General features: G+C 34.9%; 3 protein-coding genes, 3 long non-coding RNA genes and 1 pseudogene across 11 annotated transcripts; 3 read left to right on the forward strand and 4 right to left on the reverse strand.

The window, feature by feature from the left end:
- Window positions 1-10,913: 10,913 nt before the first annotated feature.
- On the forward strand, window positions 10,914-19,563 carry LOC112001650 (putative E3 ubiquitin-protein ligase RING1a). 2 transcript variants are annotated; one of them, XM_024033825.2, is made up of 10 exons: window positions 10,914-11,417; window positions 11,550-11,592; window positions 13,527-13,585; window positions 16,003-16,084; window positions 16,253-16,373; window positions 16,462-16,503; window positions 17,048-17,569; window positions 17,800-17,907; window positions 18,734-18,949; window positions 19,197-19,563. In XM_024033825.2, exons 1-10 carry the CDS (start codon window positions 11,063-11,065, stop codon window positions 19,236-19,238), a joined length of 1,590 nt encoding a protein of 529 aa, XP_023889593.1. In that variant the 5' UTR covers window positions 10,914-11,062; the 3' UTR covers window positions 19,239-19,563. The 2 variants fall into 2 exon arrangements, with proteins under 2 accessions (XP_023889593.1, XP_023889594.1); XM_024033826.2 differs by having other exon boundaries at window positions 17,078-17,569.
- A 375-nt stretch (window positions 19,564-19,938) lies between these two features.
- On the reverse strand, window positions 19,939-25,694 carry LOC112001649 (protein TPX2). Of its 5 annotated transcripts, none has more exons than XM_065759777.1 (19): window positions 25,406-25,694; window positions 24,055-24,140; window positions 23,718-23,923; window positions 23,367-23,603; window positions 23,186-23,285; window positions 22,968-23,093; window positions 22,743-22,856; window positions 22,486-22,656; window positions 22,315-22,377; window positions 22,147-22,227; window positions 21,886-22,044; window positions 21,661-21,792; window positions 21,484-21,564; window positions 21,282-21,401; window positions 21,021-21,187; window positions 20,816-20,924; window positions 20,665-20,724; window positions 20,473-20,567; window positions 19,939-20,380 (listed from the first exon to the last, which is right to left on the reverse strand). In XM_065759777.1, the coding sequence occupies exons 1-19, from the start codon at window positions 25,578-25,580 to the stop codon at window positions 20,284-20,286; spliced, it is 2,379 nt and encodes a 792-aa protein (XP_065615849.1). In that variant the 5' UTR covers window positions 25,581-25,694; the 3' UTR covers window positions 19,939-20,283. The 5 variants fall into 5 exon arrangements, with proteins under 5 accessions (XP_065615849.1, XP_023889591.1, XP_065615848.1 ...); XM_024033823.2 differs by having other exon boundaries at window positions 22,486-22,638; window positions 23,367-23,615; XM_065759776.1 differs by having other exon boundaries at window positions 23,367-23,615.
- Window positions 25,695-38,357: 12,663 nt separating this feature from the next.
- LOC112001686 (probable protein phosphatase 2C 58) lies at window positions 38,358-43,014 on the forward strand. Its single transcript, XM_024033864.2, has 5 exons — window positions 38,358-38,536; window positions 40,796-41,038; window positions 41,186-41,462; window positions 41,959-42,113; window positions 42,679-43,014. The coding sequence occupies exons 1-5, from the start codon at window positions 38,504-38,506 to the stop codon at window positions 42,814-42,816; spliced, it is 846 nt and encodes a 281-aa protein (XP_023889632.1). The 5' UTR covers window positions 38,358-38,503; the 3' UTR covers window positions 42,817-43,014.
- A 548-nt stretch (window positions 43,015-43,562) lies between these two features.
- Window positions 43,563-44,938, reverse strand: LOC112001687 (uncharacterized). Its single transcript, XR_002881808.2, has 3 exons — window positions 44,713-44,938; window positions 43,893-44,151; window positions 43,563-43,775 (listed from the first exon to the last, which is right to left on the reverse strand). It is a non-coding gene; the product is annotated as an uncharacterized LOC112001687 (long non-coding RNA).
- Window positions 44,939-45,277: 339 nt separating this feature from the next.
- Window positions 45,278-46,250, reverse strand: LOC136061689 (uncharacterized). Its single transcript, XR_010623524.1, has 3 exons — window positions 46,046-46,250; window positions 45,731-45,858; window positions 45,278-45,483 (listed from the first exon to the last, which is right to left on the reverse strand). It is a non-coding gene; the product is annotated as an uncharacterized LOC136061689 (long non-coding RNA).
- On the forward strand, window positions 46,222-47,091 carry LOC136061690 (uncharacterized). The gene is made up of 2 exons (XR_010623525.1): window positions 46,222-46,295; window positions 46,803-47,091. It is a non-coding gene; the product is annotated as an uncharacterized LOC136061690 (long non-coding RNA).
- Window positions 47,092-54,264: 7,173 nt separating this feature from the next.
- Window positions 54,265-61,169, reverse strand: LOC111992326 (scopoletin glucosyltransferase-like; annotated as a pseudogene).
- Window positions 61,170-71,823: the final 10,654 nt, after the last annotated feature.

Genomic DNA, 71,823 nt, shown 5'->3' on the forward strand with positions numbered 1-71,823 from the left:
AATATAGGGACTAAATTGATAATAATCTTAAAATGTAAAAACTAAAATGGTATTTTCACTTTGGTTATTTTCGCTAAATCTTTCATTTCATGTATTCTTTAGTGTTCATTTTAATGAAGGCGTGTAACAAATTGGCTTCAATAGCGGTGGGACAAGTGTCAAGTTTTTAATAAATGACTGTTTGATAGTATGTTTGGAAAAATATGGCTTGTGTTTGGACAAGTGTCCAGTGCAAAAAAACACTGACACAAGCTTCACTCTGTTTGGACAAAATTGTCATATCATAACAAGCTACTTTGTTGTTATTTTAGTAGACGACATTAAATAGACTTGTTGCATCTACTAAACAGTCCAAACGCATGAGTGGAGCTACACGTCTCCTTTTAAAATTTCTCTATAAAAAAAGTCCCCTTGTTAAATTTATTTTATAATACACATCTATTTATTAAAAATTTTGAAGGTTGGGTAAAAAAAAAAAAAAGAAGTTGCCACCCTCAAATTTCAAATTTATTTTATAGGAGAAATATTTATTAAACTTTTTAAAGGTTAGGGCAAAAAGGAAAAAAAGAGTTTGGCCCCCTAACAAAATTGAATTGACCTAATAGTACCCAAAAGAGAATTGATTGGTTGGTCAAGTGGCTATAAAGACAAGGTATTTTCTATTTTTTTTTCTAGTTTCATTTTTATGGTGAAATTTGCTCTTGCATCTGTTTAAGTTTTGATCCTTCATGACTTTGTTGATTAATTCATTGGAATTTTTTTTAATTTTCTTTTGGTAGATCATTTGAGAATTTATATTGAAAATAAATTTTCTAAGAATTTCACTACACAAATTAAAATATATTCCGTTGAAAATCGTTGTCCAGATTAAGTTTGATAGTTGATGCTAATTTTTTGTGTGTGGATATTTTTGTAAATTTTCATATCAAACTGGACAATTTTTATATATTTATTAGACTTTAGAAAAAGGATAAATTTTCTTAAAAATTTATCTTGTAAATAAATAAATAAATATTTATTTATTTTATGAGTTATAAAATACTCTAGAACCTTAAACAGTTAAGCGTTTTCATTAAAACAAATCAACAAGTATCGGTTAAGATACAAGTTCTTGAGTTTGACACGGACACACGGTGTTATTATGCTTTAACACTAGTGGCAATTGTTTTTTTTTTTTTTAAAGAAACATAGTGGCAATTAGCGTATCACACCATCACTGTGTTTTTACATTTTATAACAGTGGTTAAGACTGAAGAGCATCTCTAACGGATGCTGTATCTGGATTTGTTGGCTAAACTTTGGAGAATTTGTATACTATTCATGCTCCAACCAGTTTGGTATACCTGGATTTTTTTTTTTTGGCTAATGAATAGTTCATTCTTCAAATGCTTTTTTTCTATTATAATAATTAGGTGTTGAATAAAAAAATGTTAGAAGATGTGTAGTTGTTAAAAAAAGAATAAATAATGAATGAAGAAATAATATTTAAATAAGATAAAGAATGAGATAGAGAATCTGTAGGAAAGTGTATTTGAAAAAATGGGTAGATAAAGGTAAAAACTATTGTTCATTCTCCAAACGGTACAAAAATTTGATGAATTTGTTAAAGATGCTCTAATAGGGTAAGCCCATTAGCCTCAAGCGTTAAGTTTTTTTTTTTTTTTTTTTTGAGAATCCCAAAGTGTAAGTCTTAGCTCTTAATAAGAAATTAGATTTTGGTATTGACAAGGTTAAAAAAATAAATTATTATCTATGATCTCGGTGGGGGTTCCTCATTTCAATTGTCTGTAAATATGGGTGCATGGGCCCTCGTGGATATCCTTGAAGACGTGAACAGCTGGATTATCTTTGCCGACTGGCAAAAATAAAACTTAGGTTGGAGACAATTTCAAGCCCAAACATTGCAATGTGGGCTGTATGATCAATATGACCCCACACTTCACCTAATTTCCTGAATCATTTCCTTGCCCATGTCAGGCCCATTAAACATTTTGAGTTACAAAATATAAGGTAATTTAGGACCTGTTTGGTAATAGATTTTTAGTAATGTTAGTAATGTTGTTTGTATTTTTAAAAATACACGTAGGTGAAAAAGTATGTGAAAATACGTGTAATATTGTTTAAACATTAAAAACTGTTATTTAAACAACTATAATAAATAGACCCTTAATTAAGAGTCAAGACTAAAAAAGAAAAATGTGAGTTAATTTCCTCTCATCCTATAAATAAAAGTTCACAAAAATTAAAATAAAATAAAGCTGTTCTTATTACTAAATTTTTTTTTTTCCAGGTTTTTAAAATTTTGGTGTTTTAGAAAACTGCACAAAAAGAAAAGAAAAGAAAAAGTTTAGAGAAGCTGTAGTAATGAGATGCCAAACGCTCAAATTCGTCTTATATGGTTGTTTTAGTTTTTAGTTTTTTTTGGTTTAAGAAGAAAGATGATGAATATTATCAATCAAGATAATTAACCACAATTGCTAAGATAACATCATGAAAATGAGTTGGAACATCCTTCATCCACGTCATTAACTTCATATCAAAGGAAGCTATGAGGGATTTTGCAGAAGCAAGCAAATGGCCATAGGAGGCAAAAGAATCATATTCACTTCTCAAAGCATCGATGATAATCTCATAATCTCCCTCAAAAACAAAGGATGAAAGACCAAGTTCCTAAGAAAAGAGAATAGCCAGGGGCGTAGCCAGGATTTTTTAAATGGGGGGGCCAATTTTCGACGACGATGCTTATCATCATTGAATGGACTGTCTATATATTTAGGTTGATATGAACATTTTTTTAGATAAGCTCGTCAGATTTCATTTTGTTTGTTGATAGGAAATTCACATGTTTGTTTACGTGATCCTGGATCACGATCTATTTCTTCAGATTAAATTCTTGAACATTTGGAGGGGTATTCATTAGGTATTGAAGTATCAACATTTATTTCTATAGCCACATTTGTTTCTATAGCCACAAAGTGTCCTAAATTTTAAATTTCTGACATCTTTTTTCTTTAAGAATGCATCAATTATTTTTCATTTGCTCATAATTCTTTTAGTTTTAAGAATATGACTAAAAAATTAACCTGAAAAGAACTTAAAAAATAAAATCTTAATTAGAAATTTTTACTTAATTATATGGATGTTATTCAGACTTAAGAAAAAAAAATAAAATTTCTACTATAATTTAACCAATCAACCCATCATCATTCCTATTATTCAAATTTTCCTGTATTTTAATTAAGAATAACCCTTCAAACAAAAGCAAAAATTAAACACACAAGTACACAACATAAACCAAACAATTTAACAACACTCATTGCCACATGATATCTAACTAATCAAAAATAGGTAATAAAAATTAAAAAAAAAAATTTACCTTAGAAAATTTATCTTCACGAAGTGCAAACTTTATCTTCCCTTCAAGACTCATCACAAACAACCTCCCCATGCCAATGCCTTCAACCATATATTTCTCTAAAAATCTATGAAAAATTAAATAGCATGTGAATATTTAAGAGTAGATAGTTGAGAAAAAAAAAAAAAAACACTAAAAAGAGATGAAGCGGAAACTGAAAATTCACCCTCTGACTACGCCCCTGCTCTGAATGATTTATTTTGAGAAAGCAAGAAGAAAGAAAATAATGGTCAGTTTTTTTTTTTTTTTTGGATCGTAAGGACTGAGTTTTGAGAGGTGGGCTGAGCTGAGGTGAGGGTTTTGTTTTGTTTAGGGGCTGCTGGAACCAGTGGAGTGGGCGGTGGCGTGTACACAATAGACAAGAAGAGAGTAAAAAGAGAAACAAAAGAAAGGGTTCTGAATCTTCTGATTTTGAGTTGGAGAATGGGTGATAAAGTGTTGTTTTGTTGGTTAGTGCTTTGGGTATTTAAATATAAGTGGGTAGTGGGTCATGTTTTGTTTTATTAGAGGATAAAAATGCCTACAATTGAAACTAGAGCCTGGGAGTGAATTGAAGTATTGAACAGAAATGGGAGGGGGGGCCGGATGTACATCATTGGAGGGGCCCAATTAGAATTTGTATATATGCTAGTGGACTTTTTTTATTTTTTTGCAGGGGCCACGGCCCCCCCCCCCCCCAAGGGGCAACGTGGCTCCGCCCCTGAGAATAGCTCTTGCTACCACCATAGCTTCTACATCATCAACTAAAGGAGGGAGAGTGATCTTTTCAGAAAGCGAAGCTAGGACCAGAACTTGAGAAAATTTTGAGCAATCACGCCCAAACCTGCCTCACCCGAGTCTTGACACATGAACCCCAAGGAGGAACCTAGTTGACCCGAGGAGGTATTGGGTTGGAAGTTGGAAGTCCAGAAGAAAGATTATACCTCAAATAGTCAGACATAGCTTGTTGAGAGCACTAGGAATGATCTGAGAAATGGGAAAGTCCTTGCTGCTTGTTCTGAGTTGGTTACGCCTAAACCCAAGAATCCTGGTTGTCTCATATTGCTTGATTGCCGAAAAACCCAAGCTTAAATAGTATTTTCAACTATCTATTTTCTAGGCCAAACTTGAGTATTATGTTGTTCAGTTTGGTCATCCTCAAATTCTTTTGGCTTGTTTCTCAAAAAAAAAAAAAAAAAAAAAAGGCTTGCTGTTTTATTTGCCGGGAACTCTGTAACACAAATGATTGACATTTTTTAGTGTTTCCAATAAAGGCATTTAAGATTTAAATCCACCTACCCCAACAATTGAATTATAAAAAAAAAAAAAAAATCTACAATTAACAATGATCCTTGGTACAATTGACGCCTGAGAATTTTAATAGAGATAGTTAGGTTTGACCTCCTACCCCCAATTTAATGTAGCCCAAAAAAAAAAGTTACTAATCATTATTTTAGTGTATATACTAATTATTTTTTAGAATCAAGTCATTGGAAATATTGAACTTCAAGTTCTATAGGGATTAATGGTTATACTTAAACTAAATTTAGATTAGCAATTTTAATGACTCGAGAACTAAATTTGAGGAAATTAGTAATTGAAGGCGACTCAAAGATTTGTATAGATATTATTAACAGAGCTCCGAAAAAGGAAAGGCCTATCTTTGTTTCTTGGGAAGCTGTAAGTATAGTAGAAGATTCTTTGGACTTCTCTTGGATAAACTGTGAAGCCAATATGGCAGCTCATTGCTTAAGCAAATAGGGTCTTAACAATAGGTGGTAGGTATTTGTTAGTGAATCATCCTTACTTGATCAGTTTGTGGATGTGATCAAGAAGGATAATTTGAATTGTATTTTGTAATGTTGTTTTTTATCTAATGAAGTTTGCCCGGCCTTTGTCAAAAAAATGGTTATGCTCAAACTTTGATTGGTTTTATGGGTTCAACCAACTTTTTGTTTTTGGTTTTTTGCTCAGCAGCTTGAATTAAGCTTTGGTGAGTGGTGACTACGGTGAGTGTGAGCAATCGAGTTAATATCGAATATTAAATGCCACTTGCCAGACAAGCTCGATTAAAAATAGTTCAATTGATTCAAGTCAACTTAAACATGATATGTTTTTTTAAAAGTAAATGACATTAGTTTGAGTAGCCCTTTAGGCTTCAGCTCCATCTAGCCTGATTATGGCTTTATTTATTTATTTTTTTTTACCTTGATCAAATACAAAGATAGGATTTGACATTGAATTTCAGTTCACTCAATTAGTAAAAAATTTTGTCATCAAATAAAATATTTGAGAATTGAATTCTCCTTATACAAAAAACCAATTAGTTTCGTAAATTGATAATAAAAAACAATCATTGTGAAGTTGAACCTATAAATTTTAAATTCTGTCGTGTCTAAAAAACAAATATGGTTTGATATTACATTTTAATACAAATACTATTTACGGTCCCGATAATGCAGTATTATATAAATAAATAAAAAAAGAAAAAAAAATTGTTTACAAAACGTTCTCAGTTCTTGGTGTGGATCTCTATTCAAGCTGTGATTGACCGGCCAATGGTATTGTACCGAACATATAAAATTTAAGTAAAGTACTTTAAGTGAAGTTTTTTAAGTTTTTTTTTTTAGGATTTAACTATGTGGCTATTTAACTAAAAAATACACTTTTATCTCATGAGAAAAAATTCATATGACAAAATCTTAAGAGGAAAATCTAAAAAATAGCACCTAAGTACTGTATCTAAGTCTTGCCCAGTATGGATAAAACTTAGATACAGTACCTTCGGTGTAGTTCTTTAGGTTCATTTTTTAAGATTTAACCATGTGGCTATTTAACTAAAAAATATACTTCCATCCTATAAGAAAAAATTCACATAACAAAATTTTAAAACGGAAACCTAAGAACAGTACTTAAGTATTGTACTTAAGTCTTGCCCATAGTAGAATAATGAGGATACATGTAATGTGATTGTAGACATACAACCAAAATATATATACATCAGATTTAAAATCAGACTCACATATATAACACGTCAGTAAGATGATTTAAAAAATTTCATTATGGGGTAACAAAGAAATTTTTTATAGGTCTTGAAAGATCTGACAGATGAAGTTTCTAAAAATTGTTCTCCAGCTATAAAAAAAAAATTATGTTTTTTAGGCTATTTTTTTTTAATAGAAACTGATGACTACTTTTAAAAATAAAATACCAAACATGCAAGATTTCAAGAACTGTGTCAAGATTAGGAATTGACATATTTGTAAATAACCTAAAGTCTCTCATTGAATCCTCATAACCCCTGAACCTTTTTCTCCCCCTTGTTAAGATTTTATGCCTAATTTCATGACTTTGGTTGTCATAAAATTTAAAGATTTTGATGTATTTTATTCATTGTAAAAGTCTGGTCAAAATTGCCTTGAAGCTACTTAAAGAAGTGTTGATAGAAGATTCCACTTGAACAAAAGTGGACTAGAGGAGTAGTTCAAGCAAAATGAAACCTACTTAAATCAACTCGAGACTTAGTGTACCTCACTCGAGACTCGCTTAAGCGAGATTGAGGAAGTACGTTTTCCTGATTATGTTTTTAAATTTTAACTAGGTTTTGTTCCGCCTCTTTAAACCTATCTTGTACAACTATAGAATACTTGCTTTGCATTATATTTTTTGTAGAGAAAGGGTGGTCACATCTTGTGCTTTTCAAAAAGAAAACATTGTTCTTTTTCTCTTACATATAGAAAAATATTTGTTATGTACCATTCCTCTTGTGATCCCAAAGAGAGTGAATTGCGCATGCAAGCATAATTGCTTTACAAGAAGTAAAAATGTTGGCAAAAGCTATGGGTTTCACATGGGCTTAGCATGGGAGCATGCGGTGGGTTTCTCATGGGTATGTTTGGCCAAGATTCGTGCTTTGTAGGTGCAAGCGTGTTTGGGGTTTCGAGCAAACGACTTGGGTCGCGGTTGTGCTTGTGGGTGTTCTATGGTGGATGTGGTTAGTTTCTGAGTTTGTTTGGATTCCAGGAAAATCCCAATTGGATTGAATTATTTTATTTTTAGGGTGAGATTGAATTTTTTTTGATGAGGTAATTCTTATAAGTTAAAAAATTGAATGAAACATGATATTATTGCATCCCATTCTTAGAGATGTGAACGTTGATAATATACTCCTATTGGATTTCTCAAACAAAGCACCACATAATTATTATGTGTTATATAAGTTTAAATGTAATTTTTGTTGAGGAATTCATATTCAAAACCCTATTTCTATTAAATTGTAAGTTTAGTGTCTAGATTTGCGTTTGAAGATGCACATTGAAGACATAAGTAACAACTTAAGAATCTGCTCAGAAGCCGAAGGTTTTATTGCCTTGATTGCAGGCCAACCTATCGAGCCTTGTGTAAACTACTTTCTCAGTTTGCAACTGATGATGACCATGGTAGGAATTCGTGCACTAGGATTCCATGACATATTCAAGGTCATATTTAGTAATCATAAAAAGAAGGAGAATACTCATTGAAGTCTTGCTGCAACGTCTATGTGTCAAGGGTTTGTACCAAGTAAAGTCTCCCACATTGTATTGAAGATCAAGGAGTGTCTCAAGTGAAGTTGTTGTCCCAAGAACTTAACATCAATCAAGTTGTTGTTGTAGTGTTAGACACAGATTGAGTATTTGTGTGTGGAAGAGATCCACAAGTAAAAGAATCCAACTGGGTTGAAGCTGCATCTAGTTATGTAATTAAGTTTCTATTATAAGTACTAAGTAGCAAAACTAGGATTTGAGATATGCTTGTACTTGCATTATAATAAACTTCCATTCTATTTAGTAGATTCTTTAGTCTAGTTGTAATCTATAAGCCATCTGTAGAGTTTTTCTAGTTAGGGTTTTTGCTTCGTAACCAAATCGCTTGTGTTAAAATTTATTTTTTGCTGCTCTTTATTGTTGCAATATGGTTGCCATCATTGGATGTTAAATTGGATCATTGCATAATTGAATAATAAATTAATTTGGGTAATTTATAAAAATCAATCAAGGTCTATATTTCCCAACATTATGTGTAAATAACTATGCCAAAAATTTGTTTTACATAGACATGTTAAGACAACTACATTTAAAAAAAAGAAAAGAAAATAAAAGGAGGACTTTTTGCAAAGAAAATTCTCATCCATGTATACATTCCACCACAATCGTGTGCCTTTTCTTCTAGTATGTTTGGGATGGGGTTGAATAGAATTGAATGAATTGAACAAGATTTTTTTTTTCAAAAATTTTGTATGCATTACCCTATTTCAAAGTTTAATAAGAGTTTTTTTTTTAATTTTTTTTTAATTTTTTTTATTTAATTAATTAATTAATTATTATTTTTATGAGAATCCTAATATTTTTTTTAATGAGAATCTTAATATGAGTGAATAGAATGGTCAACAGAGAAAGCTCGTTAGATTCTATTGCTTTCTAAGCATTCCTTCCAAAAGTGGGAGAAACTCTTATTCCTTTATTGAAATGGGGAAAAACCGATTTTACCACTAGTTTGAGAAAAAACAAATAAAAGGTGAAGGGTACAATAGTAAAACTATATATATATATTTACTTTCAATTTATTCTTTTTTGATCTCATAAACATAGTAGAGAAAATATATTGTATTCCTTAGATTCCTGCATCAAATAGCTTTATACTTCTTTCTCCAAAAAAAAAAAAAGCTTTATACTTCAATATAAACATTTAACTAAGGCTGTAATTTCACTAAGCCAACTATCGAATTATTATTAAGATGACCGGATTTAGTGTTTTTATTGGAGTTTGGGAAATGATGCCAAAACCAAAAAATTGTGACTGAGGCGTAAGCTCTGCTGAATATTATTTGCACGTATCCTTGTTAAAGAATCGTGTTAATATTGCTAGTGGTACACCATGCAGGATAGAGAAGCTAATTGACATTGAGGCTTTGGCACTTTCACGGTTAGCGGTGATTCTGCTTGATATACACCTAGATGTTAAGGGCTATTCCTTGTTTACGCTTCCACAAGTCAGAGATGAATTTTGGGACCTGTACAAGAACTATTTTCACCAACGGCTACTCGAAGATGATCTGCGTATTTGTCTCTATGGTCCATTACCAATGGTCTATGTAAAAGCAAAATATTCTCTATAATAGAAAATGAGACTAAAAAAAGCCACTCCAATAGATTTTCTATACTTGATTTTTTTTGCTTGCTCATGAACAGTAGCTCATCAAGTTTGATGGACTTCTGTTCATTCTTCAAATGCCTTTTTTCTATTATAATAATTATGTGTTGAATAAAAATGTTGGAAGATATATAATTGTTAAAAAAAAGGATAAATAATATTTAAATGAAATAGAGAAAGTGATAGAGAATCTGTTGGAAAGTGTATTTGAAAAAGTGAGTAAATAAAGGTAAAAGTCACTGTTTATTCTCCAAACAGTACAAAAATTTGATGAATTTGTTGGAGATGCCTGAGGGATGATTATGTACAAATTGAGTCAAATGTGACGCTTATATCCTTTTAATTTTGTTTGGGCCCAAATGCTTGGCTCCTTTCAAGTTTTGACACCCCCCCACCCCGAACAAGTAGCAGAAATATAAAGCACCATGTAGCTTATCTATATAAAAATTAGTTAGTAAAATGAACTATTCACTTGTTTCTAAAAAGAAAAAAATTGAATTATTAAAAAAAAAAAGACTATTGCAATCAGGCACAAAGTACAAACATAAAAATTTATAAAATTTACCATCTTCCAATAATTGCATTATTTAAAAAAAAAAAAAAAAGGCTTGCAATTAGACAACCATAGGAATTCATGAAGGAGGCATAAGCTTTAGGCCATAGATAAACAAAAACAGCATCAAAGCCAACCTAAAACATAACATCTTCAAATCCATGATTCCATGCAAATGCTAAACCCTTTTGTTGTTGTTGTTGTTGTTGTTGTTTTTGTTTTTTATTTTATTTTATGAGATAGAAATCATATGTTAGTTTAATATAAGTGTATGTGTGTGTGAACCTCATTTCAAAATACTTAAATCTCATCTTTTACTTCTACCCTATAAGAACTTATATTTGTGAAGTGACTATCACGTAAAGCATGCGCGGTTTTCAAACCCTTTTCTTGTTGATTACAATTAATTGTAGACAATGATTTTAGGTCAAATGGCATCTTCTCGCAAACTTTAAAATGTAATTGTGTTGTGTATTAGGAATGATTCCAAGAACACAAAACACAACGGTATAGGCTCGCCAATTATGAGGAAAAAAAAAAAAAAATCGTTTAATGTAGTGAATTTTGTGTATGGGACACAAAAGTGGAAAATCAATGCCAAAAATTAAATAGCGTATGTGTGAGGAAATTGAAATGACAAAAAAGGGCAAAGAGGGACAGAGGAAGCTACCATGTGCTGCTTTTTCTTGACCCTGGCCGTAACTTCCGATTTCTCCATTCCCAGAGCTACCATACCTTTTACTATTATTTTTACTTAATATTATATATATATATATATATATATATAGCCACCCCAAAATCCCATCTAGTTTTTCTTCTTCTTCTTCGTTTCTCTCTCTCTTTCTCTCTCCAACAAAAACACACGCACCGAAAGAAAGAGAAAAAAAAAAAGAAAAAGTTGCGTGTTTCTGTGTGTGTTAGTATCAATGCCTGCACAGAAGCGTTGTTTGTCAGAAAATCTGGACGATGAGGAGCAACATCAGCATCATGCCAAGCAATCACGACCGCATCCTCAATCACTAGTAGACGATGAAGTTATTGTTGATGACGATGACGATGATGATGAAGCAGGACAACATCTAGAACTACAACCTCAAGGCCAACAAGTAAAAGAAGAAGACGATGAAGATGAAGGAGGAGGAGGAGGAGAAGAAGAAGAAGATGGTGATGGTGATGATGATGAAGCAGAAGATAAGCAAACTGTGAAACAACAGCAGCAACAAGAGAAAGAAAAAGAAGAAAATGAAGAAGAAGAAGAAGAAGAAGATGCAGAAGCAGAGGGTTACGTATCTTAACTCTTTCTCTCTTTCTCTCTCTAGAAATACCATTTGGTCAGTTGCAAAATCGATTTTTGTCATCTGGGTCTTGCTTTGTTTTCACGATTAGCTCAAGCTATTGCCTTTATTTTCCCAGATTCTCAGGGAAGCCCGTCTTCTACCTCACAAGAAAAACCCGAGTACTTCCTCTCTCTCTATCTCATTGCTTTAATTTTCAACTGTTTCTCGTTCACTGTTTTGATTCCTATTGCCATCGCGTATGTCTGTTTTTGGGTACTGCTTAAAGGGTTATTTTGATGCTTATTGCTTTAACCATTGATGGGTTTTCTTCTTGTTAATGGGCACAACTACAATGTATTTCGATGAACGCTGATTGCCGTTGAACTAGAATGTATTTCGATGAACGCGATTGCCGTTGAATTTGGCACTGTTCTTTTTGTTTTTGTCCTGCTCGGATAGATTGTTGCATGCTGCGATCTGTATCTTGCTTTTGTACTTTGACCAATCTCAAATCTGGGAAAATGTAAAGGAGTTTAAGTTAATCTGTTATAGTTACAACTTTTATGTTTTTGAATCCTCGTACTATTAGGTTGATGTCCATTTTCTTTTTATTCATTAAAGGGGAAAAATAAACATGCTTGAACGTTAATAAGCATATGCTTGTAACCAACTTGTCAGAAACACTTCCATGCCATCGATTGGTTTATTGGGCTAATTTGGAGTTATTCGAAGTTCACATCATCTTGGGAAATGAGTTGTATAAAATCACTACTATCTTTGGTAGGTACAACAAATAGGACTTTTTGCATTGAATTGCAATTGCAAAGTCTTTAGGATGCATGAGTATGACATCAAAGTTTTTATTTTTTACCTTATTTGCTACAGTTGCAAATTTGTGTTTCTTCCTTCTCACTTTTCTTATAGTCTCATACGATGTGCTGTTTGACTTGGCACTTTCTCATGCTGATTATGGCCTCAAGTTCTTAATTATGACGATAGATGGGTGGTTTCTTTAAGCTACACATATTGTTATTGCATTCATTGTTCAAGCAACTTGTCTAAATTTGAAAGTGAAAACAAGCATCACCACTCTTTTATCTTTGATACTCTTTTGTCTTTGATTTTAGATCCTTTTGAGCTCCCTTGTTAAATGGACTGATGGACAGTTTCTGATGTAGAGCTTGCTTCTCAAAGTTTTAAGGCTTTGATTTGTGATTGGTGGAGGGTTTAATTCTTCTTGATATTTTTGATAGGAGGATTCGTTTAAATTAAATATTTAATAACATGACTGGGTCCAAAGGTTAGTAAATTAAGCTCAATGCAAACCCAAGAAAGAGTTGATTTAAACAAGGATGGAGTTGGTGAATACATCTTTACAGGTATTCCTGATAATGTTGAAATTAGGAATCACTTAAAAATTGGAATGGAAGCAAATATTAGGAAGTTCTTCCAAGTTTAATTTATGATTTAATTGCTAGTTTGAAATTTGGATCCATGGTAAGCTCATTAGAATTTTTTTTGATATTCTATAACCGTAGCTGTTGACAATCTTCTACACATTGCAGTCAATTAAGTACTAAGAATGTCAACATAGAAGCTAACCTTAAGACCAGAACTTGAGAATTTTATCTAGATATACACCATAGAAGGCTGACATGAGGGAACTTTTCAACAAAGATTAAAATAACTGCTTCCTCTTTTTAGAAACTTAGGGGCTCTATTGGGAAAGAGCAGGGAGAAGATGAAGATCCTTTCAAAAGAGCAATTTAGAATGTTTGGATGAAGGACCAGGGGGCTGGTAGCAGTGGTAGCATTCAACATTCCATTACCAAGAAGCCATTGATTTTCAGGCCTTTAGAAGCTTATATCCATCAGATATGTGTATGAACATCAAATCATAAATCAACCACAAAAATTTCTTTAGAGAAAGGTTACTTTGTTCCAGTATTTAAAGGATACAGCTAAGAGAGTTACATATGGTCTTACTTCAATAATGCTTGTGTATAACAGTATACTCTAATCAACAAGTAGCTTGTATAAATTCTGCATTCAGCATGTATTGGTGAGTGACTAAGTGCAAAGTAATTTAATGTGGTTTTGGTTTCTGCTGCAGATTTGTCTTTGTGCAACTGACAGACATTCGTAAAGATGTGCAGTGTCCTATTTGTCTCGGTATGGTTTGTTTTGAACATTGTGTGATCAATTTTTTTTTTTTTAACAATATTTATGCTGGTGTGTGTTTTCAAATAACACTAGATACAATTTATAAAGCTGGGCACTTGTGCCTGAAGAAAGGTTTGTATATGGAAATACAAAAATTGTAAAATGAGGAGGGAATATCTAATCAAACATGATTAAGAAATATCACTTAGCAATAGGTCATGTTATCATTTTCTTCTGTTTGTTGATCTTGTATGTCATTGTTACTTGAATCAGAACTTAGGAATTGTAGTTGAAAGGATCAATCGATTTATAACAATTATAACTGTGTCAAACTTTTCTGGTTGCAATATTGCATGTTGAGAGCAATATTGTCATGTTGAGGCTGCTAGTTGTTGCAGTGTCATGCTTACTCAGCTTGATAGGTATTCTCTCTGATGTAGAGAATAAGTTGTGAATCTGTTTTATTAGCATTAACAACGTCAATAGTGAAAGTTACAGACGTACACATGAAGCGTACAACCACTTGTTCAGATCCTACTTGAGGGGCCACTTTGCAAAGGACAAATTCAGGCCACAATGTGCTTCAAGTGCCATATAGAATGGCGGGTGACCATATGCTGCCCGCCACCTGGTTCATTCAATTGGTCTGGAATGGAACCATTAATCCAGCGAACCACGCATTTACTGGTCAGGGCAGGGATGATCTATATTCAAAAGCACTGGCTGAAAAATCTCAAGTTGAATGCAGAAGTGTTTTTATGTGTATCTCAAACTCAAACCAAAATTAACTTGAGCATGGAATGCTGTGGTTCTGTTTACATGTGAATGAGGGACATGCCAATTAGGGTGTGACTTGGGGTAGTGAGAAAGAATGTGATGGATGTCTGTGTATACAAGGGAGACTTCCAAAGCATACATTATCTGAAAAAAGTCTTGAAAAATAGACTAATGATTAACAAACAAATGTCTCTCATTTTCTTGGAGAGGAATTAACAAACATATATTTCTCATTTTCCTGGAGTGGAACTTTTCAAGGAGACCTTTATCATAAAAAGAAAAAGAAAAGAAAACTTTCTCTAAATTTTTTTTGCTAGTTTTAGTTTGTTAAATTACCGATTGTTCCAAAAACTTAAATTGTTGGGATATAGTAAATTTAATCTCTTAACCACATACTTCTAACACTCCCCCTCACGTGTGAGTTGAAACTACCTTTTAATAGGTGAGGCCCAACATGCAGGAATTTAAATGGGAGGTTGAGTGGAGGAGACGAACTTAGAATCTCATGCTCTAATATCATGTTAAATTATCGATTGTTCCAAAAGCTTATACTGTTGGGATATGGTAAATTTAATCTTTTGACCACATACTTCTAATGTAGTTAATTAATTTAAGATGCAGGAGCATCAACTCCAGGTACTTAAAATATATGAGGAATTTCTGATCAGTCTTTGAGAAAAAGTCCTTTTACTTACACAGCTTGCAGATGATTGAATGTCAGAGTTGTCAATCAAAAACCAGGGAAGTCATGCCCTGTTGGAAGAAGCAGGGGGATTGGGAATGCAGGGGTTTGGAGCTGTTTGGTAGCATCTGACAATTCTTTTAAATTTTGCACTGAACTCATGAGAAAAATTGGTGAAGAATTTTGGTACTAAGGCTTGGTGGTTGTTGTTGTATATATAAAGAGAATCAACTCTACTGATATTAACTTTTCCTAGAGAAAATCAAATGTTATCTTGTGAGGGAAGGGCTGGAGATTGTTCATATTGCTGTTCAAATTTCCAACTGAGGGAATGTGTTCTTGGTAGTGATATATATAATATATGTATGTATGTAATTTCCAACTGAGGGAAATGTGCTCTCATTAATGATTGGTCATATCCGTATATGTCCATATTACTTTTTCACAATCTTGTTTATTGTCTATATATATATATATATATATGTATGTGTGTGTATGTATGTATGTACAAATAGAATTCTGAGCTTGTAATGCCATCCTCCCAACCAAGTTCAAAGAGCAAACGTGATGGGATAGATTTTCTAGTTATAATTAGAAATTTGTTTGAACTTTACCATATATTTGAAAGAAAGGGAAAAAGGTGACTGAATTGAAAAAGAAAAAAGAAAAGCAAAATGCATTGAGTGAGGGTTTCTGTAGGTTAAATGGGAATGCTAGTTTAATTTCACTGTTTAAGACTATTAGTATCATTTTGGAGTCCCTTCTGTTCCAAAAGTTCTGATTTTGATTAAATCATCACTAGAGCATGGGTCTAAGAGGCCTGTAGCTGATTGGGCTTTTCTAAGCCATTATCTCTGCAGTTCATTATATCCTTGGATACCAAAATTTTCATTTTTTTTCTGTAATCAATCATGATTAATTATTAATCTGGTAAAGGAAGCATTAATCGTGTCTGTTGCCTGTACAGGGATTATTAAGAAAACACGGACTGTAATGGAATGCCTTCACCGCTTTTGCAGGGAATGCATTGACAAATCAATGCGAATGGGGTAAGTAACATTGGCCCAGTCCTGTCTCATCCTTATTTGATTCATGGTAGTACTAGCATCCTGATTTACATGTCATGCCTCTGCTCAGTTTCATTTAGTGAATAGTATGTAAAAATACTTTAGAGATTAAGCCAAATTTTATTACTTAAATAGAGGCTTACTTTTCAGGAATAATGAGTGTCCTGCTTGCCGCACACATTGCGCCAGTCGGCGTTCTTTGAGAGATGATCCAAACTACGATGCCCTAATTGCAGCTTTATATCCAGATATTGATAAGTACGAGGAGGAGGTATAGATTGATTGGTATTGCCTTTGGTTGAATGTATCTGATAGTGTTTTTCATATCATGTGCTGACTTACTGAGTATGTGGTCTCAGGAATTGGCATTTCATGAAGAGGAGATGACACGCAATAAGCAGGTCAGAATCCTGGGTAAACATATAACTGCATTCTGCTTGCAGATGCAAGTGCATTTATTTTTAGGTTTTATTGGCTAGAGGTGAGCCCAAAGGGCTCTTCTTTAGAAAGTTTCCCTATACTATAAAAAATATATATATTAACTTCAGGAAAAAAAAAGCACTTATGGCAGACTCCTATCTGGATATCTTAAATGGGGTGGATAACCATGCATATTATAAAGCAAATCTCATGATTTTTTTTTTGCCTGGTATCACCTACAATGATAATACTCATAGAATTATGGCTTCTGACTGTGCTGAGAATTTCAGTTTTGGGACATGAGCGGTGTTCTTCTGACATGGACGTTCTACTCATTAGATACCTTGCCAAACAATTATTATCACTACTTGACATATTCTTTGTGTTCACCATCTCATTATGTGATTTTACTTTTAGGCATTCTTTAATAGACAAATTGACTCCAAAAGGCCTCCTGGTGTTCCATATAGGGGATTAGTGCATATTTTTGTTATCAATATGTTGTTTTAATGCTTTGTTGAACAGATTCAAGCATCAATTGCCCAAATTTTACAGCGACAATCAGAAGCTCTAGTTAAGAGACGCCAACTGGGTAATACACCCAGCACATTTACAACTAGATCACAGCGCAACAATCGGAATACTCATTCAAGGCGACGGAACTGCCGAGGCATTGAACTTCAAGGATCTGAGGACAATGAGGATGAAAATGATAATAAGGATTCATCTTCTGCTGATGAACGAGGTACAGAACTCAGGCAGAGAAGACGCAAGAGACGGGCAGGAACCAGGTCCTCCCAGCCTTCTTCATCAGCGGCCAATTCAGATGGTGGGTGTGTTGAAAATGATTTAGAAGTCAGCAGAGAAAACAGAGGAATATCTCCTGGTCTTGTTTGGAACCCTGAAATGCTTGCTTGGGGCCGGGCTGGTACTCGGAGTCACACACGGCATGGCAATGCTAGTGGTTGCAACAATAAGAGTGCCCAAAGCACTCGCTTGTCCAGGCTGGTTGAATATCTCCGGAGCTTAGAGGAAAAAAACGATGAGGTATAGAAGGGTCTGTTGCACTTTTTGTTTGAGTTATGAATATGTCCATGGGTGACAAATCCAACTCAAGGATGCTAAATAATAAATCCCGCTAGTGATGAAATAAAATTTTATTAAGTCTTTGGCTTTCAGTGAGCACCTCAATGGCCTGATATGGTCCACCAGTGATTTGTGACTGTAAGTTCACATCCTCCATTATTAAACCCTCTCTATTTTTATTTTGGGTGCAGTTAGATATTCATCTCATGCTTCTTTCTTTGGACTTAAGAAGTATACCAAGATTGCAGCAGCCACACCTTTGCTGCCGGCCAAGTTTGTCTGTTAAACACCTATGTGAAGTAAGATTTCTGTCTCAGTTCCTTATTCCTAGAGTAGTAAATTTTGCTTTATGATTCTATAAAACTTTTGCTACTTGGAGATGAAAATTATAATTCTTAAAATGTAGGAAATTACTTCCTTATATAAGACAAATTGCTTTTTGTGAAGCTCACAAGACATGCTAGTTTCATTTTTCTATAATGCATTGCTGCATTAGTAATAGAACATCACTGCCAAGAAAGTAGTGATACATGTAAAGCAGGTAATATCTGACCCTACTGCTGATTTGCCTAGGCTTAGTGGGATACGTTTAGGACGTTAGCTTCAGGATGTACTTGACCTGAATACCAATCAATTCAAATATAGATATAACAACCAAAAAAAAAAAAAAAAAAAAGAGGAAAAAATAGTAAGGCAATGAACAGGGTAAAAAGAAGATCGTTATGACATCCTATTGGACTGGAAAGTACCGCATTGACTGATGCCTTGCCTCTATTGCATCTTTGCTTGCCCAAAAGAAAGTCATGGCTTGTAGCTCACTAAGCACAACTATGCACCTCTGAGTTTTGCCTTTCTTGATTTTCAATTAGGCTGGATTATAGGAATTTTCTAATGCATATAGTCTTTAGTTATGAGTTGATGAGTCTGGTCCACATTGAGGAACCTGGACCTGCCCACTTTCTGATAAGACATGAACATGTTTAGTTTTGTCCCTAAACCACTTCTGGATGCATTCTTATATGACAAAGGTAGTGTAATTCTATTTGTTTTCTCTTGGCATTATATTCAGTTCTCTCCCCAACTTTTCTTGTCCTTGTCTGATTTTGTAATGCATTTATTATGCAGTATATTGCTCGCCAGGTACCTTTGCAAGCTGAAGAAATTGAAATTTTGGCGCTAAAAGGGCAAGAAACTTTGGGTTTTAAAGCCAATCGCCTTTTGGAAGATGCAGGTGATCCAGGTCATGCTCCCATGTTGGAAGATCCGTGTCTGCACATTTTGGAAGGGCAAGAAACTTTGGGAGGGCTTAAAGCCAATTGCATTTCGAAGAAGAATCATTTGGTGAGTAGAAATGGGGAATATTTTCTTATGGCAGTCTGTTGAAACCAAATACTACTGTGAGCTAACTCACTTATATTTATAGACTTTTGCAAAAACTGCAAAGCCTTCGTATTCTCTTATGAAGAAATTACAACTCTATTTTCTATGGACTAGAAATTACAAGCATACTTGACTCTGGATGCTCCTCACAAATTGATATAGAATTATTTTGAAACAATCACAAATTATACTTCTTCTGTTCTTTCAGATTCTAGCATACAGGCGGAAGGTGACTTGGTCAAACCCATAAGATCTGCTATTGGCGTCCTGGAGAAAATTAAAAGTTACATTGCATTTGCTGTTGATAAGAGTAGTCGATGATAGTCAAAGAGAGAGGTCATAGGATGAATTGAACCCAATTGAAGCATTTTTTTTCCTAGTTGCATTGTTGATAATGTAAATTTACTCAGCGTGAAGTATTCCTTAAGAATGCAAAACACAACAGCTTGATGCACCTTATTTATTATATAGTGTTTTTTTTTTTTTAATAATTTTTTTTATTTTTTATTTTTTATGTTATGAGACGCTTTATTTGTGTTTATGAAAGTCATCATGGTGTGCTGTTAAGCAAGGTCTGTCCTGGGACTTGTTTTTTTTAACTTTTAATCAATCCTCTTTCTTGGCTTGCATGATAAGATGGACTAACTTAAACCAAAAAACAGCTGGCTAAGTGAAAAACTCACCACAAAGGGGGGAGTTTCGATTTAAGTTGTAACAAGAAAGCTTGTGGAATTTATTTTTTTGCGTAATTAAAATTGTCGGCAAAGTTTGGAAGCAGCGAAAAGCTAAAGGAATTTTCATATTATTTTCACTCAACTTCTTTTTAGGCTGCTTAATAATTGGACAATTCACTTCCCCATTGCAGAAAGCAAGCCCAAAGGTCCAATATCAACAACACAATCATCACTCTATATAATGCGGAAAAGAAGATGAAGCCCAAAGGTCCAATATCCAATGCTGCAATTATGTAGAGTACATTGACCATGTGGAAAGGAAGATGAAACCCAAAGGTGATGGGAGTAAGTGGAAAAGAAGATTTCAGTTTCTTTTCCACTAATTATTAATTGTTCCAATTTAATAGAATTTGCATCCTTGAATCGTTAGTACATATCTAATATCTTCTTTCTAAGGTACAACACTTTACATGATTTAGTCTGAAACAATAGTACAATAGGTAACAACAGAATGAAATTCCAATGCATCAACCTATGTGGGAGTACATTGACTTGTACAGACCCTTTTTTACCGGGGGTTCAAGAGTTCTTGAACACTAGTCCACTGAACAATGCAAGCACTCATCTCATGTGATAAGCACTGCCCAGTTTTCGCCTTTCTTTTCTCTGAAGCACACGCAGATTTGGTGACTTTGCAGTCGTTGTTTCCTTGGAAGACCTGTTACACACAATATCAAGAAGGCTGTAAGCGGAATAAGAAGTATTAGTTTTTTTTTTTTTGGATAATCAGTAGGAGTTGGTTATTCATACCTTTGAGGGCAGAAAGGATGATTAAAATTAGGCACTGGTCTTGCATGGGGAACCAATGTTCTTCTCAATTGTTTCAGGGCCTTCTCTTCCTCCACCTGTAAAACAGTGCCAGTAAATTTTGAGCTTTCTCATATTGACACAATAAAGCCTATACAATAGAATAATGCAAAAACAATTTAATTACATCCATACCATCCGAGATGCCTCGCTCTCTTCTCTATATCTCTTATACATCATTTCTTTCTCTTTAATCTGCAAATAGACTTTAATGAGCACTTAACACACACACACACACACACACACACAAAGCCATGTTTTCAAGCAAGCTGGTAAAATTCTTTACCTTTTGATCAAACTCAGATCTATCCACAGCCCGATGATCCACGTGATGATTAAATTCCTGAACTTCAGTGAGGGGTTTGCGCACTTTCTCTGGAACTGGGATAGGGTCCCTGCATGAAAAAAAAAAACCATGAAAAATAAAATTGACTCATCTTCTTCCTCTACATATGTATGCATGCAAGGTATTGTTAAGAATTACAGCTTACTCTTTCAATACTGGCTGCGCCTTGAAAATTCTCATCTGGGCTTCTTGCTCTTCCATCCTCCTCCTTTCTTCCATTTCCCTATGCATTTCCTCCTCATGCCTCACCAGGCTTTCCAATTGGAAGGGTTCTGGTTTTGTACATTGCTTGGGCTCTGGTTTTGGTGGAACCTGCATAATATATGAATAAATCGTTAACATAGTACCATCTTCATCATTATTAATGTAATTGAAATTGAAATGAGATTGAATTAAGTTTCTGTACCACAGGATAGTCAGTGGTATAAGGGTATGGATTAGCCTTGGGAACCCTAGCTCTTTCCTCTTCAAATTGCTTCTGCATGAGTTCTGTAAAAAGTCTCCTCTCTTTCTCAGCTCCTCTTTCCTGATGCCAGAAAGCCACAAGAAGTTAGTCGTAACCATAACTCAATTGTCCCCATTGACCAAAACAATTAATAGGCACAAACCTCTGTGCGGAGATGGAACGGATTTGGATTAGTGTTTCTTGGAATCGTATTGTCATGGCGAGGTTCTGAATTCAAAGAAAGCTGCAAAAGAAATAAGTTGATGAGAAACTGCAATTGATGTATTCATATTTGTTTGTAATCTGAATAGAATACAAAAACCTTTCATAAAATGACTACCTTGTCAAACAAATCAAAAACAGCTGCAGGCGGTGGAATCCTCTCATTTGTTGCAAAATGAAATTCTTGAGGTATGGTCACTTGTTTCTTTGCATTGCAGAACATCCCCAACTCCCCTTTACTTTCAAAGATCTATAAAATAATATGAAATATATTTTGTTTAGCGATACTAGGTTGTAAAATTAACCAACATAAATTGTCCATAATATAGGTGCAGAGTCATACCTTCTTATTCAAAGGCTTTGCCTTAAATTTTGGTTGTTTTTCAAGCTCTTCCTGCTCAAGTTCAAAAGAGCTTTTCACTCTGGGGGGACGGGCCCTCAATGATGTATGAAGTAAGGGGGTTTTTGGTGTAGTCAGATGAGGCTTCCATGGATTATTATTCTGTTATAAACATAAGGAGATATATAAGTAAACAAAACCAGGAAGTATAGAATAAAAGCACAATAAATTTCACAGGGATGGGCATTAGTCTCCAAACCAAACCTGATTGGACATTTCTGTTGAAGCTACAGAAGCTGATTCTGCATTGTGATTTGCCCTAGCCATTGTCTCCAAATGAAATTCCTGCAGCAAATAAAAAATATTAGTCTGATATAATAACAATTTTCTTTCTTAAAAATCCATTTCTCTCAGTCCATTACTCTGGTTTACCTGAAATTCCGGTGGCTGTGGTGCACTTCTTGGCATTGCAGGTAATGTTGGAGCCTCAAGGATCTGTAACAAAAAGGAGAATGGGGGAAAAAAGAGAGAAACATTTGTGTCACAAGTTGACCACATCTCTGAGGAAGAGAACCACAAGGACAGTAAACAATAGAAATTTACCTTCTTGTTCAGCGGTCGAGCTTTAAATTTTGGAATTTTAGCCATCATTTCTTCCTCAAGCTCAGCAGTACTTTTTATTCTGACTGAGCGAACCCGTTGAGCAGTTTCAAATTCAGGTTCCTTTGGTCTAGTCAGTGTGAGTTTAGGTTTCATCTGGATAATGAAAGCACCCTAAATTTAATATAGAAGGGAATTTGATATGTATAAAAAAGGACATGCACACAATTAAGGGTGAATTTAAAGTAGCAGTCATTTACATGTGGAAAAGAACCATTGGCGTGTGGCAGTGACAAGTCTCTAGTACTTGATTGGAACTTCTTCATCATTTCTGCCATTGAAACAAATTGTTTTGGTGGTTCCCGTACATAAACCTTTTAAATTAACAAGAAGGAGTCACAATGAGTTAAATCTTGAAGAATGGAAAACAATAATAACTGTAACAGATTTTAATAAATTCATAGGATCCGGAGAAAACAGCAAACCTTTCTGTCCTCTTTATTAGCTTTATTAGCTTTTTCAGCAGTTGAAGCGAACAAGTTGGAAGTGCTACTACTAGTAATACCCAGTTTTGATTTGTGGGGAAAATTTTGAGGTTTAAGACTAATTATCTGAAATTTTAAGTGGAAAAAAAAATTTCAGATGTTTTAAAATAAAAACAGTAATAGTTAAAGAAGAGAAAAGAAAATTCGTAAAAATTTACCTGTCTAGTTCTTCCTCCTTCCAATTTCTGCCGCTTGATGGCCTGGTTCTCTTGAGCTAAATTGGGAGTTCCAGCAGAGCTTTTCTTCAAATTCGTGTCCCTATAAATTTTGAGAAGCCCAATCAGTACATTAGCATAAAAACAGATTTCAACACAAATCAGACTATGGAAATCAACCAACCTTTTCACACTTGATGGCTTGATACTTTTGGTTTTTGATGACTGCAACTGATTTTTAGGCTTCAGTGTTGATGGGTTCTTAACCAAACTAGCTATCTTTTTAGCTGTCTCGTGCTTCTTGGAATCAGTCATTCGGTCTCCCTTCTGAGAAGTCATTGTCGGCTTAGGTGTGCAGGCTTCATTTCCTAATTGAATACTGGATTTGTTCAACTTATCATCGCTTGCTTCTACTTTCACACTGGAAGAAACACTGAAATCAGCAAATAAATGCAATTAAGGGAGAGAATAAGAATCACAGTATTAACATGTTGGACTTTATATGGATCACTAATTAATGCTAGGAGAAACAAACCTTCCGTTTTCTTGAGTGCATGCACTCACTCCCTTATCATCTTCACTTGTCCCCTTATCAGCAGAAACCTGGAGGATGCTTGAATTAGCAAGAAGACCATTGTTTCCTTCTTTGGCCTCACTGGGTGTCACTTCCTGCTCCTTAATTTCAGCAGGCTTAGATTCTGAGTTATCAGTAGTAGCTTTGGAATCTGAGGACTCTGAGGTCTGCACGAAAAAATTAATTGACCAATGATATCAGAAAACTAGTAAGCCAAATTTGGAAACCCTTGATATCAGAAAATTAGTTGGCCGTTTTTGACCAAGAGGAATTATAAATACATAAATGATCACACCACCTTTTGCATTTGGTCTGCTTCATTGAAGTCACATAAGCTCTCAACTTTAAAAGATCTACTGCCAGTCTTGATTCTAGGCATGCAAGCTGCATAGATTAAGATTCAGAAAGATCAAACATTTTGAACAAGTAATAAAAAAAAGCAACAAGCATAAGATCTGAAACTCAAGCACAAATGCAATAAATTGTTGCAAGCAAAATCCATATTCCAAAATCCTATCCACCTCAAAAGAAAACACTAATCAACGCGCAACAGAACAACCCCTACAGGCCTCTTTGATAGCACAAAAAGTGCTGGAAGAGTAAGAACTAAGAAGGGAATGAATACTTTGAAATCTTGCATTATTTGTCCTTTGTAATCCTATAAAAAATCTGGTCCTAATTCAAACCATCAATTCTCTTACATTTTCTCAACTACCAAACATACAGTATATTCATCACAAACAAAAACCAAAAGAGCTCCCAATTCATCTCTCTCTCTCTCTGATGGAAACCATTCTATTCCAAAACACAAACATACAATATGGCAAACAAAAGGGCTATAGAAAATACACTATATGGCAAACAAGGTTTACTTGAACCCTAAACCTCCCTTTGATTTCTTAGAATATGTGGAATGCAAATGATAAAACAGAAAATTCGGATTTCATTGCTTGATTGAATTCAGGCTTTTCCTATTCTTTTCCCTTTTTTAAGGAGAAAATTATTTAGATTTAAAGAGAAAAAAAATTACTCATTTTCGTTTCTTTTGCTCAATTTTCCCAACTGCCAAACAGAGTCTAACAATTTCCACAGAGACAATCCATTTCCATGAGTTTCAACTTAAAAAAGCCCCTAAAATTGGATAAAAATTACATTCAAATCCAAAACCCTAAAAAGTTTCCAAAGAGTGCCTCACACGAAAACCCTAAAATTGCAAGAAAATTTCGCATAGAGAAATGAAAATACAAACCCTGAGATTCAAGAACCAATCAAAAACGCAGAAAATATCAACTTACTCAGTCCACAAAAAGAGACCCTCAAATTCAAACCAAACCAAACAGAAACCACAGCGGAGAACTCAGAGAGAGAGAGAGAGAGAGAGAGAGAGTACATTTCGATTATCCTCAAATCAAAGTCAAGAAACCCTAAAAATCCAAGATAAGTTTACACTTATAAACACTAAAATGAGGACCAATCCTATAACACTCAGAGACAAAATCTAGAATTTTCTTCTCTAAAAGCCTAAAGAAAAAAATCAAGAAAGTGAGTACATTGCAAAGAAAAGCCAAGAAGCCGAGAAGAAAATCCTGAGTTTTCTTCTAATTCTTATAGAAAATAAAGAGAAGAAGAAGTGAGGATGATATACGTACGTGATGGGGCGTAGCTGAGAGCGGAGTCGAACCAGAGTTCGGCTTTTAGCAGTTGTTCCTCCGTCTCTCCCTTTATAAAGTCGTAAAACCGAGGCGCCGAGAACTCGTACGCCTCGTCTATCATCGTCGTTGTCATTGTTGTTGTTGTTGTTTTTGTATCTGAATCCTCTGCCATCTTACACCGATTCGAGAGAATTGAAGGGATTTGTGAGAGAGGCTCTCTGTGAGAGAAGAAGAGAGATCTCTTTGGTGGTTTATTGAGAGAGAGATATGTGTTTGGTGTGAAGGGGGTGGATTGGAGGAGAGAAGTATAACGTTGGGGATTTGCAACGGTCGAATTTTTTGAATTTAGGGGGAGTGTCTCTCTATTACTCTATTCTCTAAAATCCAACGGCCACGTTTGCAACCAGGCAACTCACCCTTCGGATCTCTGTGTGTCTCTCTCTTTTCCTAACGGTCATATTTCACGGTCCGATTGTCCTTAAACGCTGTCGTTCTACTTTTCCAATTAAAAAAACAAAAGGCTTTTTGACTTCTGGTTTGTGTGCGTTATTTAAAAGATAAACCCTAAATCCCAATGAGTAACTACAATACATTACATTCTTTAATTAAATTTAAACAATAAGGTAGATTTAATTTAATTATCCTTAAAAAGACAAATATTTTGTGCTTTATTGGACAATGTAATCAAATTTTTAAAATTAATTGAGAAATTTAATTGACAAATTGAGGTTATTTTTTATTTTGAGAAAGTATACACCTTAGATATTGTATCTAAAGTGTAGCGTTAGGATTTGTGGCCCAAGCCCAAAATAATAAATTTGTAGAGTGTGGATGATAGAACTAGGTTGACTGTGGAGTTTACAACGGTTAATTACAACGTTTAAGTATAAATTAGCATAAAGATACACGTAAAGATCAAATAAGTTGAAGTCCGAAGAGGCTTATGATAAATTGAATAATGATTACAGTTCTTAGGACTACAGTAAAACCTTTCTTTTTTTTCTCTATCGTCTCTCTTCCTCCTCCTTTTATCAGGAGCCCTTCTTCTTTATATAGCATCCTTCCCCATCATTCCCATCGTCCACTTGTTCTTCATCTGGGTACCTACTTGAGTGTATGTCATGTCATGTATCTTTTTTTAGCTTTTTGTGAGTGACAGTAGCTAAGGTTACACTATTCAGGGGTCTTTTCCACATAAATGCGACCAGAAAAGTTGATGCAGTGCATTTAATACGGTGGTAGCAGTTTTTCCTTTAAATATTTCTTCATTCTTATCGTCTCTAGACATACTCAGAGCTTATTTTTATCATTGGGGTTGCTAGGAAGATCATTCGGACCTTTCATACGTTTGATTAATCAAGACTAGTCGTATCCGAGGAGTAAGACCTCTTCGGACTGCTGACGACCTCTTCGGATTGTACTCCTCCTTCGTTTCCAAGTATCCTTCTTCCAGATGGATTCCATCTCAGCCGGTTCCTTCTCTTTGGATACACAGTAATCCTCAAATAGGGCTCTAGACCCACTACGTAAGGTTGAACTTTTCCCCCCTCATAAAATTTTATCCAAACAAGCCCCACCTTCTATAAAAAGCTCGGCAATTTTGGTATCCATGTAGCAAAATATTTTGTACTATTGTATGATTTTTTTTTTAAAAAAAATTTTAAAAAATAAATCATACTTAATTTTAACTGTCTATCTATTACTAATGTTATAAAATAATATATATTAAATAAGATAACATCTTCTTATATTAACAGTTTAGATTAGATAGGTATGTTAGTAAAAAGAAAATGGTGCGTAAAAAAGTATATACTATAGAATTCTCCCTTTCTAACAATATTATGTCTAAGAATTTATTTATTTATATTTGATGAGAAGTTCTTGAATCTTCTATACTCAATCAGCAGGAAAAAAGTACATCTATCATAGTGTTATTCTATTATGAAAATATTTGAACAAAAGTAAAAATTCTTTACTATGACTGCATTTGGTTCGATGTTAATCGAATTTCGAGTGTAAAATGAATGCAGGGAAAAATGAATTCCTGTAAGGAAATTAAAATCCGGGCGTTTGGGTGTGCAATGGGAAATAGTTCGAAAAACAATTTCTAGTGTTTAGTAACATTCTGAAAATGTTATTTTCCTACAAATTTTTCACATTTTCTCAGCTTCCAAACAAATTTTATATCAAAAAATCTACCAGCACCCACAGAAAATCCACCACTATCCACACCAAAATACCACCACCCACACCACCCACACCACCACAACAACAACAAAAAAATCAGAGATCAAAGAGGGAAAGATTGAGAGATTGAGGGGAAGAGAGATAGATAAGGAAAGAGAGACCAGTCTTCAGCGGCGATGATGAGATCGGTCTTGGGTGGGTCGAGAACGAGATTGGTCTTGGGTGGTGACGTCGAGAACGAGATGGAAGGCTTCGATCTAGATGGCAGCAACATTGAGGAAGAAGAGAGAAAAAAGAGGAAGCTTGGCCGGCGTGTGATCTGGGCGGTGGGAAGGCGTGATCTGGGAAGTGGGGCGACACGATCTTGGCTGGCCGGAGCTTGGCTGAGGTGGGCTTGGAGATGGGTTTTGGACCGTGTAAGGAGTGTGCTCGTGTTCTCTCTTTAGGTGTGGTTCGGTTTTTTTTTTTTTTTTTTTTTTCTGGAAATGGTTTGAAAGTAAAATTGATCTGTAATCTATTTTACACTTCAGCTAGCCACATTTTATAGTTAACGAAAATGATTTTCCCTTTGACCAAATTTTCCATGTGTAACTAAACACACGACAAGGTATAAAATGATTTCCTGAAATGCTTTTCAGGTGAAACAAACGCAGCCTATATTGTAATTACCCTTTAAGGATACTTGTAAGGGTTAAAGTAATAAGAGGAATCTCTATCTCTCACACACATATATAAGAGTGTTTATCAAACCGCAAAACCGCATTAAAATCGCTTATAAAATGACATAATTGCAGTGCACCGCACTGCATGGTACAGTACAGTTTACGGTTTTATAACAAGAAAACCGCACCGCATTACACCATCTCTATATATTAATATATTATTTATAGTTTAATAACCCCAGTTTTCCAAAAAAAAAAAAAGTTTAATAGAAATGAATTGCATAGATAGTTTTTTGGTTCTTTATTTGTTACTTCAAATACTTATTTTTGTGAGTTGGTGGGCATTCAAAATGAATTGCATAGATTGTGTGGCATTGATGGTGATCCTCTCTTAAAATGAAATGGCACAATCTATGAAGCAAAAATATGAGAAGCATTAGGGAGACATTGAAAATTTAAAAAATATATTGGTTACAAACCGTTCAAATCGCATTTTATACATCACACCGCACACTGACTGCAAAAAAGAGGTGCGGTGCGGTGTGGTTATGGTTGTGGCTAAACCGCACCGCAAAATGTGATGCTAAAATGGCCTAAAACCACACCGCGAATACCCCTACACACATGCACACGAGAAGGTATCATTTTTGAGTACACGCGTGTGATTTGTGACTGAAGTTCTACATTAGATAATAATGACAAAAATGAAAGGTTAATATAATATAGTTGGGCCCAAAGCCATAGGTTTAAACTTTTTGGGTTAAGTGGTATTACTATATGTTATACTATTAACTACTCAATAGGAATTTTAGGTGTAATTTCCCCAATAGATGATATTAGAGCCCATGAGTACTAAGGTGACAAGGTTAATAAGGATGCCTTTCGCAATTGGAGCAGGATTTCAGCAAGGTTAACAAGGGTCCCTTTTGCAAATGGAATAGGATTTTGTAAGATTTATTAGAGCCCGTTTCACAATTAGATTAGGAAGCTTGTAGGCATACATAAGGTGTGGATTTCACACGATTATGGGGTTTACATATCATGAGAGAGGAAATGCCAAAATGGAAATTTATATATGGTTATTATAATTATTTATAAATTCAATAGCACATGTAGTTTCTTGATCACCAAAAAAGTTTTGTTGAAAGTGGGTTTTAGTTAACTCAATTGGTAAAATTTTTAATGGTTGAATAAAAGATCTGGGATTCAATCTTTGTTTACACCAAAAACCGATTGGTGTCTTGGTCTGATGATAAAGAGCTATCATTAAAAGTGGACGCCATAGGTTAAAACTCTCTAAAAAAAAAAAAGTTTTGTTGAAGGAATGGTATTATATAAAATAGAAATATCTTGCTTTATGCAAAACCAACTTAAATATATCATGATTTACATTGTGTAAGCTATAAAAATCTTGAGCATTTGTTGATTAAAATATAAACCACATATTCATTAATAAGTAGAAAAAATGGTCAAGATTTTAAAAACTTCGGTCGAGTTACCCTAACAAAAGCTTAATCATAAGGTGATAACCACTCTCAAGGGTCGTAATTGACTCACGGCTCCACCAAATATTCAAATTATACCACGACACATTAAAATTTTCTGGAGTAAATGATATACCATATACAAGTCTTTAAAGATTTTTAGCAATAGCCCATACATGCATTGTGGAGCATGATATTTGCATGTTAAAAAAACACAACAACAAATTAACAGTAATTGAGTCTACTTAGAACTATGAATTAAAACTATTAATGTAAACAACATTTGAGATTATGAAGTGTTATATATATAGAAAGAGAGATTAAATTCTATAAGGGAGTAATGCTAGAGATACAAACTTTTTTTACAAAAAAATTTACAAACAACTACTGTGGTGAGTGGTTATTGGTAAATGAAAAAGTGATGTTAATGGTAGGCCAAGATGAGAACCAATAAAAAGTTGTCACATCAACAGTTCGTAAAAATATTGTAAAATAGTTTGTGAGGTAGTATTACTCTTCTATAAGGATGTGATGTAAACTATAAAACCCAAGTTTTATCCCTACAATCCCAACATGCTACAACATCATATTACATATTAAAGAATAGACACAACCACACTTAATTAATTATAATACCCATTTGAAAATCCAATTTAATTGCAAGTTTATTAAGATGTTATTATGTGTGGTAGGATGCATTGAGTTTTAAGTAAAAAATTAACGTGACAATGTCTTATTAGATGGTGTAAAATATGAATTTTATACCTTATCTTTACCGAATTTAGACTCATATATACAACACCACCAATAAAATTGATTATCCACTTAGCTTTTACAAAAGCTTACTATATATACCACTGCGCATCTTTAGCGTGATGGTCACTCCACAAGTATAAGTGCTTGTATGGTGTGGGAGACAATAGTCAGGGTTCAAGTCTCCAAGAAAAAACTTCACACATATATACATTTAGATTAGATTAAATTAGAATTTCTATCTTGTATCAAAAAAAGAAAAAAAGAAAAATAAAAAGCTAACTATATATAAATAATGGCTCGTCTTGTATTGTATCTAACTCTTATTATTTTGTTTATTGGATCAGCCATGGCAAGGTGTGAACTCCATGGAAGTTTTGTCGATGCCTTGAAGAAATGTCTTCAATTAAACATTCCAGACATTGCCTCCCGTATCAATCATCTATCAGAAAAGTGTCGTGTACGTTATAGTTTTCATATTCATTAACGTGGATTGCATTGCGCCCAAGTAAAGTTTTTACTACTGTTGGACCATAAGCATGACATTCGACATCACACGTGGACCTGTTTTTAGAGTAGTTGCAGATAGTTAAATTGTGGTTCCCCAACAATTTTTCTCTCACAATGACACTCCCGTGACTCGAACCCATGACTTTGGCTCTGATACCATTTGTCAGACTGTAAGCTGTGCTATTCCATCTCAAAACTAATTGGTGATGAGGAAGACACACTTAAATCTTTTATGGCATTCAACATCACATCATACGGGTCTATTTTTAGAGTGGCTGTAGAGAGTTAAATTGTGGTCCCTCAACTCACTCTCTCTCTTTGATACACATATATACACTATCACACAAATTAATTAGATACATGCGCACATACAAAAATACACAGACACATAGATACAAACTAACTATACGTTCTTGTCTTGCTGTATAGGGTTCCTGACAAGATATAGATTATAGAGATGGTGATGACCCTTTACTGAGAAGACATAATAAACAGACATAATTCAAATATGAATTCTATTGTACTAAGCCTAGACAGTACTAGTAATAATTATCGTTAATCCAACAAAAGTGGTATGAAATGAATTAATTAAAATCAAGGCATATAGTCCCAAATCGCATCCTGGGGTGACTTTTGCATCTCGTTAATCCTCTGATCTACTTAGTACGTAGTTGAAGAAAAGAAAATCTATGGTGAGGATCAAAAACACACATGACCATAGCACATAAAGTTGTCTATGGATGTGATTTAATAAAGGCCTTGTGCCTTGCCTTCACACTCATTCTCATTGGGCAACATATATTCAAAATTTCACATTAGCCCATTATCTTGTCAGGGATGATCTATGATCTATGATCTAAGCATCTCTAAAGAAGGCCTCCTCAACCGCCCCCTATGGTTGAGGGATGGCTATTGAGACTCCATCTAAGGTTGTCATAAATTTTTGCAACCTCGGCTTCTCTTTAAGCAATAACGTGCCTATTTGGATATTGGGCCTGGTCTTGTTCTAGGTTGGCGGGTTCACGGCCCATTTATTATTGAGAAGCCTAAGAGTTTTTATATTTTAGGATAATTGTTACAACAAGTGATGGAAGGAGAATTTGAACTTTCATCCTTTTAATAAAAGAGACCAATCAATGTCACTTAGTAACAAACTCTTGGTCCAAATGGTTTTTATTATTTTTCCTTAAATATAGATATATGTATTACAAGTTTACAACCATTAATTCCTTGCAATATAATTAAAACGAAAGATGAAAATGTTATGGTGTATCTTTGTCTGATTTCTAAATTAATTAATTATTACAGGATTTCAGATTAATAAGCTTAATACATAGACGTGCGGAAATGTATGATCCAAGTCTAGTTGGATACATTGTTAAATGTATTGTTGAGTATTCAAACTAGGCACCTACCAACTTAAAATTTAATACTCCAAGTTATACCACATCATTCCCCTAATGTGAAATCTTGATACATTTTTTTTTCTAGTATACTTTAAAGGAGAAAGTTTGTCTACAAACTTGGTTGTAACCAATATCTACAATTTCTACTAAAAAAAAATTAATATAACAACATATTTTGAAAATCTAACCATTGGAATTCATGTTCTTTATGTTCCTAACATGCATGTCAGATTTTGTGTCAATCTAATATTATTTACTATTTGATCATAAATTTATTTTTTATGTATAATTTTAGACTACAAAAATTTGAAATTTAATAATTTGATTAATAACATAATTATTGATCTTTGATATTCTAGAAATTTTACAAGTATAGAGGATATAAAAAACAAATGTTATCTAATTGTGGATTTATCAAAATTTACATCTATTAATTTTTTTTTTGAGTGAAGTTGTAGACATTGACTACAACTAAGTTTGTAGAAAAATTTTATCATACTTTATTTTATATATAAATAAATATATAAACAAATTGACAAAACTTAGGTACAGTACTTTAAGTACAGTTCCTTAGGTTCCCTATTTAAAATTTTGACATCTGTCCAATTTAACATCCTAAACAAACGGCGTTAAAACTAAAAGTTCTTTTTTTTTTTTTTCTTTTTTCCTTCTTCCTTTTCTTCTTGTATTGTGAGAACCCACAGCATTGCCTCATTTTCTACTGGGTTTCAAACCAAAAAAGGACCTTCTCCCTCACTTTCTCAGAAAGTAAACAGGAAAGATAAAAAAAATAAAAGCCAGATCTACAGGGTTTCAAACCAAAAAAGGGACCCATTTCAGCTATACTCGAAACTTCCACACTTAACATCAATAAAGCTGAAACACACACACACACACACACACACACACACACACACACACACACACACACACACACACACACACACACACACACACACACACACACACACACACACACACACACACACACACACACACACACACACACACACACACACACACACACACACACACACACACACACACACACACACACACCGAGAGAGAGAGAGAGAGAGAGAGAGAGAGAGAGAGAGAGAGAGAGAGAGAGAGAGAGGGAAGAATCATAGATAAGAAAAAAAAAGAATCATAGATTAGAAAAGAATCATAGATCAGAAAGAAGGAAACAGATACACATAACCCTTCCGATTGTACTTCTTTCGAAAACTAAGCTGTAAGGTCTGGGTCAAGATGATCGGGGTTCTAGAGAAGGAGCCTGCAACATAAACCTCGATTGTTGGTGTATGAAATTTGAGGTTTTTGATAAAGGTGATCTAATTCTCTCTAGGGTTTTAGAGATGTGTAAACAGATACACATATAGACACACATCGAGAGAGAGAGAGGTATGAGATATTCTTTTTTTTTTTTTTTTTTTTTTGGGTTTTGGATTTGGAAGAGAAGGGTCATGAGTGGTTTGGAAGAGAAAGACATTGGGTTTGGAAGAGAAGCCATTTGCAAAAGGAAGAAGGAAATACGGGTTTTGGGTTTGGAAGAGAAGGGTCACGGGTGGTTTGGAATGGGAAGAGAAGAAGATATTTTTAGTTTTAACATCCGTTTACTTAGTTTGTTAAATTAGACATGTGTCAAAATTTTAAATAAAAAACCTAAGGAATTGTACCTAAGTTTTGCCCTAAATAAATATATATATATTATATATATATATATTTTTTTTTTTTTTCACATCTCAAAAAGGCTGCGTTTGCATGGATCAAGTCACATGACGATAATTCAACCAAAAAAAAAAAAAAGTCACATGACGATTCCACGGGTGTTAAAATTAAAAGCACCCATCTTTGATTTTTTATTTTTGATCACATGATTCACATGTAGTTTTCTAGTCCACGTCATCATTTATAACGCCTGCTCTAATTTAATGACTATTCCAGCTTAGGAGCACAAGCTTTTAGAATGATTAAGTCCAAGAAATAAGAGAATTGGCAACTTGCTCAAGTAATTTGAACTCTTATTATGCTTATCAAAAATAATATTGAACTCTTATTATAGCTCTTCTCAAATTTCATCACGCCAAAAAATACAACGAAAAATCAAAGCTCATAAAAATTATTTACAAAATTTATAATTAAGGGTGAGTTTGGATACCACTTATTTTGTTGAAATTGAAAAATTATTATTGAAAGTACGGTAGATAAAGGTAAAAATTAATTGAAATAGTACAGTAGAGCTCATGAATAGTGAAAAAAGTGCAGTGGGGCTCATGAATAATAGCAAAAATAAGTTGAATAGTGAAATAATTTTAACTTTTCATTTCATTTCAAATGCACACTAAGTGAACGTTTGGATAGAGCTGAAATAATTTTCAACTGCGTTTGTGTCCAACTCAGTGGGTCACGTGCACTGTTCACGGAACACACGAGTACTTTTTTAACAAAATTCTCATTAAAATTAGGTCCCACGATACTATTCACACATCTAAAAATTATTTTGCTACAGTGTTTTAGTTTTTCAATTTTCAGCAATAAGCGGTATCCAAACAATACTTAACTCTCGATTTAGTTTAATGGAAAATTTTGTGGGAAAAAGGAGTTTAAAAAAAAATTAGTTGCAATTTTGAAAACTTTTAAAGAATATTTTCCAATTGTTTGATGCACACAAAAATATATTAATATTTCATAAGAGGGTAGGGGTGTGTCAGTTCGGTTTCGGTCGGTTTTCTAAGTGTTGTCTATCCGAAACCAAAATTTTCGGTTTGTAAAATTCTCAACCGAAACCGACTGAAATAGTTGAAAAACTGTCGGTTTCGGTTTGTTTCAGTTTCGGTCGATTTCAGTGGGTTTTTTTGGTTTCCATATCATTTATTTTCTAGAAAGCAAACAAAGAAAAAAAAAACCTAGAATATAAAAAAAGAGAGGAAATTGAAAAGAAAAAAAAAACCTAGAATATAAACAACCAAGCACATGGGTTTTTTCAAAGCCCTAACTTTATTTGCACATAAAAATTGAAAAAACAGCATTGATTCACCATGCTAAACAAACCTAGAATATAAAAAAGAGAGGAAATTGAAAAATAAAAAATAAAAAACCCAAAATATAAACAACCAAGCACATGGGTTTTTCAAAGCCCTAACTTTATTTGCACATAAAAATTGAAAAAAACAGCAATGATTCACCATGCTAAAGAAACCCAGAATATAGACAAGAGAGAGGAATTATGGAGAAATTAAAGAGAGAGAGAGCGAGGGTCACCGTGGCTCGTGGATGTTGTCGGTGACATCATCAAAGACTGGACTCCTTGCCGGGCCAACACATTTGAGAAGCTCTGTCTGTCTATCACCATGCTTTTTCTACTTCAACTTTGCACATTACAGAGCCACAAATTGTGAGAGAGACAGAGCGTCGGAGCAAAGAAAGGCATGGAAGATGGAAATCAGAGAGAAGAAAAGAAAAGAGCGTCGGCGCAGAGAGAGGCATGGAAGAAAAGAAAAGAATGAGAGTGAAGGTGAGGGTGAGGGTGAAGTGGCTGAAGTGAAATGAAGAGACTAGAGAATAGGGTTTTTTTTTTTTTTTTTTTAATTTATTTATTTATTTTTTTTTATTTTTTAAGTTGGTATAAAACGACGTAGTTTTGTGTTATAAGGAAGAAAAAATTAAAATGTTTTTTGCAAGGTTCGAACCTAGGCCATGTATAGTCACACGTGTGTCTTACCACTAGACTAGCAATACACATCCTAAAATAATTTGTACATAGTTATATTTAATAAATATCGGTCGGTTTCGGTTCAGTTGGGACTTTTATTTTCTGAACCGAAACTGAAAATTTCGGTTTTCATTTCTGCAAACCGAAACCGAACTAAACCGAAACCGAACCGAAATTTTGAACTCGGTTTGGTCAGTTTCGGTCGGTTTGTTCGGTTCCTTAGTTTTTTGCACACCCCTATAAGAGGGGATGACAATTGTGAGTTGTAATACCGACAATGGTGCAATGGTGGCATGATGTGTTGATGGTGTCCGAAAATGACTATTATTAAGGAAGTGATGTAGTGGTGATAGAGGTGGACCAGGTGGTAGTGGTGGTGTGAGTTGTGTTTCAGTGATGGCTATAAATTGTGATGATTGTAATGGCCAAAAAAAAAAAAAAAAAAAAAAAAAAAGAAGAAGAAGAAGAAGAAAAGAGAAGAGGAGGACACAAAGAAATAGCAGAAATTGATTCTTATTTTTTGAAAACAAAAAACATTTTCCACCTCTTTTGGGTAATTTTTTAAAATTCAAAAATTAATTTTTGTTGATCGAGATTTTCCATTTCACACCAAACATAAAAAAAGAAAAAAAAAAATTCAATAAAAATTAAGTGAAATACCAACTATAGTCTATATATATATATATATTTGAGAAGAAACTAGTCTATATGTAAAAACGCATTTTTATTGGTTAACAACCTTGATATAAGAGCATTTTTATCCTTATTAAAAAAAAAAAAAAAAAAAAAGCATTTTCATCGGTGCTTTTATTATATCGGCCAGATTAGGCTCAAAAGTCTATGGCTCTATGCCAGCTGTTAACTCATTATTGTCGCCCCAATGAATTTTGTATTTAAGTTTGAGCTTTCTCATGAGTCATGTCCCCACTTCCTCAGCCTTGTCTTCCAAATTAAGAAAAGAGAGGGAAAAAAACCATAATAGCAAATTAATTAAAATTTAGTAACTAAAAGAAGAAAAAGAAAAAGAAAAAACCATGGCTACTTTTATAATAAGATAATCAATAATATTTATTTTTTTGGTAATATAAAGGACTTAATCTAATCACTAATTATCAGTCCTTAAAAGTCTTGCAGTTAAATAACATTATCTAATTTTTCTCTTAAAAAAAAAGTTTAGATCCTCCTTCCATGCTTATTATAAAAGAAAAAAAAATTGCGGAATTGCCAATGAAAACAAATAAAGACTCATTTTCATAGGTACAATTTTTCATTCAATAATTTGATCATAATTTTTTTTATTACCAATTTCTATGGATAAATTTAAACTTAAAACGTACCATTAGAATTACTATCAAAGTGAAAATTAAGAAATGAGTTCTAGTTAACTCAACTAGTAATATTTTTTGTCATTAATTAAGATATTTAAGATTCGATCTCCTTTTATACAAAAAATCAATTAGTATTTTGGTCCAATAGTATCATAAGTTTTTTTTTAGAGAGAGTTTCAATCTATGACATTCGCTCTTGACGATAATTTTTTATCATCAGACCAAAATATCAGTTTGTTTTTGGTGTAGGCAGAGATTGAATCCTAAATCTCATATTTAACTATCAGAGACTTTACAATTTGAGCTAATTGGAATCCACCGATAATATAATAAGTTGAAACTTGAAACCCTATATCATCCCCCCGCTAAAAGAGAAGTGCAAATTAGGAAAATGTTTTATAATAAAAAGTCCTGTTAATTGGTGCCCTTAGAACAATTGTTAATAGAAAAAATTAACGGATGCCTTAACGACATTGGTTTAAGGAACTATTTTTAAATTTTTTTGATTTATTTTTATATTTTCGATGAAAATAGTATTAAAACTTTCATAAAATAATTCATTAATAAATGCCCTAAGGCACCTATTAGCATGATTTATTGTTAATAAACTATTTTAATAAAGTTTTTACACTACTTAAATATAAAAAACCATAAAAGTAATAATAATTTTTTTCTTTTCTAATAAAAAATAGAATACAAAAGTTAGTGAGAAAAAGGTGGGAAAAAAATCCTTAAAAAAAGAAAAAAGAAAAAAGAAAAAGAAAGGTCGTCGGCGACAGCGCGTTGTGTTCAAAGAACGCGGGGTGTCCGTATGGGAGGCTATAGGCTAAAGACATATTCACATAGACATAGAGATAGAGCGTTTAAAAAGTCACCGGCAGGTCTGTGTTTCAAAGTCAAACACTCTCATTCCTAAATACTAGTACACCTTAAATTCATTGTCCTTTCCTTTTCTCTTCCAAAATATCTCATACATCTTTCTTTCTCTTCTGGGCATTTCTCTCCTCCTCTCAAGTCACCAACACAACACTTTCTCCTAAAACAAATATCATGACTGGAAGAGAAATCCTCCACAAGATAAAGGTCAGTCACCTTTGTTAATGGGTGTCTTTGTTTTCTTCAAGTTGTTGTTGTTGTTATAGCTCTTACTTATTCTTAATAGTACAGTTACTTACAAACTGATTTTTGTGTAAGTAACAAAGTAGTAACTTTTTAGTTGTTTATTATATATGGAAACTTTTGAATGGTATTGAGATGATGTACATCAATGGTATGGATTTATAAGGGGCTATATTTATTTTTATCTGTGAAGTCAATGTCTGGGTGCTTCCTGAATTGAGTCATTGGTGTTTCCTTATTTTAAAGATTTGGGATAATGTTTCAATTTGGAAATTGTGGAACATACACCATATTTTCAAATGTATGAACATGTGTTCTTAGAGAAAAGGTCGCATATTGATATTCGATATTAAGACTGTCATTCATGGTTGTTTCACACACATATATATTAAATAAAGAAAAACTATGATAGAAAAAACATAATGAAATTATAGAAAACTCAAAACTTGACCTAGTAATTTTTTTTTTTTGGTGAGAAGTAGAGTGTTGATCTATCGTGTTGCAGACTTAACAAAAAAATATATTAAAGCCTAGCCTGGTTATTATGTATGGTTTTCTTCTGTTGACAAGGTTCAGTATCTAGTTCTGTCGATGATGACAAATCCAAAGGCTTGTTTCTCAAAAAAAGTAAATCTGAGTTCTATTTCATGGCTAACCAAACTCACATGCATTTGACACTGAGGTTCTCCTTAGTTCGTTAATGCACTAGATAACTCAAAACCTCTGCTTTCGTATATATTTTAACAGAGGATTTGCTTCTAGTGGTTGGATCCTATTGCTAAAACAGTAGTTCATATCTGTGTTCGTGGCATTCTGTTGAATTACATCTTACTCTTATGGACCTGTGATGTGCAAACTCAATCGAACCTCATTCCGCTGGAAAAAATGTGTGAGTCCGTTCTGCAAATAATGGGCAGTACAACAATTAAGTGATCAAATAATCATATAAATTGAAATAAAACATTTTATATAATTCATATAACATTTATATAAGCCCCTACTTTTGCAATTTTACCACAAAAATTGCAAGGCAAGCCATTTTTAGTTTTTTGGATCAGCTATATTTGAGTACTTACTTACAATATCCTTTCTTGAATTTCCAGTAGCTGTAATGCCTTGTTACTAATTACTAATATTAGTTATAATTTAATCACTTAATGAGTATAAGTCTATAAGAATTAGTCAATTTAAGATCAATGGTGAGCTGTGGGTTGATTGCAGTCCCAAATGCGTCTTATAGAATTGGGTTGGGAGGAATATAGAAGCACGCCATAACATTGAATTTTATATACAAAATCAATGATCTATAGCAATAGTGTTAAGATCCTATTGCTACGATTCAGTTATTTTATTTATTTATTTGAAAAATATAAAAAAGCGCAAAAAAGCACACCTAATGTGCGCTTCTTTGAATGTGCCTTGCTTTAGAGGTGAAAAGTACTGGAGCCTTAAGGCTTCACGCTCTGTGCTTAAGCCTGCTTTTACCAACACTGGTTCTGTTACTGGTTGCCCAACATGTATAAATAATGTTGGACATTTTTTTAATTCTTTTTTTTTTTTCATTTATACTGCACTAATGGTTTCCATACAGAGAGATAGTTAATTGAAAGTTCCAAGCATTTCAATGCTTTTTCTAAGAACGAATTCCTTCTCCCTTTCATTCCCAAGAGGTTTTCTTTCATATGGAGACAGAAAATCTAAGGTGCAAGAATTCTATAAAGAGTTTATAGAAGATGTGCCCACAGATGAAAACAGTTTAGCAGTGTAATAAAAAATGTTATGACCTGATATGAGGCACTCAATATTTAAATTGCATCAGCAAGGGGCCTGGTCGATTGAATATTCCCCTAGCTTGAAAGTAGTTTCTAGGAAAGTAATGATATTAGCATAAGTACTTTAGATGTAAAGGAAGATAGAAACCCAAACTACATTTTAAAACTATAACATGTTAGGTGAGGTGCTATGATGTATGTGTGATCCATTGTGGAAAGTTGTTGATGCTCTAGACTTACAATGGTAGCACATATTGTTGATATTAAGCAGAAATGTTATACATTTCAAGAAGTGTACAATCTGATTTTTTTTTTCCTGTTAAATGTAGAATTGATGAAAGCATAATTGTTCACTTGGGGTTAATTGCTCTCCATCACTTACTTTTTGAAAATCATGTTTAGAGTAATTACTTGTTCTTATTTGTTGGTTTCATTGGTTACTTCTTTCTAGGTGAAGGCCTTTGGCTCATCTGACACTGGAAAAGGCAAAAGCAAAGTGTTGAATCACATCACACATGGCTTTCACATGGTAAAGGGAAAATCAAATCATGCTATGGAAGATTATGTGGTTTCTGAATTCAAGCAAGCCAATAATAACAAAGAGTTGGGCTTATTTGCAATATTTGATGGCCATTCAGGCCATGATGTTGCAAACTACTTGCAAAGAAACCTGTTTGAAAATATTTTAAAACAGGTAATAAAAAATCATTCCCAGATGATTTTTATATTTATTCTCTTGCATTTGATTCTTGTGTCTAGTTTTTCATTTTCTGCAGTTTCTATGTTCGCTAGCTTTATCCAATCTTTTTAAAAGAATTGTATTTTTCTTTGCTGCAAGCAGGATGACTTCTGGACTGAAACAGAGACTGCTTTAAGGAGAGCTTATCGTATGACAGATGATGAGATATTGGAGAAAGCATTAGTGTTGGGGAGAGGAGGTTCAACAGCAGTAACTGGGATACTGATCAATGGTGAAAAGCTTGTCATTGCAAATGTAGGAGACTCTAGGGCTGTTATGTGTAAGAATGGTGTAGCCAAACAACTATCAATTGATCATGAGCCAAGCAAGGAGAAAAGGCTGATTGAGAGCCGTGGTGGTTTTGTAACCAACCTTCCAGGTAATCAGCTTTCTGAAGTAATAACCACAGAGAAGAGATTTTGTGTTTATTTAGTGATAGATGAAAATTCAGGATTAAGAAGTTCCAAAATTTCTGTTATACACATCTGTTTTAACCAGTAGGTATTTTTAATTGAGCCACAGGAATTATTTGACAGTTTCAGTAGTATTGTGTTTTTGGGACACCAATGATATCCTTCATTGGTGTGTCATGCGTAATGCATGTAATCTTTTATGGATTTGGATGTTTGAGCTTTTGCTGAAATATCAATTTTCAAGGACAAAGAATAAAGTTTTGCTAGCAAATTAAAAGGTTGACATTTGGATCATCTGTCTATCTGGAACCTTATTGTCCATTTTCCTATACATAACACTTGCAATGTAAAGAAAATTTTAAGTTCTTTTTGTGCTTTTCTTTTTTAGATGGTGTATGAGATGTATAGTTTAGTTGGCTGACCATGTATTTGGAATTAAGTACTAATTTCTGATTCTTGCAGGGGATGTCCCCCGTGTTGACGGACAGCTTGCTGTAGCTAGGGCATTTGGTGATAGGAGCTTAAAGATTCACCTTAGTTCAGAGCCTGATGTATCGGTTGAGGAGATAACTGATGATACAGAGTCCATTATTTTTGCAAGTGATGGGATATGGAAGGTCAGTTACTCTTCATGCTGGTTAGCCACTTCATGTTTTTTCTATGCACTTTGTAACAAAGCTATGGAGGATGATTTGGCTATTGGAAGTCAAACTAAGCATTTGCAACCTTACCTCACCTAGGGAAAGCAATGATGCAGCAACTTTTTGTTTTTTGTTGCTATGTCTTATCCCTGTGGTATTTTACTTATAATTTTGATTAAAGATAACCCTAAGAAAATTGATGACGTTACAAATTTTTTTGTTAAAACAAGTATGCGATGTGGTTAACTATCCATGTAGCATATGCCAAGTCAGACAAATTCCTTTGTCAATACATTCCATCACATTCAAATGTCAAACGAACCTAATTGTGACCTTGTAAATTTTTTTGTGGACTTGATTGTAACCTTTTGAACCTTAAGGACCTAATTAATTTTTTTTATATATTTTAAGGATCAAATTAGGGGTGTGCCCTAATTTTAAAGCTGAACTAATGTTTCTTCTTTGTTTGGTTTGTTTGGTATGTTTGCTGTTTGCATGCTCTTGAAATGTGGATTTCTGAACTTTTTTCAATCTTGGGCAGGTGATGTCAAACCAAGACGCTGTGGATTCAATTAAAACCATTAAGGATGCGCAGTTGGCAGCTAAGCATTTGATCGAGGTGGCTCTTTCTAAGAAGAGTAAGGATGACATATCCTGCATAGTTGTTAAGTTTCAATGATATATTCTCTGTATGTGTAAGCCGAGTTATGGTTTAAATGGAGGACCAAAAATGGGTTGTATGTGTGTATATGAGACACAAAATTTATATTGTGAGAGACATAAAATTTATATTGTGAACTGTAAAGATTATTGGAGACTTGGAGTCTTCTATAACATTGATGTAGGATCAAGAATCATATTCATTACTTTTCTCTTCCCCTAAAAGTTAAAACCACTTTTTAACGAATGACAATATTATGGATGTGAAGAATAATTTGGATTGAAAGAATTTGAAGGTCACTATTGAGGTTTGGATCAAATTGATCAATATTCTTACCTGCATCAACGATTATAAAGGCAATGGGGCTAATAAATATCAAATAATTGATGTAGAAAGGTTTTATTTTATTTTTTTAAAAGAAAAATCTTCTGTTTCGTTGACATCAAACAACTATAACATGGTTTATTAGATGTGGAATGCAATTGGCCGACAGGGTTTCTGGATCTCTTAAAACAACATCTAACCATAAGTAGAGAGTAGAGACAGGAACCAGCAAAATTGAACTCTATAATTTTAAACAGTTGTTGGAATGAAATTCACAAATTTCTATGTTGGCAAGAAATATCCCATTTTTCATCTGTATTACCATTTTGCTTGTCATAAGCAAAATCTATATTGTAATTTGTCATTCAGGGCAAGCCTTGTGGATGCACTATTCAAATAAGCTGTGTTTGATAGATTAGATTATGAGATGGAACAGTATGTTAAAAATAAAAGCAACAATATTTTCATTATCAATTACAAATTCATGTGGGGATTATGAAAGCTGTAATTTGCTCCCGCTAACCTTTGTGAGGCTTAAAAAATTGCATTGCCCACTTAAACAACATTTTACGATATGAGTAATGTTCATTTATATAGAACCAACCAACATCTTCTGTAAGTTTTTCACCATGGGTCCATATTGTGACTCAATCCTGCAGATAGAAAAGAGAGATTGGTGTTTGTGAATGCCAGTGTGTGCATTGTGAATGTGAAAGAGATTTACAGTGTGCTATTCATGTCATTAGAAATTGGGAACTTAGTTTACACACCTGACTTGCCCAAAAGAGCAGCAAGGCAGGAGTAAATCATATGACTGGTTTGACATGCCAAGTCCTGTATGCACTAGCAGATCCTCCATTTATCATCCTTATCCTTTGCTAACTTATTGAGTTTGGTCTGATTGTAGCAGCCCCACAATGGTGTCAGTTCAGGCCCCTCTATGAAGTTCAATCATGGAAGGGAAGTCCCAAATCTGCATATTTTGGTTCATCCCATTTCAGAGCTTGGCAGCCTTGGCTGACCTAGAGACTATAAGCATAGCTGTTAGAAACCCAACATAGTAATGTGTCATGCTGTTAGAAACTAATAAGCATAGCTATTAGAAGCACTGGCGATAGTTGTGACATGCTGTAGTGGTGTCTAAATAAAGCATACAACTTTTGGTGGCGATGCAATTACAGATGTGAGATATTCAGTAGTGATGGATGTCAGTCTAGCATTGATGAAAAACATCAGACGGTAATGTGATAAAGTTTCTTCTGTCTAGTAGCAATACCATTGGTTGTAGAGAATTCCAATAGCATTAAAGTTTTCAAATCCGGATCAGACCGGACCGGACCGTACAGTCCGACCCGATTAACTGTGAACCCCTTCCCATTCGGGTTCTTTTAACCTTGAGAACCTCTATACAAAGAAAAAGCATGAAATCGTTCAAACCTAGGTCAGACTGTACGGTTCAAAGAACCGTGGCCGATTTTTGAGGTTCACACGGTTCCTTCGTTTGACCGGATTGATATCGGCCTATAAATGTTTTGAATTAAAAAAATTCGAGAGAGAAAAAAGAAAAAGAAAAAAAAAGAGCCACGTTACCACCATCACTGAAAATTGAGATTCTTTGATGTTGCAAAACAAGGTTGAGAGCTTGAAAGTTCGAACTGAGATAAGGAGGACGTTGGAATCGCTGGATCTGAAAATTTGAAACTCTAAACAAGAAAGAGGAAGATAAGAATAAGAATGTGCGGAGGTAAATTGATATAATATGTGGGCTGTAAAGTTGATAAAACGTGTCACAGTAAGAAAAGTCGGGCAGGGACTCTTGGGAGACGTGAAATACAGGTTGGTAAGTGTGTTTTACCTTTTTTTATTCATAGGTTTTATCACCACTACCACCAGGCACCAGTTTTTAATTTTTGTTATGAATGTTTAAAATTCTACATTTTTTGCTCCTGAATAACGTCTCTAATTTACTACTACCATATTAATACAATATATTTTATTGATTTTTTATTTATTTTATAAAGTTAACTAGTCTTAACTCTCAAAAAATAAAAAAGTTAACTAGTCTTATATTATATATATATATATATATGTTATTGCCCTGAAATTAGGCTAAGACATATTGGCTTAGATATGAATTTGCAATTTGCATTATGACTGGTTTGACATGCCAAGTCCTGTATGCACTAGCAGATCCTCCATTTATCATCCTTATCCTTTGCTAACTTATTGAGTTTGGTCTGATTGTAGCAGCCCCACAATGGTGTCAGTTCAGGCCCCTCTATGAAGTTCAATCATGGAAGGGAAGTCCCAAATCTGCACATTTTGGTTCATCCCATTTCAGAGCCTTGGCTGACCTAGAGACTATAAGCATAGCTGTTAGAAACCCAACATAGTAATGTGACATGCTGTTAGAAACTAATAAGCATAGCTATTAGAAGCACTGGCGATAGTAGTGACATGCTGTAGTGGTGTCTAAATAAAGCATACAACTTTTGGTGGCGATGCAATTACAGATGTGAGATATTCAGTAGTGATGGATGTCAGTCTAGCATTGATGAAAAACATCAGACGGTAATGTGATAAAGTTTCTTCTGTCTAGTAGCAATACCATTGGTTGTAGGGAATTCCAACAGCATTAAAGTTTTCAAATCCGGACTGGACCGGACCGGACCGTACGGTCCGATCCGATTAACTGTGAACCCCTTCCAATTCGGGTTCTTTTAACCTGGAGAACCTCTGTACAAAGAAAAAGCGTGAAATCGTTCAAACTTAGGTCAGACTGTACGGTTCTAAGAACCGTGGCCGATTTTTGAGGTTCACACGGTTCCTTCATTTGACCGGATTGATATCAGCTTATAAATGTTTTGAATTAAAAAAATTCGAGAGAGAAAAAAGAAAAAGAAAAAAAAAAGAGCCACGTTACCACCGTCACTGAAAATTGAGATTCTTTGATGTTGCAAAACAAGGTTGAGAGCTTGAAAGTTCGAACTGAGATAAGGAGGACGTTGGAATCGTTGGATCTGAAAATTTGAAACTCTGAACAAGAAAGAGGAAGATAAGAATAAGAATGTGTGGAGGTAAATTGATATAATATGTGGGCTGTAAAGTTGATAAAACGTGTCACAGTAGGAAAAGTCGGGCAGGGACTCTTGGGAGACGTGAAATACAGGTTGGTAAGTGTGTTTTACCTTTTTTATTCATAGGTTTTATCACCACTACCACCAGGCACCGGTTTTTAATTTTTGTTATGAATGTTTAAAATTTTACATTTTTTGCTCCTGAATAACGTCTCTAATTTACTACTACCATATTAATACAATATATTTTATTGATTTTTTATTTATTTTATAAAGTTAACTAGTCTTAACTCTCAAAAAATAAAAAAGTTAACTAGTCTTATATTATATATATATATGTTATTGCCTTGAAATTAGGCTAAGACATACTGGCTTAGATATGAATTTGCAATTTGCATTGTGTTGATGCTTTAAAAAAAAAAAAAAACTTATATGGCCTTTTACCAAATAATTAAATTTATGAACATATAAATAATGAATATTATAAATATATTTGAAGAAATACTATATTTATGTTTGCTTAGGACCTGAAAAATACATTTGAAAGATACATTTCTATATTTAATTTGACTATTTTATTTAATTATATATTTGTACTTGTAGGGATAAAAGCCCAAATTTATGTATTGGGCCCAAGACCTTATTTGAAGACTAAAAGTTTGTCCGAAGAGAAATAGACAATTGAGAAAGGCCCCAGGTGGGGGAGATATACTTGGAAATGATCGAGGAATATAGTCTGAAGAGAGCATCAGTAGTTCGAAGAGTGTGTTATCCTTGGATATAAAGAATCTCAGTTAAGTCAGTACTTGGGAGGTTCAAATAACCTTCTTAACGATTCCAATGATAAGGATAAACTTCAGGCATGCATGGAGATAATAAGAACAAAGATGTACTGCAGGAAAAACTGCTACCATCGCATGAAATGTACTGCAGCAACTTTTTTTGCCGCATTAATGTGGAGAAGACCTCTGAACAGTACAATCTCAACTACCGCCACTCATAGAGAATCGACGAAATTACCTGATGGGACGAGTACTCAAGTGAACGTTTAGATAAAGACAAGTGGACGATTAAGATAGTCTAAAAGAACACTATATAAATGTAAGGGACCTCTTACAGAAGGGGAGGAAGAAAAAGTCGAGGATAATTCTAAGAGTGATATGTACAAAAGTTTGTCTTTTCGGACATGAATTCATTTAAGTTTCAAATTTGTTCTTACACTGATTGATCAGTAAAATCCCTGTTGAATGTTGTTTCATTCACAACCAGCCCAACTCTTTCACCCACTCTCTACAAATTCATTGTATTGGACTTATTGGGCTCCTACTCCAAATCTTTTGGACTTGGGCTACAAATCTGGACCCTTCAGTACTAATTTAATATTTATATATATATATTTAAAATAATTATTAAATTAATTATGATGTCATCTCGGTTCGATTTTGGTTCGACCTCAAAAATTTTAAACATCTCCTTTTAACGGTTCAATGAACGGTCTGAGTTTCAAAACCTTATTATGTAAAAAATGGTTATAAGTTAAATCTATACACAAAGCAGGGCAAGAGCAATGAATAATCATATGGGTCCACTTCCAGCAAGATTAATAAGACAAGATTAATAAATATTCATTGAGATCAAGATAAAATATTCAGTAAGGTTAAAATAAAATGTTCAACATGTTAAATTACCGATTGTCCCAAAACCTTAAACTATTAGAAAATTGTGAATTTAATCACTTAACCATAAGTCTAACACTCCCCCTCACTTGTGGGCCTAAACTTTCCCTTAATAAGTGGGTGCCCAACAAGTGAAGGCCCAACAAGTGGGAATTTAACATTTTAAATGGGAGGTAGAGTAAAGTTAAGGATCGAACTCAAGATCTCCTGTTCTGATACCATATTAAATTACCGATTGTCCCAAAAACTTAAGTTATTAAGAAATGGTGAATTTAATCACTTAACCATAAGACAATTCTCATCAGCTCTCTCATAAAAAATGTCATTTTAACACACCAAAAACCTACTTTATCATTTTAACACACCATTTTACAACATGTCATTTATCAGATATTCTATACTTCAATTCTATATATTAAAATAATATTTACTATACATTAAAATAATATATTAATTTCTCTCTATCATCCTCATCATCGACAACGACAACAACAGCACAACCATCACTGCCGCAACAACACCGACAGCCACCACCGGCACAAACCCACATCCACCAACGCCACCTAAAAAAAAAAAAAAAAAAAAAAAACAACAAGAGAGATCGGCACAAACCCACATCCACCAACCCACATCTACATCCACCGGCACAAACCTACAAACCCAAGATCGGCGATGGCGAGAACGATGGTGTACCGTTGATCGGTGAGGCTGTTGTACTGTTGAACGATGGCATACGTAGAACGATGAGACGGCTTGATCGGTGATTGGCGGCTTGATCGGTGATCGGCGACTTGATCGCTGTTGGTTTGAGGGTGAGGGAGGGTGATCTGAAGAAGAAACAGAGAGAGAACATCGGCTGGAGAGAGAGAAAATAATGAGAAGAGAGAGAAAACGTTGAATTAAATATTGAGAGGAGAGAAAATATTGAAAAAAATTATTATTCAGAAATAGCATTTTGGTCCGTACCATCTCATATTTGAGATGGTACTGTAGCATGTTTTATAATTATAGAATATTTAGAACATCTGATGAAACTTAAACAGTAGCGTTTGGTGTGCCAAATGTCAAATATTTTACATTTGACACACCTGATGAGAATGCTTAAGTCTAACAAAAGTCTTTATAATGCATCCAACAAAACTCAAGTGATAATACATGGAACCAAATCAACCCACGTGCTTGTGAGACACACACTCCAAAAAGCAGACAGAAGATACTTTCTACTATTGAAGATGCTCTTTTATTACTTACCAAAGCTCAGAACATGGTTTTAAAAACCTAATTGGACCGGCTGGTTCAACCACCCCAATTTTTTTTTTTGGTATTTTTAGTAATAAAATGTTATGCATGATTTCCCCAAAAGGAAAACAAGTCATAAAATCTTTAAAATAAATATGAAAAAGATATGTCCAATTGAGGTTTTGCTAAAACACACATTAAAATAGGATAGTAGAAAGAGGAAAAAGAAAAAGTAGCACCCTATAATTGAAAAATAAAAATAAAAAACCTATAAAACGGTACCACCATAGTATCGTAAATTTAAATTCAGTTTACTGTGCACAGGAGATCTCATCCCAAATCGACACTTGGAGGCTAAATCCAAGTGCCAAACATCACTTAGATCTTGAGTCCCACTTTTTTCAAAAATTTGGCGCTTTTCTAATCATTTAACTATAACTCAATTTTAAACTCAAAATTTATCCAGTTAAGAGTATCAATTAATTTTCTACAAAAGGTAATTTTATTAATTATTCATAAATATTAAATATGGATAATTTAAAATTACCCACCTAAGATTAGGCTCAATTTTATGTTGTTTATCTCATTTGAATGAGTTAGGGGTGCCTCTGTTTATAACGGTTTCCTAGGATGCATCCTACTTTATTAGATCAATCTATTTGAAGCTAGGTAATCAATTTTGATTGGCCCACAATTAAATAAGGTGACAAATTGTTATTGATGTATGATAAGAGTGATGCCAATGGTGGTCTCATGTAAAAGTAATGTACTAATTACAATTTACCATCTCATATGTTGTGAAAAAGGTTATCGACAAAATTTTTTGTGTATGTAGCATTTACAAATATCTCCGTAAATGATTGTCAGTTTGGTCATATAGTTTGCTTGCAGATGATTAAATAGTTAACATTTGTCACAAATCAAACATTTTTTTTTTTTGTAGATGATTATATTCATTTAGTGCATGTGTTTTATTCCTTTATCTATTAACTGCTAATAGTTAATCAAGGAGTTATGTATGCTTTCGGACAAAAAGAAAGATTTCTAATTTTCTGCAAAGAATGGTTAACTTCCTATATCAAACTTCTTACAAAGTGAAAATTTGGTAAAATAGGTAAACTCAACTTTCCTTGAAATGATCTCTCTTGCTTGCTTCTGGTTCTAGTACTATGGAGAAACAAATCTTGATCGAACTTATATTTGCCCAACAAATACAATGTGCTTGTGGTAAAACTTTATATGGGTCCGATGTACTGGTAGAGCTTTACTTCTTTCTACATTAGCGTAGCCATCTAGTGCTATTTGAAATTCAAATGGTTGGGCATAAGCATAAGGATACTCATCATTAAATGCATCTGTACATATGTATGGGGCTACAAGCTAGTACTATTTTTCAAAATAAGAAGTTTAAACTTTAAAGGCAATGAAACTATGTTACTGATGCATTAGCCAAGAGAGCTAAGTTTTCTCATTCTTTTTTTGTCTGGATGGAATCTGTTCCATCGGATATTAGTAGTTTTGTAATGGCTGATAAGCCTATTTCCTAATGAATGAATATTTGGATTGTTTCTCTAAAAAAGAAAAAAGAAAAAAAGAAAGTAAGTTAGACCTTCTTGGTGAATTTGAACAAAGTACTCTTAGCAAAGGTGGCATGCCCAACTCACCGTTGGCTGGGCCTAAAGTTTATTAGTTCTAAAGTGGGCTCACAAGAAGGGTCAAGAGCTAGGGCCTAAAGTGGGCTCAGAAGAAGGATGAACAGACTCAACACAAACGAGTTCAAACATAGCTTTAAATTTCTTAAACATTTTTTTTAAAAAATTTTTTATACAAGATAGAAATTCTACTTTAGCCTGATCTAAGTATATGTGTGTGATGTTCTCTCCTGGAGACTTAAACTCCGGCCCTTACCTCCACACTCCATAAGCACTTATACTTGTGAAGTGATTATCGCACCAATGGTATGCAGTGGTTAAATTTCTTAAACATGAACGAATAAAGAGTTGTGTTAATTGTAAATTGCAGTAATGTGTATAGTTAGATTTGTAAATTTGTTAGACGTTGAGGAGATTAGAGTGATGTAACTGCCATGAAATAATTATGAGACCAAATTCATGTAGGGATGGATACATGTAACGCGCGCCTTTAGTCTCCCTCAGGTTTGGAGTCCAAATCTTCTGTCCCACTTTTTCTGCTCCACTCTATACTCTACCAATAAATATTTGTCAGTTGTTCACCTAATTAATTAAATACTATCATTACTGACTTATTAATACTACAGTTATTAATTAATAGTATCACGTGGCAAGTTTTTATTGGTGGAGTATAAAGTGGAGCAAGAAAAGTGGGACAAAATATTTAGACTCTCAGGTTTGGGCCGTTTGGCTCCTCTATTTCTTCCAATTACACCCTGGTTATTCCTCATTGAATTGCTTTGTCCAATGATTGGAAACATAGAGAAGTAAATATGACCATATTGTCTCTAATATTTGTTAATTACATTTATTGGATTTCATACGCTATATACACCCTAATCACTCATATTGGTAACTCCTAAAATAATATCATCTGAATATTTCATACTACTACTACTACTACTACTAATAATAATAATAATAATAATATTTTGAATAAGATTAAACAAGACAGCAAAAAATATATATTAAAGATGCAGTGCATTATTTATTACTAGTCTATTATTAAAATTCCACCCATAATTATGGTCTACCATTTCACTTTAAAGTACACGTTATTTAAAAAAATTAAATAATGTGATACTAGAAACACTTTTAATTTATAATATTTAATTTGAATTATAAATTAGATCTATTTCAAAAAAAAGAGTATTCTAATAGGTTGAGATACTATAATTAGATAAGAAATTTTTTTTTTTGAGAGTAAAAATTGATAGTTTCTTTATTCATACCAAATAATCTCTTTGTAGTTTGTACAATGAGGAGAAGATTTGATGGCCGGCTTCAATCCAAACTGACATACCCATAATTTTTTTAAAAAATATCCATCATTCTTCTTAGCAAAAGTAACAAACACAATAAATTACAAATCTTTTATACTATTTTTTGTGTTCTACTTTATATTCTACCAATCACAACTTGTCATGTATTTATTTAAAATATCCATCATTCTTCTTAGCCAAATAGCTAAAATTATGGCTCCACCAAAAGCTACTTTATCTATTTTACTTTTTCACTTTACAAAGCACACAACATCAATGATTTTATTTTAGCTTTCAACACAATAAAATAACATAAACAACACAATAAAATAATATATTTACTACAATAATGTTAGGGTAATATTTTATTGTAATTAGCTAATCTTTTAACAAAATGCACTTTATTTATAATTGGGTAGATCTAAGATGAGTTTAGTTCTTCAAGAAACATGTTATTCAAGTCAAGTATTAAAGACATGAAGATTGGTCCAAGAAACAAGTGAAGAAAAGCTATTCATTAAGTCTCGACAAAAGCAACACAATAAAATAACATAAACAACACAATAAAATAATATATTTACTACAATAATTGTAGGATAATTTTTTATTGTAATTGGCTAATTTTTTGACAAAATGCACTTTACTTGTAATTGGGTAGATCTAAGATGGGTTTAGTTCTTCAAGAAACATGTTGTTCAAGTCAAGTATTAAAGACATGAAGATTGGTCCAAGAAACAAGTGAAGAAAAGATATTCATTAAGTCCCGACAGAAGCTTGCTATTGAGAATTAATGTGAAGCTTGATAGATAGCTAGACAGAAGCTCAGTCTATCAAGATTTACAATTTTCAGTTTTCTAGATTTGAATTTCGGCCCAGGCTTGTGTAATTGTTTAGGGTTTCTTTTCTCACAACCCTAAATATATATATAAGGCTTATTTTAAGAGCTGTCACACACGGATACAGAGACCAAGAGACTTATTTTCTCTGTGAGAAGCAACTACGTTTGTACGCCATAGGGTTTTATAACCAAGTACTTCCTAATCTTTATTGTTGATTAAGCGAAGAACTTTGCAACCAACAACATTTGTTCAAGTTGTTGGAGTTAGTCACATACTTGGATCCGTACAAAGGGTTAGTTACAAATTGGAGATTTGTGCATCAAAGGGAAAGAATGCTACTACAAGATCAAGTCCAATTGGGTATTGGAGCAAAGGTTCAACTATAGGTTGGTATTTCAGGATAGGCCAGGGTAGTTGGTAAGATTCCTTATACTTGTAATTGATTGATTGTTGATTAGTGGATTCTTGGGAGTGGTGACCTTAAAATCACCTTGTGAGCGACTGCGATCCTGGCCTGCCAAATTTTTACTCAAACTGGGCCTAACCTGTACAAATGGGTGGGATCGTGATGCTCAAAATGTTGAATTCACTGCCAAATTTTTACATGGAGTTGCCACTTATTTAATTTAAATGGAAAATAAGAAAACCTTCTCTATAAAAAATGCTTCTTTTGTATTATTAAATATGACAATTTACATCAATTTTGTAACAAAAATTTACAATGTTTTTTTAGTCCTAGATACAATCTAAATGTTTTTTTTTTTTTTTTGGGTGTATCCTTTGGCTTGTGCTTTTTAAATATATATATATATATATATTATAGTATAATACACAATTTTTTAATTTAGAAAAAATGTGTTATTTTTTTATTTATTTAACAAGGACGTAATTATAAATTTATACCAACTTTATTTTTCTTCTCATCCAAACAAATGAGTTTTTCATCCCTCCACTTTTTCATCCTCTCACGTATTAATTCTCCTACTTTTCTATCCCTTCCTCATTTTCTATCCTCTCACTTTTCCACTCTCTAACCAAATAGACCCCAATAAAAGCCAAGTTCTTATCTTAAGACATTAATTACAAAATTAAATGCAATTATTAGGTTCTCTTTAAGGATTATAGGAATGGATAGAAGACTTCATTTATTTGATAATTCACATATTCTGCATAGCACAAGCGATTTGTCTAGTTGATCACAATTCTTAGGACAATGTCTTAAAAAGTATTGAAGAACAATTAAGCAAATAAGAATAACACAGCTCACCAACAAAGATAAATATTTTGTTTTACGACAAAAGAACTATATTGGCAAATTTTATTTTATTTTATTTTATTTTTTTTTTTTTGCATCAAGGTCAAGGGCAATGTGACTTTAATTCTTCAATTAATGCATTCAAATCAGAGTAGGATGATCCCCCTTCTTCAACAGCCCTCCTTGCCATCTCCCCAAATACCTTGGCTTTGCCTCTCATTTCCTCAACTTCTTTGCCCACCATAATTTGTCTTACTGCCTTTTGTATTGCTTCCCTCTTAATACCATCTCCAACCATTCTAATCCATTGCTGCGCACCAACACTAACCCCAATTTTCAGTACTTGAGTCACTAACTTCTCGTTGTAAAATTGCTCAGCTGCCACAGGCCATGTGACGATAAGCACCCCTGCCGTCACTCCTTCCGAGGTCGAGTTCCACCCACAATGAGTTACAAATCCTCCAACCGCTTCATGGTCAAGAATCAATATTTGGGGTGCCCAACCATGTATAATTAGTCCCTTACCTTCCATTCTTTTCTCAAATTCTTATGGTAACCAATCTTCCTCTGCCTTTTCATTTTTTCCTTTTCTCACAACCCAAATGAATTGTTGTCTAGAAGCCTCAAGACCCATTGCAATCTCCATGAGTTGAGAATCACTAAATTTTGATGTACTCCCAAAACAAATAAATACAACCGAATTGGGTTTCTTTGTAGCAAGCCACTTCAAACATTCACGTTCATCAATGGAAGCTTCCTTTCCCCTTTGGGCTTTATCTTTAGTATCCTTGTTGCATAATGAAATTGGACCTATATGCCATGCCTTTCTTCCCAAAACATTTATGTAATGATCTATATAATCCGGTTCAAGCTCATAGAAGCTATTAACAACAACCCCATAGCTCCTCAACACTGATTTGGAAGCTTCTTTCAAGAACTTGGAAAAGTCTGTTTCAACTTCTTGCCGAGTGAAGTCTGGCAGTTGCCTCCTTGTCAAATTTATCTCCCCCAGAAAGTTAGGAATGAAAAAAGTTTCAGAATCAGATGAAACTTTCTTGTGAGGTTCATATTGCCTGATACAATGTCCTGCAGACATTGAAAAAAAACGGGTACCATAGAATTCAAGCCTTGGAATACCAAATTTAGCTGCAACATCAACTGCCCATGGAAAGAGCATGTCAGCGACAATGCAACTAGGTTGGTACTCTTGAATTAGTTCCTCAAGTGGTTGTTGAAGCATTGAAGTGGCTAAGACAAAAGTGGGAATCATATCTGAGGAATTCAATGAGTCAATGTTCTCACATCCTTCTGGCAAGCCAGCCTCTACAGCTAGGAACTTGATGATTTTGATATCAATATTGATGCCGCGAGCTTTGGTATTTTCAAATGTTTTGGAGACTACAGGCATGTTGAGAGGAGTAGTGACAAAGGTTGCCTTCACACCTCGCGCTGCAAATAGCTTAGCCATGTCTATGGCCGGTATGAAAGCTATAGCAGTCCAGAGCATTCAAATCATGAGGAAGAAGAAGATGAAGCTCCAACGGTCAAGTTTATCAGATCGGTGTCGTATACAAGGCTGGGAAAACACAAAAGAAAACTAAAACAAAATGTCACCGTTTCTCATTAAAAGGAACGGTGCCATTTTGTATATATTTGAGAAATCTTTCCTTTGAAGGACACGATGTCATTTTCAATATATATGTATAATGTTATTAACTGATTAGTTTGTTAGCAGTTAGTTAGCTTTGGAAGAGCACGTGTGTCAGTTTGTTAGAGCACGTGTGAGGCGGTTATTCATCTCCCTCGTGCTCTCTTTCTCTCAATCTGTGTTGTATAAATATGACCTGAAGCCTCCATTATTATTTGATTTTGTGAAATATATTCAGTGAAGAAATTCTTGAGAAATATCTCAGCTTTCTCTCTCTCTCTGTTTTCTTTTCTTTTCTCTGCTTTTCTTTTTAGTGTTTTTTGTGAGAAAATATTATAGGTTTGAGAGAGTTTTTTCATGGTATCAGAGCATTGATCCATTTTCAATGGCTTCTACTCCGTCTGGTTTGTCTTCCTCAACATCAAATTCAACTACTCTGCCAGCTATGGCTACTGCGAGTTTACCAGTAAATACTTCACTGTTGCTATTGTCAAACATGTCATCCATGATGACTGTGAAGCTCGATTATGGAAACTATATTGTGTGGAAACACCAAATCGAGGTAATTCTAGATACCTATTCAATGATTGATGTTCTGGATGATTCAATCACTGTTCCAGATAGATTTCTTAAAGATTCATCTGGTAATTTTACTGCTAAGATCAATCCAACTTTCATAGCTTGGAGGAATTGTGAACAAGCAATGTTCACTTTCTTGAATTCTACTCTCTCCCCTGCGATTCTTGCCATCACTGTTGGGCAGAAATCAGTTAGAGGAGTTTGGAAGGTGTTAGAGAAAAGATTTGCATCTGTCTCAAGGTCTCATGTGATGAGCCTAAGAAATGAACTAAACGCAATCAAGAAAGGTGTAGATTCTATTAATGGATATTTTCAGAAAATTAAGCAAGCCAGAGATAGATTGGCTGTTGTTTCTGTGTTTATGGATGATGAAAAGCTTCTCCACATCATTCTTGATGGTCTTCCCTCTGAATATGACTCTTTCAGTTCAGCAATTAGAACCAGAAGTGATATATTGTCAGTTGAAGAATTGAATGTTTTGCTCAATGCTGAAGAAAGAGTAATTAAAAAGAGGTCTAATACAGTTGATTCAGCTTCTATGGCTATGGCTGCAAAGTTTCATTCTCAAGGCTTTCAACAAGGAAGAGGAGGCAGGTACAATAATCAAAGGGGGAGAGGTCGAGGCAATAATCAAAACTCTAGGGGATTTCACTATGGTGGTGGTTATTCCAATTCTAATCAATCTCAAAATTTCAATTCAAGCAGTCCCAATCCAAGCAATTCAGGGTTCTCTCCTCAATTTCAGAATTTCAATCAATCTAAGCAGTCACCTAACCAGAATCCAGGTCAATCCAGCAGGCCTATGTGTCAGATCTGTGGAAAGAATGGTCACTCAGCCCTTGACTGTTACCATAGAATGGATTTCACATATCAAGGGAGGCATACACTTGCAAAACTAGCCTCCATGGTGGCTAATGCTGCTCAAGTACAAGCTTCCAATGGTTGGCTCACTGACACAGGTTGCTCAGACCATGTGACCCCTAATTTGTCACAACTCTCTCTTATGCAACAACTAATTCCAGGCTCAGAGACTGTCACAGTTGGCAATGGTCAAGAGCTACCAGTCACTCATATTGGAAATGGTGAGCTTCGAACCTTAACTCATAACTTTAGGCTTGATAACATCTTAAGAGTACCTGCCCTTTCCTTAAATCTTTTATCTGTTCATAAACTTTTCCTTCAAAATAATGCTTTCTGTTATTTTGATGCACACAAGTTCTCAATTCAGGATTTACCCACGGGGAAGATCCTCTATGCAGGATTGAGTAAAGATGGAGTTTACCCCATTCCATCTAATCCTAATCTGTCTTCATCTTCCTGCTTCAATTCTGCTCAGAATTCTGCATTTGTTTCTGTTAAACCACATTACATTCTGCTATGGCATCACAGACTTGGGCATCCAAGCTCCAAGATTCTATTTTCTACTTTAAAGCCTGTATTTTCTTCTGTTTCTTTGTCACAAATTGATGAAGTGTGTTCATCTTGTGAATACTGTATAAATGCAAAAATGCACAGGTTTCATTTGAATAAAACACCTCTCATTTCCACTTCACTTCTTGAACTTGTGCATAGTGATGTTTGGGGTCCTTCTCCACTCACTTCTTTACTTGGTTTCAATTACTATGTGGTTTTCATTGATGATTACTCTCGTTTCACCTGGTTATTTCTTCTCAAAAGTAAAAATGAGGTGCTTTCTGTTTTCAAACACTTCAAGTCCATGGTTGAAACTCAGTTTAGCTCTAAACTTAAGGTCTTAAGAACTGATAATGGCTCTAAGTACATTAATAGTGAGTTTAAGTCTTTTTGTTCATCCTCTGGTATTCTCCACCAAACTTCCTGCCCTCATACTCCTAAGTAAAATGGTGTTTCAGAGAGAAAGCACAAACATGTTGTTGAAACTGGTCTCACTCTTTTGTACCAATCTCATCTCCCACTCAATTATTGGTCCTATGCTTTCTCTACTGCAACCTATCTGATCAACAGAATGCCTTCCTCAGTCTTAGGGTTTCATTCTCCTTGGGAAAGGGTTTATTCTAAACCACCTTCTCTCCTTGCCCTTAGGACTTTTGGATGTGCCTGCTACCCTTACCTCAAGCCCTTTAACCAAAACAAATTGCAGCCCAGGTCTAAACCTTGTGTTTTCTTAGGCTATCCTCCACTTCCTAAATGTTATATATGCCTTGATCCAACCTCTAATAGAATCTACATTGCCTGTCATGCCTTGTTCAATGAGTCTATATTCCCTTTTGCTAATGATTCTAGTTTCACTGATCCTCATATTCCCTTTTCATCATCTCTTCCTAATTGGTTTTCTCTACCATCACACCTTGTTGATGAGGCTATTCCTAATTCTCCTACTGTGTCTGCTATTGGTTCCACAACTCCTGATATCACTTCTTCTCTTCTTCCTTCTTTTCTTTCTCCTCAAATACATATTCTTGTTGTTCCTCCTTCTTTAGCTGTTCCCTCATCCATTCCTCCTATTCCTGCTTCTGTCACTTCTTCATCTGTCTCTCAACCTACCCCTACTGTGTCTGATTCTCTTAACATTGTTCCTGTCTGCACTAATTCTCATCCAATGCTTACAAGGTCAAAGCATGGTATCTATAATCCTAGAGTTATACAGGTTCAAGCTGATTATACCATCATAGAACCACCTTCTTTCACCATTGCCTCTAAACACTCACAATGGAGAGCTGCTATGGACGCTGAGTTTCTTTCTTTACAAAAGCAGAATACCTGGTCCTTGGTTCCTCTTCCTCCCCATAAAAATGTGGTCACTTGCAAATGGGTTTATAAATTGAAGAGGCACAGTGATGGTTCTATAGCAAGATATAAAGCCAGGTTAGTTGCAAGGGGGTATCTTCAGCACTATGGCATGGATTATGATGAGACTTTTAGTCCTGTGGTGAAGCCTGCTACTGTTAGGATTCTTTTAGCTTTGGCTGTGCAATTTGGATGGGAGTTGAGGCAGTTGGATGTCAGTAATGCATTTTTGCATGGAGTTCTTAAAGAAGAGGTTTACTTGGCTCAGCATCAAGGCTATGTTGATCCAGCCTTCCCTAAACATGTCTGTCTTCTTCACAAGGCTCTTTATGGTCTCAAACAAGCCCCTAGAGCTTGGTTTGAGAGGTTTACTTCTCAATTGCTGCACATTGGCTTCTGTGCTTCTGCTGCAGATAGTAATCTCTTCATTTTAAGGCATGGATCATCCATTATCTTTCTGTTGTTATACGTGGATGATATCATCATCACAGGCAACAAATCCAACTTTGTATCTTCAATTATCAAGCTCTTGGGGGTGGACTTTGATCTCAAGGACCTCGGGTTACTTCATTACTTCCTTGGCTTGCAAATTGATTATACCTCCTCTGGGTTGTTTGTTCATCAGACCAAATATGCCTCTGATCTTCTTCAGAAGTTTGGAATGACAGATTGTAAGCCCTGTAAAACTCCTTCTTCACCTCAATCTCATCTTCTCCCTAATGATAGTCCACTATTACTTTATCCTACATCCTATAGGAGCTTGGTAGGTGCCTTACAATATTTGACCTTTACAAGACCAGATCTCTCATTTGCTGTGCAACAAGCTTGCCAACATATGAGTTCTCCCACACAGAATCATCTTTAGGCAACTAAACAAATTCTAAGATATCTTCAAGGCTCTTTACACTTTGGAATTGCCTTCACTCCTGGTCCAATTTCCCTTTCTGCTTATAGTGACTCTGATTGGGCTGGGGACCCTATAGATAGGCATTCCATTACTGGTATGGTTCTTTTCTTTGGTAATTCTCCTATCTCATGGTCTGCCAAGAAGCAAGGCACTGTTTCTCGTTTCTCCACAGAGGCTGAATATCGTGCCTTAGCTTCCACTACTGCTAAGTTGTATTGGATTCGAATGCTTCTGCGAGATTTTGGTCTTTTTCTTCCTTCTCCGCCCCTTCTCTAGTGTGACAATGTTAGTGCTCTTGCCATTGCCACTAACCCTGTGTTTCATGCGCGTACAAAGCACATTGAGGTTGACTACCATTTTGTGCGTGAGAAGGTCCTCCGACGTGATGTGATGCTTCCGTTCATCTCAACCCATGATCAATTGGCTGATCTGTTTACTAAAGGTCTTCCTTCTCCTAGGTTCAACTGGCTTACCTCCAAACTCATGTGGAAATTTCACATTCGTTTGAGGGGGGATGAAAGCCATAGCAGTCCAGAGCATTCAAATCATGAGGAAGAAGAAGATGAAGCTCCAACGGTCAGGTCTATCAGAACGGTGTCGTATACAAGGCTGGGAAAACACAAAGGAAAACAAAAACAAAACGTCACCGTTTCTCATTAAAAGGAACGGTGCCATTTTGTATATATTTGAGAAATCTTTCCTTTGAAGGACACGATGTCATTTTCAATATATATGTATAATGTTATTAACTGATTAGTTTGTTAGCAGTTAGTTAGCTTTGGAAGAGCACGTGTGTCAGTTTGTTAGAGCACGTGTGAGGCGGTTATTCATCTCCCTCGTGCTCTCTTTCTCTCAATCTGTGTTGTATAAATATGACCTGAAGCCTCCATTATTATTTGATTTTGTGAAATATATTCAGTGAAGAAATTCTTGAGAAATATCTCAGCTTTCTCTCTCTCTCTGTTTTCTTTTCTTTTCTCTGCTTTTCTTTTCAGTGTTTTCTGTGAGAAAATATTATAGGTTTGAGAGAGTTTTTTCACGGTATCATGTGACCTTGAGCCATGAAAGGGAAGAAGGATATGTGAAGCTGGCCACTTTTGCTACCCATGTGTTTGCCAAGGATGATAACGAAGACTGGCGAAATAGAGTTTAGGCTAGGATATATTTTTCAGTGTTGTATGAGAAATTTCAAATTTGTAATTATAATTCTACTTTCTGCAAAGAATTTTGATTTGTGTTCTATCCGGTGCTGAGTGAATGCAACGCAGTGATTCTCAGTGCCACACGTTCTTGTTCAATCCTATCCACATTAACTTTCTTTGTCATCTTACTTGTTGACCAGAAAATTATTGAATGCGACTGTAATCATGTATACTTGTGAAGCTCATTTTTGTGCTTCCAAGATGAAATCCAACGTGATCGAAAACGAGTCTTAGAGTAGCATCAGACATTCTAAAAATGAAATCCAACGGGATCGAAAGCTATTACTCGAACGGAATCTATGCATATATGAGTTTTTGAACGAAAAAAATAATAATAATAATTGAATTGAGTTTGGTGGCTAGCAAGAGATAACAACCATCTAGAACACCATAGATTGACAGGGTGTTTCCATCAAACACATTTTCTAAGAGTGAGGTCTAATTTGTAGCCTAGTGCGTAATGAACCTTATCTTCATTTGCAGTTCACACAAATTTAGAAATGACGAATTGCCCTACAAATTATAGTTTGGTGTTTCATGTTTGTTGGGACTCGCAACATAAAATTACTATAATTCTAGTAGCACAGCATTTTTTTTACTAACTATGCATATTGTCATGGGTGTATAATAACGTTGTCATTGATAGTCATGGGTGTATAATAACGTTGTCATTGATAAATTCTAAAATGTATTGATCGATGGTAAGATTAAATCTAGAATTGAGAAACACGCTATGAGGTAAGTTAGTAATTATGATCAAATTTCTTGGTAGAATAAGTCTACCGACAATTATAAAAAAAAAGGCAATGTTTATTGCACATTGTGTTTGCAAATTCACACTACCCAAATATACTAAAAACGTGACTTTTAATTTTGTTAAATTTGACTTAAAGTTGCGTTTTTAGTGTATTTTTGAAGTAGGTATAAAATACACTGTGCAATATATTTTTCCCCAAAAAAAAAAAAAAAAAAGCCTCAGAAAATCTTATATTGTCATAGGATCGTATCATATCACCTACAATTCATCAAGAGTAAGCCTACTAACACCCAAAAAAATCACAAAAATTTCACAAAATTTGATGTTTCTGTCCTTTGCATTTGAACTAAACTCAAGTAACCGGCCCAATAATACTTTGTGAAATAACTCTTGTGAAACTTTTTGTCAAAAGACTAACTGTTGTATTGATATATAACTCCTGCAAATATGTCCTAATCGGCCCAATTTTAACCTGTCATATCAATTAAAAACCAACTTACCTCCAAGTCCAACTCATTGCTGATGGAACTCCCAACATCCTCTCTTGACGCTTTGCTTTCGGCATTAGTGTCAGGTTCTGTGTTTATGGTAAGACCCCAATTTAGGGAGATAAAGCCCAAACACTCACACATTAGACTTCCTATCGGTTCCCATTTTAGGGAAAATGTTAAGGTATTTTTCTATACTTAGGGAAGCACTGCCTTCATTTCCCAATATTTTAGAGTAATGTTAGAGATATAGACGTTTTTACAAAAAAAATTACAAACTATTGATGTAGCGAGTGATTATTGGTAAATGAAAAATTAATATTAATGATGTGTCTAAATAAAACCCAATAAGAAGTTAGATACATCAACAATTTGTAAAAATGTTGTAAAATAGTTTGTATCTGTAGCATTACTTAGTATTTTATTACTGTATTATTTGTGTCTTGGTAACTAAAATGAAAACAAAGTGTTTTGAATGTGAGATAAATAATTTTAAAAAATGAATGAAGAAATTTATATTTCAATAAAATAAGTTTAGAATACAAAATTTTATGTGGCTCATGTGGGTGCTTTGAAAAGTAGTTGGCTAAAATAAGAAAAGTAAGGTTTTATCCTAATATAAGGATTCCCTAAATGCTAATTCTAATGTTACATAGAGACAAGCTGACTTGATAAATTGTTCATTTAACTATTGACGTGGGTATTAAGAGTTTAAGAGAGGGATAGAGGCACTCATGGTCATTCCACCACAAATTTAAAAATAATATATATATAGTACTAATTTTAACAGTTTTGTTTTATAAAATTACACTTTGCCCCCTCTTGACAATATCATTGATTTTTTTTAAGAGAAATGATATAGCCACAAATTTTTTAACAAAATTTTACAAGCTGTTGAGGTAGTAAATTGTTATTTATTCACATCTAGACCCACTACTTACATCACTCTTTTACTTACCAGTAATCACTCATCACATCAACAATTTATTAAAAAAAATCTTGTAACCCTAGCATTTTCCTCCTTTTAAAGGCTATAAAAAAAATATAATTCTAAAATCTAAAATAAAATATAAAAGCCCCAAAAAAGTAGTCCAACAACAAAAATTGTCAATAACAAAGCTTAAAAAAAAAAAAAATAAGTTCAATAAACCAATTTTACCCAAAAGAAACCAAACCCTTTAAAAAAGTTTAAAAAAAATAATTCTTTCTTGTCCCAGCAGCAGAGGCACACATTAAAGAAAAAAAAGGGCAAAACTACAATATTGGTCCTCAAGTTTACCCTGTGTGCACAATTGGTCCCTCAAGTTTAAAGCAGGCACAATTGGTCCCTTAAATTTTGAAATTGAGTTGTATTAGTCATTTTACTAACTGCCATTAGTGGTGTTACTTATGTGGCTAACAAAACAATGACTTGACTTTTTTTAATAATGTGTCATTTATTTTGAAAAAAAAATTATAAAATAAATTTACACGTGAGACGCTGCCAACAACTCCGCCGTTTATCAAAAAAAAAAAAAGTTTCTGATACGCCACTCTAACCCCATCGCCACCGCCACTATCCTCTACATTAACCCTATTCGGCCGCAAATTCCCAAGCAAAGGTGAAGAAGAAGTGGACCCAAACAATGACGTCATTTCCATCATCGGCTAAACGAGCACCGAATGAACCGTATAAGAAAGCTTGCCGACAACTACACCGGCCTCCAAGGATATGTGGTTTTTAATACTATTGGTGGAGGCACTAGTTTTGGGCTTGGCTAAAGGCAAGCCTTTTTCTAGAGAGAGAGAAAATCCTACCAATCAAACTCCGAGCATTTTCATGACCTCGATCGCGGCAATTCTAGTGCAATTGGAGAGAGGATTGTAGCTGAGGTTTTCGGCAGCCTCGCCGATATTTTCATGATGGAGATCTCACCGAGGTGGACGGATGAGTAGATGGAGAGGGAGACGAAGTCTCTGAGACTATCAACAGTGCAGCTGAGGAAGTCGAAGCTAGGGCCAAGGTTGGCCACAGTGGTAGGAGCGAAGGTTTTGACGGAGGCAAATACGCAAGGACGAACCCAAGTAGGGGCCTAAGGGGGCCCTTGGGCCCAAAAAAAAATTAACAGCTTAAATTTAAAAAAAATATATATATATATATATATATATATGATGCTACAGAGAATCAGTAGGCTGAACACTCCAGCTTCAATGGCTAATAGTTGTAGTGAAGGCCTGCAAGGATGAACACGCTATCAAAGGAGACCAGGGTGGACCAGCCAAACACCCTCTAATGGCTAAGTTAGTTTCTCAAAAGAATGGAGTTCCAACTTTTTAGGAGTAAAATATCATAATGCACTTACCTTGATTTGATTCAGAATGGTCCTTATATAGAGAACCTTGGAGCAATTATAATTTTAATAACTTCCCCAAGATTTGTGAAAATCAGTGAATCCGGACATAACTTCCTCAACGGTTATAAGAGCTTCAACCGCTGGTGGAAGTTAAGGCGATAAATGTGGGTTGGGTAACCGCTACAAGGTTTTGTGACTCAAATCTTCCATACACGAGTAAGTCTTTTCTTAAGAATTTTCCCAAGTGTTGTATGGTCGTCCATGTGCTTTACTCATGGACGACTCTTATTCATAGATGGTCAGGCGATCGTCCATGTGCTTTGCCCATGGACAACTCTTTTGCTCAGTTTATTCAAACATTAGGCTAACTAACGCTCATGGACGATCCCTATAGACAAACCAGAGATGGTCAATTTTGCTATCCCATCAGTTGCCCCTTGTCCAAGGGTCGTCCAAGGATAGATTTGCTTTACATTTTTATGGTTTTGATCCAACCCTTCTCCTCCTCCTTTTTTTTTTTTTTTTGAGACCACGTGTCATGATTTCGTTGGTTGACCCGTCACGTCGATTGCATTTTTCAAAGGGACAGCCACGTGTCTTCTTCTAAATGGCTGGCATCGCTTCGTTGACCTAATTCTGCGCCCTATAAATTGGTACATTCTCTTTCTTGCCCTTCACCTTTCTCATAATCTCCCTTCTGCCATCTCGTCCAAAAGTCTCGTCTAGCTCTTCATCCTAGTTCTCAAGTATTTCCTCTTCCTTTTTTAGGTTTTTCATCTTAATCTTTATTTTAGTCATGTCTTTGTCTAGTAGTATAGAGAAAAAGATTGACGAGTACTAGGACACTTCTTTTGGGAGTTATGAGAGTGGTGAGGGTAGCACAAGCTACAGTAGTAGTTCCTCGGATGAGCCTTACTCGTCTAGGGTTCCTGGCATTCCCTTTGAGGAATTCTAGGAAATGCAACATAGAATGGCATCTGGGGCTGGGATTAGCTCGTCCAAAGAGCTACCTAGAGTTTCTCAAGACGAGGAGGAGGAAAAGGAGAATGTGATATACAGTTGTGCTCCTGAAGTAGCGTCTACTCTAGGCACCCCTAAATTGAAGACCCTTGTGGATAAATACCAGATTCCCATTGAGTTCAACCCTCGTCTACCCAAGGAAGGAGAATGGTGTTGTTCTCCTTCTTTTGGTTTAGGAGTATATACATCTTAACTTTTAGCTGGCCTTAGGTTCCCTCTAAATTCTTTTTGTAAAGGTATTCTCCATAGGTTGGGTATTGGACCTAACCAGCTCAACCCCAATGGATGGAGGACGATAGTTGCCATGCAAGTGTTGTGGCGTGAGGCGTTGGAAGGGGACTGTCCTATCACAGTGGACGAGTTCCTTTACTGTTATAAGCCCTCAAAGATAAAGAAGTCTGCTAGTTTTTACCAGTTCTCATCCAGAGGCTCCTACTATAGTTTAATTAAGGGTCGTAGCTCGTCTGACAAGCTCTGCAAAAAAGAATTTTTTATTATTTTCAAAAATTGGGCTGTGGACCCAGTTGATGTGGGTAATGCCCCCTTCCCACCTTTTACCAGCCCTCTAGGTCATCTTCGTCCTAAGGGTATGTCTTCTTCTATTTTATTTTATTTCTCTTCACATATTTTCCAACTCTCAGTCGTCTAACCCCCCTTTTTATTGATACAGCTGTTGTTCGTCCACGCTTGGAAAAATTTTACTTGGACCAAATTGACCAAGTGCGTGCCTTCCCTGGGAGAAGCTTTCACGATCTAGTCACTCTCAGTCGTCTAGCTACGTGGGGACTTGGCCTAGAACCTACCGCTGAGAATCTTGGTCACGAGGAACTACCTGTTGTAGTAAGTATCGTCCATTCTTCTCTTTTTTCTTCTTTTCTTTTCTTCCTTTTTTTTTACTTAATTTTCCTCGTCGCATGAATAATTACAATGAGGGAGAACAAAGAGAAAACCATAACTAGTGGGAACGAGGGTGGAACTGCACTATCAGTTGTCCAGAAACCTTCCGTCTAGACAGGGAAGAGAAAGTTTAAGTCTATATCTGGTGCTGTGGATCTGGACGACCTTCCAAGTCGTCGAGGTCCTAAGAAGCAAAAACTTGGCAAGACTTCTCTTCCCAAGGTTCCCAAGTTTATACCTCTAACGGTAGATTTGGACGACCCTCCAACCAATGTAGAGCCCGTCCAAACAATTCATCCTGTTCAAACTAATCCTACTCCCCCTCCAGCCAAGACTTCTCGCAAGCCTCATCCTCAGAGCCATCTGATCGTCCTTCTAACCTGGTGCTGGACAAGAGCTACGCATGGAGAACGTTAAAAGGAATAATCACTGATAATGAAGTAAATGAATGCTACAATATGTTAGTGAAGGAGTTTGAATGCTCTGGTATCCATGACCTGTTTAAGGTAAGAGTTTCATTCATCCTCGTGCGTTTTTAATAAGTTTTTCAAAATTAAATGTCTAACTTTCCTTTGTCCACACCTAGGCTATGTCAAAGTTTTATACAGTGATGTGCCAGGATAAAGAGCTCTGTGAGGAGACCAAGATAGCTAAAGAGAAGGCTAAGGAGCTGAACAATGAAATTCTACTAAAAAAGGGGGAAGTGATTAGGTTGACCGATGATTTCAATCGTCTGGAAGGAAGTGAGACGAAGCTAAAGAACGACGTGGAGGAGCTCGAAGCAGATGCCGTAGAGAAAGATACTCGCATTGCTCATCTGAGTTACAAGTCTCAGGCTTTGCCTCGTCCTTAGAGAAAGCACATGAAGAAGCCATATCAGCCTTCAAGAAGTTTGACGAGTACAAGAATCGTCTTGATAGTCACTATACTGCTGGGCATGAGGAGTTCCGTGTTGATGCCAAGGAAGCATTTCATGACTTGAACTTTGATACATTCAAGATTCCCCTAACTACAGAGAGTTCCTTGCTTGCGACGAGTTTTGAGGTTGTCAATGTGGTGGACGACACTAATAATGAGGTGATCCAAGACGATCCAAAGACCGGCAATGCTCCTAGTGATCCATCTAAGTGATTTCATCTTCCTTTTAGAAAGTTTATATCTTAATTTTGTTTGGAGGTGCCTAGTGTTTTGGGCTTTATTTCTTTTTAAAATTTATTCAAGTACAATTATCTCATCCAAATTTATGGACGAGCTTTATATACAATCAGTTACATTGTTTTCACAACTTAAAAGGGGTTTTGGACGTTGGTCGTCTACCCTTCTTTGAATTCTTTGAATGAATGAATGAATGTTTTCTATTTTCTCACTTTATTATGTTTGAACATGTTTAAGGATTTATGGATATACTTTATTAGTATCGTCCATGCCATTTCTATACTATGGTTTGTTCAATTAGGAAAACATTTTATCTCATCTTGAGCTTATGGACAAAGTTCTTTCATCGCAAAACTAGAGTAAAAATGAATCCTTGACGCTTGTCATTCATGTACAATTCGTCCATGAACATCGTCTTTTGGCCAGCTGTATCCTTTATTCAAACTTGGGACGATTATTTATTCATCCTTAACGAAAGTAGTTCCAACGAATGCTCGTCCATGTGCTGGATTGTTTGGCTGGTTAGATTCGTCTATGGGCTTGTGGTGTTTTTACACACACATTATTCATCCATGATTTAGTTGAACATACCTTAGGTTCTATCTCATCTTAAGCTTAGACAGATATACCTTAGGTTTATTTTTCTTGCTTCATCCTTATTTGGAGGAAAGCTTATAGGCGATACATCCTTGCACCTAAGGATTTTATTCATCCTTGATCTTTTGCCTTCTGTGGATCATTTTGAATGAAACTACAAAAATGAAGGATTTCCATACAATCATACACATAAAACATCATATATGTATTTGAAAATCCACACTATGTAAACATTCATCCACAGTTATGGCACATGTTTAACAGCCAGTGCCTTTAGGGAATTAAAAATACTTAATATAACACAACTTCGTCCAAGAGTAATATAATACTTATATATCTAGAACACAGTAAGAAAATAACACTAAACAACAAATTACTTTAGCCATCCATGACTTTCGTCCTGCGGCAATGTTCGTCCATGATCACCCTCTATTGATAGTACCTTCTTAGATGCTCAACATTCCAATGGTGTTCCAACTTCCATCCATCGAGGGCTTCCAAGTAGTAGGATCCTTACCTCTTGCAGTTGATAACCCTGTAAGGTCCTTCCCAATTTGGTCCCAACTTCCCGTGGGCCGAGTTTTTGGTGGCCGAAGAAACCCTTTTTAGGACGAGATCCCCAATGTTGAAACGTCTAAGTTTGACCATGGTATCATACTGCTTTGCCATAAGATTTTTGTACCTTGCCATCCTCTGCTCTGCGTCTATCCTTACCTCGTCTATAAGATCGAGCTTAAGACGAAGCTATTCCTTGTTTTCTTCATCTTGATACTTCATTACACTATGGTTAGCCATATGCACTTCTGCATGTATAACTGCTTCACTCCCATAAGCTAATTTGAAAAGGGTTTCCCCTATAGGGGTCCTCACTGTTGTTTTGTAAGCCCACAAAACACCTGGTAATTTGTCTGGCCATACTCTCTTTGCCCCTTCAAGCTGAGTCTTAATGATTTTCAACAAGGATCGGCTTGTTACTTCTGCTTATCCATTGGTTTGTGAATGGGAGGGTAAGCAATAATGATTCTTGATTCCCAGTTGTTCATAAAATTCCCTGAATGGTGTGTTGTCGAACTGTCATCCATTTTCAGGTACTAATACTCTTGGTACTCTAAATCTGCACACAATGCTTTTTCAAAAGAAGTTTTTGATATTCTGTTATATAATTTTCGCTAAGGGTTCAGTTTTCACCCACTTAGTGAAATAATCTATTCCCACCACCAAAAACTTCATATGTTTGGTTCCAGTTGGAAAGGGGCCCAACATATCCAAACCCCATTATGCAAAAGGCCAAGGGGCCATCATTGGGGTAAGATACTCTGACGACTATCTAGGAATATTGCTGAAGCATTGACATTGATCACATACCTTAACATATGCTTTAGCATCAGCTTGGATGGTTGGCCAGTAATATCCTGCACGGACGACCTTGTGGACGAGCAATCTAGCTCCTGAGTGGTTTCCACATGCTTCTTCATGAACTTCTCTTAAAACATAATTTGCTTCATCTAGAGCTAGACACCTTAGGTAAGGCTGGGAAAAACCTCTTTTATATAAGACTTCGTCCATAAGGATATACCTGGTTGATTTAACCTTGAGCTTCCTGGCCTTGTCTTTCCCCTCTAGAAGCCTTCCGTCCTTTAGGTATGATACTATCGAGGTCATCCAATTTTCTTTACCTTCTATCGGCAACATTTCTAGAAGGTCTATGCGTGGCATGTATTGTATTTCATCAAACTTATCCATTACTTCATTCGCGGAGGCTTCCTTTGCCAAAGTATCTGCTCTTACGTTCTCTTCCCTTGGGATTTGAATGAAATCGACTTCTTTGAATTTCTTCACAAGGCTACCACCTTCTTTAAGTATCCCTTCATTCTGTCTTCCTCGGCTTTGCATGTCCTGTTTACTTGGCCTATGACCAACTGAGAGTCTCCCAAGATGAGTATTGAGTCCGCTTCTACAGATTTAGCCAACTCTAGCCCTTTAAGAAAGGCTTCATACTCCACTTCATTGTTGGTTGTTTAGTACTGTAAGCGAACCTTGTGGTTCAATTTATCTCCTTCTGATGATTGCAAAACTACTCCTATGCCTCCTACATGCAGTGTAGACAATCCATCTACATGGACAACCCATTTTTTATTATCCTCTATTTCGCCTAAGTCTTCATAGCTTGGAGTGAACTTTACAATGAAATATGCCAGGACTTGAGCTTTTATTACACTTCTCAGTTGATACCAAATGTCAAATTCACTAAGCTCAACTACCCATTGAATCAGTCATCTTGCAGCTTCCAGCTTGTTCATCGCCTTCTTAAGCGAATGGTCCGTCATGACATTGATAACATGAGCTTGGAAGTAATATCTTAACTTCCTAGAAGCTGTGATTAGTGCGAAAGCTAGCTTCTCTATTAGTGGGTATCTTCCTTCCGCTCCTTTGAATGCTCAACTAGTGTAATATACTGGCTTTTGCACCTTCCCTTCCTCTCTGATCAATGCAGAATTCACGGCATATGGGGACACTGATAAATATAGATATAGTTCTTCTCCTAGCATGGACGAACTTAACAATGAAGCCATGGTAAGATAGTTCTTTAGATCATGGAAGGCCCTTTAACACTTGTCCGGCCATTCAAATGCCTTCCTAAGAACTTTGAAGAAGGGGTAAACATTTATCTGTGGCTTTTGAAACAAACCTGTTCAGAGCTGTAACTCATCCAGTGAGGGATTGGACTTCCTTCATGTTCTTGGGTGGTTCCATGTTCAATATTGCTTGGATTTTGTCTAGATTTGCTTCAATTCCTCTCTGTGAAACCATGAATCCTAGAAATTTTTCTGATGATACTCCAAAGGCACATTTACTTGGGTTCAATTTCATTTTATATCACCTAAGTGTTTCAAAAGTTTCTTGAAGATCATCCAAGTGGCTTCCCTTGTCTAAGCTCTTCACAAGCATGTTGTCAACATACACCTCCACATTCCGTCCTATCTATGGACGGAACATGTGATTCACCAAGCTTTGATAAGTTGCCCCTGCGTTCTTTAGACCGAAGGGCAATACCTTGTAATAAAACAAACCTTGACTGGTAATGAAGGAGGTTTTTTCTTGGTCACCCTCTTCCATCTTTATCTGATTATACCTTGAGAAGGCATCCATAAAGCTCAACAGCTGATGGCCAGCTATAGAATCAACCAATTGATCAATGCGTGGCAAAGGATAACTATCCTTAGGGCAAGCCTTGTTCAAGTCAGTAAAGTCTATGCACATCCTCCACTTGCCATTTGCCTTCTTCACCATCATTACATTTGCTAACCAATCA

The sequence above is a fragment of the Quercus suber genome, unplaced genomic scaffold, assembly GCF_002906115.3.
Source record: "Quercus suber isolate HL8 unplaced genomic scaffold, Cork oak 2.0 scaffold_341, whole genome shotgun sequence".
In the NCBI taxonomy this organism is placed as follows: domain Eukaryota; kingdom Viridiplantae; phylum Streptophyta; class Magnoliopsida; order Fagales; family Fagaceae; genus Quercus; species Quercus suber.

Bases quoted from the DNA above. Each gene is read 5' to 3' on its own strand.
- LOC112001650 (XM_024033825.2), top strand. From the start codon at position 11,063: ATGCCTGCACAGAAGCGTTGTTTGTCAGAAAATCTGGACGATGAGGAG. The intron at 13,586-16,002 runs GTATGGTTTGTT...TTGCCTGTACAG, and splicing joins GCAGTGTCCTATTTGTCTCG to GGATTATTAAGAAAACACGG. The intron at 17,570-17,799 runs GTATAGAAGGGT...TTTTGGGTGCAG, and splicing joins TAGAGGAAAAAAACGATGAG to TTAGATATTCATCTCATGCT.
- LOC112001649 (XM_065759776.1), bottom strand. From the start codon at position 25,580: ATGGCAGAGGATTCAGATACAAAAACAACAACAACAACAATGACAACG. The intron at 22,657-22,742 runs GTAAATGACTGC...TATTAAATTTAG, and splicing joins CCAATGGTTCTTTTCCACAT to GGTGCTTTCATTATCCAGAT. The intron at 22,378-22,485 runs GTAAATTTCTAT...TTTTTGTTACAG, and splicing joins CTCGACCGCTGAACAAGAAG to ATCCTTGAGGCTCCAACATT.
- LOC112001686 (XM_024033864.2), top strand. From the start codon at position 38,504: ATGACTGGAAGAGAAATCCTCCACAAGATAAAG. The intron at 41,039-41,185 runs GTAATAAAAAAT...TGCTGCAAGCAG, and splicing joins TTGAAAATATTTTAAAACAG to GATGACTTCTGGACTGAAAC. The intron at 41,463-41,958 runs GTAATCAGCTTT...TGATTCTTGCAG, and splicing joins TTTTGTAACCAACCTTCCAG to GGGATGTCCCCCGTGTTGAC.